Source organism: Phaseolus vulgaris, chromosome 7 (assembly GCF_051622355.1).
Source record: "Phaseolus vulgaris cultivar YP4 chromosome 7, ASM5162235v1, whole genome shotgun sequence".
Lineage (NCBI taxonomy): Eukaryota > Viridiplantae > Streptophyta > Magnoliopsida > Fabales > Fabaceae > Phaseolus > Phaseolus vulgaris.
In genome coordinates, this window is record NC_143504.1 from 13,022,880 (window position 1) to 13,094,968 (window position 72,089).

Below are 72,089 nucleotides of genomic sequence, written 5' to 3' on the forward strand. Positions count from 1 at the left end.
TTCACCCCCCCTCTAGTTTAAAGCCATATATTCTAACAATTGGCATCAAGAGCTTGGTTCTTGAATGTTATTCAAGTTGATCCAAAAATCTTTTTTCTATGGCTGGAAAACTATCTTTTGAGGAAGGTGCTTCAATCTACAAACCACCTTTATTCTGTGGATTGAATTACAAATATTGGGAAGCAAGAATGAAAATCTTTATGGAATCTATTGATCAAGGAATTTGGGATTCAATTGAGAATGGTCCTTAGATTCCAAAGTTTAAAAAGAATGGTTCTTTCATTGCAAAACCTTGGTCTCAATGGACCAATGATGAATGTAAGATGGCCAAGCTTGATTGTACTGCTCAAAACATAATAGCTTCTGCACTAGATACTAATGAGTTTTTTAGGATACCAAAATGCAAAACTACTAAGGATATGTGGGACACACTCAAGGCTGCTCATGGACACAATGAACCAAAGGAGGCAATGACAAAGAGTCAAGCAAGAAGAAAAAGAAGGCAAAATAAGAAAAGCCTCAACCTTTGCTTCATGGCCAGAAAGGAGGATGACTCAAGTAGTGTAAGTTCATCAAACTCCTCAAACTCTGAAAATTATGGTCAATTGCTTCAAGCCTTTCAAGAAACACATGAAGAAGCCCACCGATTGTCTCTTTTGAACAATCGGTTAAAAGAAAAGAATAGCTGTCTTGAAAACAGAGTAAAGACACTGGAAGAGGAATTAGAAAATTCAAAAACAGATTTTGAAAATCTTGAAATCATTTACAAAAACTCCTCGTGCAAGTGTGATACTCTAGTTTGTGAAAATTGCGAAAATCTTGAAAAGAAGCTCCACTATCTTGTTAAAACTATGGATAAGCTTTCTAAAGGCCAATCCAACTTTGAGAGTGTTTTAGCATCTCAAAATTGTGTTTTTGGAAAAGCTGGATTGGGTTTTAATCCACAAAACAAACAAGATAGATTTTCAAAATCATTTTCGAAAATGCCAATAAAACAATCGATTGGACCATCGAAACAACCGATTGTTACATGCTTCTATTGCATGAAAAGAGGTCATTCTGTGTGATTCTGTAAAATCAGAAAACATGCTGTTCCTAAAGGGCTTATGATGTGGATTCCCAAGAAAAATAAAGCTTGTATTGATGAGTATAAACCAAATGGACCCATATTCATAAGGGGACCAAACCTATGTACTTGAAAATCCTTTTTGTAGGAAATCTTGGAGGAAAGAAAGCAACTTTGGTACTTGGACAGTGGATGCTCCAAGCATATGACAGGGGACAAATCAAAGTTCCTGAGAATATCCTTCAAGCAAGAGGGTCATGTCACCTATGGAGACAACAAGAAAGGAAGAATTCTTGGAAGAGGATCCATAGGAGATGAGAGCATCTTGGTGATTCATGATGTGCTCTTTGTTGAAGGCCTAAAGCATAATCTTCTGAGCATTAGCCAACTATGTGACAAGGGGTATCAAGTGATGTTCAAGACAAACACATGTGAAATCTGTCTGCCCAACACCAAAGAGATAATGTTGATAGGTAAGAGAGTTAATAATGTGTATCTTCTAGATATCTCTTCACCATGTTCAATTGGATGTCTTCTATCCAAGCAAGATGAATCTTGACTTTGGCATAGAAGAATTGCTCATATTCACATGAATCACTTGAATAAGCTAATTTCAAAGGAACTTGTGATTAGGCTGCCAAAACTCATGTTTGAGAGGGATCACATTTGTGAAGCATGCCAAAAAGGGAAACAAGTGAAAAGTTCTTTCAAAATTAAAAATGTTGTTTCATCTCTGAAACCTCTTGAACTTCTTCACTTGGATCTCTTTGGACCCTCAAGAACTATGAGTCTTGGTGGAAATTATTATGCTCTTGTTATTGTTGATGACTATTCTAGGTACACTTGAACTCTTTTCTTGGAATCAAAGATGTTGAACCAAGTGGTGTTCAATGTTTTGAAGAATCCAAATCCTTTGAAGGATGTTGAAGCCTTTGCTTTGCTTGGTGTTGCTGTGTTGGTTTAAGCCTTGTTTTGGGGTAGTTTAATATTGTAATCCACCCTTAGATTAATTCTCAAGCAATTGGCATCTCAATCTTTATCAAAGTAAAATGTTTTTCAAACTAAGTTGAAACAACAGATTGTTTATACTTAGGTGTTTTGAGAAAGTTTGAAAACTGTTTTTGAATGGTGAAATCTGTTAAGTAACAAAACAACCGATTGATTCGAGGAAAAAATCGATTGTTTATTTTAAAACCATAACAGAAAAACTGTTTTATTTGACTGAGCTTTAAATGCTTTAACTGAATACTCTCCAGTCATTAAATGCTTTGACCAATCTATTTTAAATGCAATTAAGAGTTTATTAAGATTTGATAACAAACTATATCCTTGAATATATTCTGAAAAACTGTTTTTAAGGATTAAGAATCTTGAGACAAAGTTTTTAACTAAGAGTTTTTCAAAGAGTTCTGAGATTGGTTAAGAGTTGAGAGATTGATCAAGGTGCTGGAATAGGATTCTACTTGTATTGATTTCAGATATTCATCTGTAACAAATGTAATCTTTGTAAACTGCTGAACAATTCGTTTGTTTGTTTTGCTGAGATTGGCTGTGTGTTCTTGAGATGTTCAAGATCAACAATCTTAGTGTTGGCCAAAGAGAGTGTGTTTCTTGAGGTTTTCCAGGTCATTCTCTTGGTTGTTGTGTAAGTGATCAAGGTGTGATTACTTAGTGGATTTCCTAAGGGTTCTGAGAAGACTGGATGTAGCTTTGGGTTTGGAGTGAACCAGTATAAACAACTGTGTACAATTTCTCTATCCCTATCTCTTTAAATTCAGTTTTGTCTTTTTGAGACTGGTATAAACAACCGATTGTTTTGATAAAACAACCGATTGTTTTTCCAGCTTTGTGCTTTTGCTGTTTGTTTTGGAAAAACTGAATCCTTAATCAAGGTTCTTTCAAAGAATTTCCATTCTAAGTTTAAAAGTTTTCAAAAATCCTCCTTAAACAATTCACCCCCTCTCTCGTTTAAGGCCATATATTCTAACAATTGGCATCAAGAGCTTGGTTCTTGAAAGTTATTCAAGTTGATCTAAATTTTTTTTTCTATGGCTGGAAAACTATCTTTTGAGGAGGGTGCTTCAATCTACAAACCGCCTTTATTCTGTGGATTGAATTATAAGTTTTGGGAAGCAAGAATGAAAATCTTTATTGAATCTATTGATCAAAGAATTTGGGACTCAATTGAGAATGGTCCTTACATTCCAAAATTCAAAAAGGATAATTCTTTTATTACAAAACCTTTGTCCAAATGGACAAATGATGAATGTAAGATGGCTCAGCTTGATAAGTCTGCTCAAAACATTATAGCTTCTGCACTAGATACTAATTAATTTTTCAGGATATCAAAGTGCAAAACTGCTAAGGAAATGTGGGAGACACTTAAGGCTGCTCATGAACCAAAGGAAGCAATGACAAAGAGTCAAGCAAGAAGGAAGAAAATGCAAAATAAGAAAAGCCTCAATCTTTGCTTAATGGCCAGAAGGGAGGATGACTCATGTAGTGTAAGTTCATCAAACTCTTCAAACTCTGAAAATTATGGTCAATTGCTTCAAGCCTTTCAAGAAACGAATGAAGAAACCAACCGATTGGCTCTCTTGAACAATCGGTTGAAAGAAAAAAATAGCTGGCTTGAAAACAGAGTAAAGGCACTGAAAGAGGATTTAGAAAATTCAAAATGGATTTTGAAAATCTGTAAATCATTTACAAAAACTCCTCTTGCAAGTGTGATACTCTAGTTTGTGAAAATTGCGAAAATCTTGAAAAGAAGGTCCACTATCTTGTTAAAACAGTGGATAAGCTTTCTAAAGGCCAATCTAACTTTGAGAATGTGCTAGCATCTCAAAATTGTGTTTTTGGAAAATCTGGATTGGGTTTTAATCCACAAAACAAGCAAGATAGATTTTCAAAATCATTTTCGAAAATGCCAGAAAAACAATCGATTGGACCATCGAAACAACCGATTGTTACATGCTTCTATTGCATGAAAAGAGGTTATTCTGTGCGATTCTGTAAAATCAGAAAACATGCTGTTCCTAAAGGGCTTATGAATGTTGAAGATGGTTGTTGCCCCTTCAAGATTGTGTTTGATGAAGACTTGTATGTTGTGTTTGATGAAGACATTTATGTGCTTTCCATGTATTTGTGCTTTGCTTTAAGAATGTCTTAGTTAGTGCTTAGAGGTTGTCTAAGAGTAGCTTTTTGCTGAGTAACTCACCTCATAACCACTGGCCATGTGTTAAGAACAAGCATAAGTTTTCTAAAACTGTTTTTCACATGTTTTACACAAAAACACGTTTTACTGCATAAAAATAAATCTGTTCTTTTCTAAATAAACAGATTCATTTTCTTCACTGATGCCTTGGCTAAAGTCTTGTAAAAATTTGATTTTGTGCATCAGGTATTTTGACTAAGTCTTCTTCTTTTCAAAACGACTGAGTTTTAAATTGTTAAACTTTCTCTGTTTTCGTTTTGAAAAATAAATCTGTTCATCTGTAAATGAATAGATTCTTTTTCTCTCTGGTGCCATGACAAGCTTAAACGTTTTCAGTTTTATCTCAGCACCAGAATGGTTGACTAAGTCTCCTCACTTAACAGATTCTCTAACTGCTTTTTGAAAATAAATCTGTTCATTTTATTTTCAATCTGTCCATTTTATAACAGCTTTAACTGTTTTTCAAAAATCTGTTATATGCTGGCTTTCTATAAAATGCAAACTTGTTTTCTGAGTTAAAAAACGATTCAAACAGTTTATACATTTGCAAAAACAAGTTTTGACAGCAGAGAGTTAAGTGTTTTCAAGAATTAGCATTTGTTCTTCAAAGATTTCGAAAATCACAAAGTGCTTGTTCTTGGTTTGGTTCCAAAAGCTTGGTGTGAGGTGCAGCTACTGTTCTAGCAATCTTGCCTACTGGTTTAAGGCTGATCTTTGCTACCTCAATCAGGTGTAGTCGTTTCACTTCTTATTACTTGTAAAAGTTTGGTTGAATCCTCTTCTTGATAGGTGTTCTTGGAGAGTGGATGTGTGTGTATGAGTGCTGAAATAGGTTTTTTCAGCAAGGGTACCTAAGTTCTTGTAGGTTTCAAGAACAGTGGGAAATGTACTTGATTGTACTGTGTGTTAGTGAATTCCACCTGTTGTTGGTGAAGACTGGATGTAGCTCAGGTTGAGTGAACCAGTATAATTGCTTGTGTTCATTCTCTCTCTCTCTCTGCAATTTCGTTTCTGCATAATTGATAAAACAGCAAAGAAATAAATCTGTTCAATTGAAAATAAATCGGTTCTTTCTGGGCACTGTGCATACTGTTCTTGGTTTCTGAAAAAGCTGTTTTAATCTGATAAGAACGTATACAATCTGCTAAAAACCATTTAACAGACTGACTGTGATAGGCTGCTTAAGAAACTGTCAATGCTATTAATTGAACCTTAAACAAATTGCTTAAAGTTGAAGCTTGCTGTTCTGGGTTTCATTGTTCTTGATTTCTGAAAAACTGTTTGGTTTCAATAAGAACACTGATAATCTGTTAAAGGTTAATAAAACAGGGTGTGTGCAATAGATTGTCTCACTAATTGTCAAGCCCTTAACTGAACCTAAATCACACGAATTGAAATTAAGGTTTGCTGTTTTTGTGTTACACTGCTTTTCAATCTGATCTCTGTGTGTGTGCATCTGGAAATTTTATCTGCATAATCTTGAGATTAACCTTGCTGAATTAAAAGCTTTTCAAACAAAAACAGTGCTGAAATAAATCTGTTCATTTTCACATAAATCGATTTATTTTCTGTAAAACTGTGTTAAACACTGTTTCTGCGAGAAAGTTTTAAAAGGTCAATTCACCCCCCCTCTTGAACTTTGGCACTATTAAACCCAACAATGAAGTGGATTCCCAAGAAAAATAAAGCTTGTATTGATGAGTATAAACCAAATGGACCCATATTCATAAGGGAACCAAACCTATGTACTTGAAAATCCTTTTTGTAGGAAATCTTGGAGGAAAGAAAGCAACTTTGGTACTTGGACAGTGGATGCTCCAAGCATATGACAGGGGACAAATCAAAGTTCCTGAGAATATCCTTCAAGCAAGAGGGTCATGTCACCTATGGAGACAACAAGAAAGGAAGAATTCTTGGAAGAGGATCCATAGGAGATGAGAGCATCTTGGTGATTCATGATGTGCTCTTTGTTGAAGGCCTAAAGCATAATCTTATGAGCATTAGCCAACTATGTGACAAGGGGTATCAAGTGATGTTCAAGACAAACACATGTGAAATCTGTCTGTCCAACACCAAAGAGGTAATGTTGATAGGTAAGAGAGTTAATAATGTGTATCTTCTAGATATCTCTTCACCATGTTCAATTGGATGTCTTCTATCCAAGCAAGATGAATCTTGGCTTTGGCATAGAAGAATTGCTCATATTCACATGAATCATTTGAACAAGCTAATATCAAAAGATCTTGTGATTGGGCTGCCAAAACTCAAGTTTGAGAGGGATCACATTTGTGAAGCTTGCCAAAAAGGGAAACAAGTGAAAAGTTCTTTTAAAACCAAAAATGTTGTCTCTTCATTGAGACCTCTTGAACTCCTTCACATGGATCTCTTTGGACCCTCTAGAACTATGAGTCTTGGTGGAAATTATTATGCTCTTGTTATTGTTGATGATTTCTCTAGGTACACTTGGACCTTGTTCTTGGAATCAAAGAGTGATGCCTTTGCTGCTTTCAAAAAGCTAGCAAGAAGGCTTCAAAACACAAAGAACAGCAACATAGGTTCCATAAGGAGTGACCATGGAGGAGAATTTCGAAATGAGAAGTTTGTCAAGTTCTGTGAGAAGTTGGGGATTCTACACAATTTCTCTGCTCCAAGAACACCACAACAAAATGGAGTTGTAGAGAGGAAGAACAGATCTCTTGAAGAGCTTGCAAGGATAATGCTTATCTTTGGTTGTAGCTGTTTCGTTCTCAACAATGGAAAGGAAAGCTTGGGAAAGTTTGATGAGAAAGCTGACCTTGGCATTTTCATTGGTTATTCACTCACAAGCCATGCATATAGAGTCTACAACAAAAGGTTGATGACTGTAGAAGAATCAGTTCACGTAGTCTTTGATGAGGTAGATCGCAGAATCTGTCAGAACCCAAAGATCATTGCTGAGGAAGATGAACAGAGCATCAGTTTGGAGAAGCTAGATATCTGTGCAGAAAAACAACCGGTTGATTCGCAGAAACAACCGATTGAAATTCTGCAACAGAGTGAGCTGCCCAAAGAATGGAGGATTCCTAGAGATCTGTCAGTGGATAACATCATAGGGCAGATAAAGGAAGGTGTCTCCACACGTAGCTCCATCTCAAACTACTGCAGGCACACAACTTTTGTTTCTCAAATTGAACCAAAGTCAATTGAGGAAGCTCTCAAGGATGAGAAGTGGGTTGAAGCTATGCATGAAGAGCTAAACCAATTTGAAAGAAATGAGGTATGGTTTCTTGTCCCTAAAACTAATGAAATGAATATTATTGGTTCAAAATAGGTTTTCAGGAACAAGCTAGATGAGGACGGAGTGATAATTAGAAACAAAGCAAGGCTAGTTGCCAAAGGCTACAATGAAGAAGAGGGCATAGACTATGGTGAAACCTTTGCTCCTGTGGCTAGATTGGAGGCTGCTGTTGGCTTTTGCATGTATGAGTGGTTTTAAACTCTTCCAAATGGATGTAAAGAGTGCCTTCTTGAATGGCTACATCAATGAGGAAGTCTATGTAGATCAACCACCGGGTTTTGAAGATCACAATTATCCCAACCATGTCTTCAAGTTGAAGAAAGCTTTGTATGGACTGAAACAAGCTCCAAGGCAGTGGTATGAGAGACTTAGCAACTTTATGCTATTCCATGGTTATGAAAGAGGAATGGTAGACAAGACTCTCTTCATCAAGAAGTCAAATGCAGAAATAATTATTGTGCAAATCTATGTTGATGACATCATCTTTGGTGCTACACAAGATAGGTTGTGTGAAGAATTTGTGGCTGCAATGAAAGGTGAGTTTGAAATGTCTATGATGGGAGAAATATCTTTTTTCTTGGATTGCAGGTTAAACAAACAAAGGATGGGATCTTCCTAAGTCAATCAAAGTATTGCAAGGAGATTCTCAAAAAGTTTGAAATGGAGAATTGCAAAGAGGCAAGCACTCCAATGCCATCAAGCTGCTACATGGATGCGGATGTTGCTGGAAAGAGTATAGATCAAACAAAATACAGAGGTTTGATTGGATCATTGCTTTATCTAACAGCAAGTAGGTCGGACATCATGTTTGCGGTGTGTCTATGTGCAAGATATCAAGCAAAAAGGATTCTGAAATATCTCAAAGGAACATCATCTGTAGGACTATGGTATCCTTCTCATTCTCCAATACATTTAATTGGTTATTCAGATTCTGACTTTGCAGGTTGCAAGCTAGATAGAAAGAGCACAAGTGGCACTTGTCACCTTCTTGGCTCAAGCCTAATCTCATGGCATAGCAAGAAGCAAACATGTGTTGTTCTCTCTACTGCTGAGGCAGAATATATAGCTGCTGGTAGCTGCTGTGCACAGATCCTATGGCTCAAACAACAACTTGCAGATTTTGGTTTACAAATCAGCAAAATTCCTTTGATGTGTGATAACACAAGTGCAATCAATCTTACCAAAAATCAAATCCAGCACTCAAGGACGAAACATATTGAAATAAGACATCATTTCATCAGAGATCATGTGCAAAATGGGAACTGTGAAGTAAAGTTTGTGGAAACCAAACTGCAGCTAGCTGACATCTTCACAAAGCCTTTGCCAAAAGAGAGGTTTTTCTTCTTAAGAAATGAGTTAGGTATTCTTGATCTTAATAATCTCTCTGAAATCTGTCTTTGGTACATGTTAAAGTCTATTTGTGAAGACAAATAGGGGGAGAATTATTGGTTCTTGTATATAAAATGTTTAAATCTCTGAGTATAAAAATGTTTTCTGCTGCTGCTGATAGAAACAACCGATTGTTACGTGTAAACAACCGATTGTTTATTATAAAAGAGTTATAATCTAACTTGCTGCTGTAAAAAGCTTTGGATTGTATAAATGCTTTCTCTGCAGGAACTGCTTCAGATTTAATTAGTACAACACAAGCACCAGGGATTTGTCTTCATCAAATAGGGGGAGATTGTTGAACCAAGTGGTGTTCAATGTTTTGAAGAATCCAAATCCTTTGAAGGATGTTGAAGCCTCTGCTTTGCTTGGTGTTGCTGTGTTGGTTGAAGCTTTGTTCTGGGGTAGTTTAATATTGTAATCCACCCTTAGATTAAATCTCAAGCAATTAGCATCTCAATCTTTATCAAAGTAAAATGTTTTTCAAACTAAGTTGAAACAACCGATTGTTTTGTCGAAATAACCGATTGTTTATACTTAGGTGTTTTGAGAAAGTTTGAAAACTGTTTTTGAATGGTGAAATCTGTTAAGTAACAAAACAACCGATTGATTCGAGGAAACAATCGATTGTTTATTTTAAAACCATAACAGAAAAACTGTTTTATTTGACTGAGCTTTAAATGCTTTAACTGAATACGCTGCAGTCATTAAATGCTTTGACCAATCTATTTTAAATGCAATTAAGAGTTTATTAAGATTTGATAACAAACTATATCCTTGAATATATTCTGAAAAACTGTTTTTAAGGATTAAGAATCTTGAGACAAAGTTTTTAACTAAGAGTTTTTCAAAGAGTTCTGAGATTGCTTAAGAGTTGAGAGATTGATCAAGGTGCTGGAATAGGATTCTACTTGTATTGATTTCAGATATTCATCTGTAACAAGTGTAATCTTTGTAAACTGCTGAACAATTCGTTTGTGTGTTTTGCTGAGATTGGCTGTGTGTTCTTGAGGTGTTCAAGATCAACAATCTTAGTGTTGGCCAAAGAGAGTGTGTTTCTTGAGGTTTTCAAGGTCATTCTCTTGGTTGTTGTGTAAGTGATCAAGGTGTGATTACTTAGTGGATTTCCTAAGGGTTCTGAGAAGACTGGATGTAGCTCTGGGTTTGGAGTGAACCAGTATAAACAACTGTGTACAATTTCTCTATCCCTATCTCTTTAAATTCAGTTTTGTCCTTTTGAGACTGGTATAAACAACCGATTGTTTCGCTAAAACAACCGATTGTTTTTCCAGCTTTGTGCTTTTGCTGTTTGTTTTGGAAAAACTGAATCCTTAATCAAGGTTCTTTCAAAGAATTTCCATTCTAAGTTTAAAAGTTTTCAAAAATCCTCCTTAAACAATTCACCCCCCCTCTTGTTTAAGGCCATATATTCTAACAAAAGAGTGATGCCTTTTTTGCATTCAAAAAGCTAGCAAGAAGGTTGCAAAATACAAAGAACAGCAACATAGGTTCTATTAGAAGTGATCATGGAGGAGAATTTCAGAATGAGAAAAGTTCAGCAAATTCTGTGAGAAGATGGGAATTCTGCAAAACTTCTCCGCTCCAAGAACACCACAGCTGAATGGAGTGGTAGAGAGGAAGAACATGTCTCTTGAAGAGCCAGCAAGGACAATGCTTAGTGAATCATCACTTCCTAAGTACTTTTGGGCAGATGCAGTTAGCACCTCATGTTATGTGATGAATAGGGTGCTTATAAAGCTTATTTTGAAGAAAACTCCATATGAACTCTTCAATGGAAGGAAGCCTAACATCAGTCATCTCAAAGTCTTTGGCTGCAGCTGTTTCGTTCTCAACAATGGAAAGGAAAACTTGGGAAAGTTTCATGAGAAAGCGGACCTTGGTATCTTCATAAGGTATTCACTCACAAGTCATGCATGTAGAGTCTGCAACAAGAGGTTGATGACTGTAGAAGAATCAGTTCATGTTGTCTTTGATGAGGTAGATCGTAGAATCAATCAAATCCCAAAGACCAGTGCTGAAGAAGATGAACAGAGCATCAGTTTGGAGAAGCTGGAAATCTGTGCAGAAAAACAACCGGTTGATTCACAAAGAATTCTGAAATATCTCAAAGGAACATCATCTGTTGGATTATGGTATCCTTCTCACTCTCCAATTCATTTAATTGGTTATTCAGATTCTGACTTTGCAGGTTGCAAGCTAGATAGAAAGAGCACAAGTGGCACTTGGCACCTTCTTGGCTCAAGCCTAATCTCATCGCATAGCAAGAAGCAAGCATGTGTTGCTCTCTCTACTGCTGAGGCTGAATACATTGTTGCTGGAAGCTGTTGTCCACAGATTCTGTGGCTCAAACAACAACTTGCAGACTTTGGATTACAAATCAGCAAGGTTCCTTTGATGTGTGATAACACAAGTGCCATCAATCTTACCAAAAATCAGATTCGGCACTCAAGGACCAAACATATTGAGATAAGGCATCATTTCATCAGGGATCATGTAAACAATGGGAACTGTGAAGTGAAGTTTGTGGAGACCAAACTGCAGTTAGCTGACATCTTCACAAAACCTTTACCAAAAGAGAGGTTTTTCTTCTTAAGAAATGAGTTAGGTATCGTTGATCTTAATAATCTCTCCTAAATATGTTTTGATACATGTTAAAGTCTATTTGTGAAGACAAATAGGGGGAGAATTAATTGGTTCTTGTATATCTTTATCTGATACTGTATAATTTGTTAAAATCTCTAATATAAAAGTGTTTTCTGCTGCTGATAAAAACAACCGATTGTTTATCATGTTTTATGCTTTAAATATATAAAAATCTAACTTGCTATTGTAAGAAGCATTGGATAGTATAAATTCTATTTTTGCAGGTACTATTTCAGATTCAATCAGATCAAACACAAGCACCAGGGATTTGTCTTCATCAAATAGGGGGAGATTGTTGAACCAAGTGGTGTTCAAGCTTTGAAGAATCCAAACCCTTTGAAGGATGTTGAAGCCTTGGCCGTGCTTGCTGTTGCTGTGTTGGTTTAATTTAGTTCTGGGGTAGTTTGAGTGTTGTAATCCACCCCTTGATCGAATCTAAAGCATAGGCATTCTCAATCTTTGTGAAAGTAAAATGTTTTTCAAACTAAGTTAAAACAACCGATTGTTTTGTCGAAACAACCGATTGTTTATACATAGATGTTTTGAGAAAAGATTGAAAACTGTTTTTCAAATGGTTGAGTTGTTAAAACCAAAACAACCGATTGATTCGAGGAAACAACCGATTGTTTGTTTTGGGACCATAACAGAAAAACTGTTTTATCTTTGACTGAGCTTTAAATGATTTAACGGCTTACGCTCTAGTAATAAATGCTTTGACCAATCTTTTAATGCAATTTTAGAGTTTGTTAAGATTTGATAACAAACAACATCTTTGAATAAATTCAGAAAAACAGATTTGAGTAACAATCTTTTTACAAGATTTTGAAAAGAGTTTTCGAGCTTTTCAAAGAGCTGAGATTGCTTAGAGTTTGTGATTGATCAAAGTGTGTGGAATAAGATTCTGCTTGTATTGATTTCAGATTATCTTCTGTAACAAGTGTAATCCTTGTACTCTGCTGAACAAGTTTCATTTCTGTGTTTGCTGAGATTGGTTGTGTGTTCTTGAGGGGATCAAGATCAGCAATCTTAGTGTTGGTGTGTTGGCCAAGAAGAGTGTGTGTCTTGAGGTGTTCAAGGTCACTTTCTTGGTTGTGGTGTAAGTGATCAAGTTGTGATTGCTTAGTGGATTTCCTCAGAGGGTTTTTGAGAAGACTGGATGTAGCTAGTATAAACATCTATGTTCATTCTCTCTATCCCTAACTCTTTAAATTCAGTTTTGATATTTGTTAACTGGTATAAACAACCGATTGTTTCGGTAAAACAACCGATTGTTTTTACTAGTGTTGTGCCTTTTGCTTTATGTTTTGAAAAACTGATTTCTTAATCAAGGTTTTCTTGAAGTAATTTCATTCAAGGCTGAAAAGTATACGAAAACTCTCTTTAAACAATTCACCCCCCCTCTAGTTTAAAGCCATATATTTTAACACCTTTGGTGCCTTTTATTTTTAGTTTTGAGTTCATGCTTGTGTGTTAGATCTATACAAGTTCTTAAACATAAATTCTATTGTGTCTTTTGAAGTTCTCAATTCGGTTTTTTCATTCCAAATTAGGTTTTCTCTGATTTTCTTTAAAATGTGCTGACTGTTTGGTTTATCAAAATTTTTGTGGTTACTGAAAAATTCTGAAATTCTGGAATTACGTAGTTTGAAGTGTTACAAAGGAGTGAAAAAAAAGAAGTACATCAAAAATCAAAATACAAAAAAAAAATGATAAATGAATTACGTACAGAGTGTAAAATTCTTACTCTGGAAAAACGGTGATGCGACAGTGATTTTCGGAAATTTATCACAATTAATTGGTATACTGTTTGTGTGTGATTCTAGTTCCCAAATTGAGATAACATCTAGAAGTTTCAGTGGTTTAAATTTCAGATTTCAGTTTGCATTATCACGTTCCAGATAAATCTTTAAAGTTATGCATAGTTTTTACACAATTCCAGTAGTGTTGTTTTTGGTTTTCTTCATCCTATTCTAGTGCTTTTCTCTAGGTTCCGTTTGTGTGATATCTTTTAATTGAGTACCTTATTTTTCTTGATTGTCTTTTCATTCAATATTCTTTGAGTTTGTCATATATCTTGTATTCCTTTTGCTATAGCCTTTTCTTGTTTACACCTTTTCTTGATTGTCTTTTATTGTTCCTTAAAGTTTTGTGGTGTATTGGCTTTGAGAAAGAGTGGGTTGCTTTGACATCTTTCATTTGAGATTACCCAAACCCCAAGAGAAGCTTGGTTGAGGAAAGAATCATTTCTTGGAGTGGTTTGAGTGCTTTTACTTTGACATTACCGCAACGTTACTTGTTCTAGTTTTCTAACCTTGTTTTCTTTAATTGTTTGTTCATTGTGTTTGCTGTCTTGTTTTTGAAATGGCTATCTATTCAAGTGGTGAATCTTCCAAACCACACTCTCCACATAGAGCATTTATTCTTGGTGAATTGAAGGAGGCAAAACGCTCCCTTGCACAAAAAAATGAAGCCATGAAACAAATGGAGGAAAGATTACAAAGACTTGAAGTGACTCTTGATGGGTCCAACCATTCCAATCGTGGAAGGCGTCATTCTCATAGACATTCTTCAAGAAGTTCTTCCACTTCTCACAGCCATGATGAAGAAAATAGAAGGAGGAGGCATCATCATCATCATGAAGATAGGCGCCAAAATGTGTCAAAGCCTTATTTTCCAATTGTAAAATTGCCTAGTTTTAGTGGGGATGGTGATCCTAATGTATATTTGGGTTGGGAGGCAAAGGTTGAGCAAATTTTTCATGTACATGAGGTCTTAGAAGACCAAAGGGTTAGACTAGATTCTTTAGAACTTTTAGACTATGCCATGCAATGGTGGCATAAGACTCTTATGGACATTGGACTAAACAAGAGACCTCTCGTGGTTTCTTGGAACGATTTAAAAGAGTGTATGTGCGATAGATTTGTTCCACCACACTTTAGGAAAGACCTATTGTTGAAGCTCCAACGGCTTCACCAAGACACGCTTAGTGTGGATGCTTATTTTAAGGAGCTAGAAACGCTTTTAATTCAAGTAGATATGCATGAAAATGAGGAAGCTAAAATGGCTAGATTTGTGAGTGGTCTTAGGAGGGATATTCAAAATGCTGTGGAACTTCATGAGTATTCATCCTTACAAAATTTGGTTCACCTTGCCATCAAGGTTGAATATCAAATTTCAAAGAAAAATGCTTTCAAAAATACTCATAATGATGGCTACTACAACAACTCTTGGAAAAATAAAAACAAGTCTTTTTCAAAGTATCCTCCTAAAGAATCATCTTTCAAAACTAGAGATTCTAAGCCTTCAACTTCTAATCCTAAGTCACCAACAAAATCATATAGTAAAAAATGTTTTAAATGCTTAGGATATGGTCACATAGCTTCTAATTGCCCTTTTAAACGAAATATGTTTATAATTGATGGGGTAGTGGTTAGTGAGCATGATTTCGAAACCTCTAGACATTCCTCACCTTCTAGATCACAAAGTGAGCATGAGAGTGAAAGTTTTAAAACCCTTTGATGAAAGTGAAAGAAAAAATATTTTTCATACAAGATGTCTCATTAATAACAAGTTATGTTCTTTAATAGTGGATGGGGGTAGTTGTGCCAATGTGGCTAGTACAAGAATGGTAGATAAGCTTGGATTGTCTACTATCTCTCATACAAAGCCCTACAAATTACAATGGTTAAGTGAGGTAGGTGAGATCATTGTTAACAAACAAGTCCTCATTACATTTTCTATTGGTAAATATAAAGATGAGTTCTTGTGTGATGTTGTCCCAATGGAAGCCACACATGTTCTTTTGGGTAGGTCATGGCAATATGATAGAAATTTTTTTCATGATGGCTTTACCAACAAACTTTCTTTTGACTTCTATGGGCACAAGGTCATATTAAAGTCTCTCTCTCCAAAGGAAGTCCCATGAGGACCAAATTACAATCAAGCAAAATAGAAAAATGAAAAAGAAAGAAATGATAAACTGAGTCACAATACTTTATCAAGTAAATCACTAATGTTGACTCGTGCTATGACTCAAGTAGAACCTCCAAGGTATTTTTCTTCTTTGTCTTTTTCATTACCCAAAGTTCCTACTGCCACACCATATTGGATAAAGAATGTTAAGGATGTTTTTTACATACCTCCTAATGGTTTTCATCTTTTAAGAGGGGTTTTTTTTCCAAAGAATCTCATCATTTCCAAACAATCTTTTCCGACATGGTCTGTTTATAGGACATCTTTTTCTGAACTCCCAACGTTTCAAAATGCTAAGTCAAGTTTGCCTATCTCTTCTTACGTTCTCTTATCTAATTGCAATTTGACTTTGTCTTATGCAGGAGTACTAAATTCATGGTCGAATTTTCTCCAACTTGAAGGGCATGATGTGAACCAAAAATACATGAAGATGACCAAGGATGCTATACTTGAAGGGTCATCTCAACAAATAAATAAAGACTTCATCAATAGAAGAAATGGACAAAGCCCAAAGCATTTAAAGTTCTTCTTATTAGTCTTTTCAAAAGATGAGACCCAAGCCCAATTAATATCTCTTTGTAAAATCTTTAGAATAGTTTTAAAAATAAAACATGAATAGGAGTATAGGATTTTGTTCCTGCCGGTTGACTGAGAAAGTCTTCGTGCGTGGCTTTAACTTGCGATCAAGGACTCCTTCGTCTTCAACTCAGAGTTCCGCCTTACGCCGTTGTGAGTACCTGAAATGAAGTGAGCAAAGGGCGCCCTCGCGGCCGTTTGCACTCCAACGATCAAGTCAGCAAAACAAGAAACATCAAAACCTCCGTATCGGAGCACCGTAACGAAATCGTAACTAACTTTGCTCTCTCTCTAACCACTCGTGCATAAACTGAGTAAAATGTGCAACTGATAAAACGTACCTTACTAAGCTCTCAGAGAAGCTTATATACCTTGATGTTTCAGTGCTTACTGCCACGTGTCCTTCTGACTTAACCGCGATTCCATGTGGAAGGCCTTACAACGCTGTAACCCAACTTAGGGAAACTCCAACGTATAAGTCTTCCTTCCCCAGAGTGCATCTGGCGCGAGGGGTGACTACCTGGGTGCCAACTCATGCGCCCAACTTCTAGTCACTCGCCCTGGGAGTGTATCTGCCTTCCCCTCGTACCATGCACATGGTTCACCCCCGGGCGTGGCCCTCTCCTAGGTCATATCTGTCCCAGGGATTCCCAGAGGTGACGTGGGTACTTCACGAGTCAGGTTACCCCCTACTGGTACTGGGACTATGGCCTTAAAGCCACCTTTCTCTTCTCTTTATTACTGCTCTGAGGTACCGGGGCCCGAAGCCTCTTCGCCCGTACCGTGACCTCTGACTATGTCGCCCCCTCCACGGTCTTCCCTACCCGTGGGTATCGGGGGGTGACATCAACGGCACCTCGACATGGTGTCGCCCATACCTGGCGACGCCTAACTCTGGCGACGCCAAAGTGGTCAACCTATTGACTTTCTCCCTTGAGTCCCTTGGCGGGTCCCACCACGTGTTTGACTTTGACTTTGACTTTGGTCAACGCTCGGGGACGGGACGGTACACAAGCCCCCCAGTCTTGAGTTGACATTTGCTTTCAGCAAAAAGACTAAGGCCTCGCCTTACCATCCACGTGGCATTTTTGGATGACGTGACATTCTCTTGCACAGCTGACATGACATTCTCTGCGTTGAGGATGTGACACTTTAAGTTACGGTTTAATCTCTTGACACGTGGCCCAATCGCACGGTCACAACTGAACGCCTCTCGCGCTCCTCAAGTTTACGTTATATCTTTCAAAAACGCGCGCTCCCAGTTACTGTTTCATCACCTTTCACATTCTATTCACTGTTCACCTTCTCAAGCTTTGTCTGCAATCTTTTCTCTCTTCTTCGCACTTCCAATCTCCACCAAACTAGATACTCAAAGGTATGATTTTTCTCCTCCGATGGCTCTTCCTTTTAACTTTTGTACCGATATAACTGCCTGGGTCTGTTTATTTCTTTCGCATTTGCACTCTTCTTCTTCATTTCTCTGTTTCACCTCCTCTCCATTTCTCGCGTGGGTAGGGTCTCTCGTAGGGTTTCTTTCCCCTTTTCGCCTTAACCCCTATTTCCTAAACCTTTTTCCTTCTTCATTCTTCAGCTTTCTTTAATGGCGCGTACTAAAATGACGGCCAATCCTCCATCCTCCTCCCCCAAGGGTCAACTACAAATCCCTTTACCCCTGGGCCTCCAATGAGCTGCTCGATGAGTGCTCACGCCTAACCTCCATGAAGGATTGGAGGGATCATATCGACGGACCAAGCGTCTACCAGCATCGCGCCTTTGCGAGGAGGCATGACAAGGACATATCTGTGCTTCCCTGTACCCCAGGCGAGCCTGTGTGTGGGGATGAGAGGTCCAACAATGGGGTCCCATTCTTCTTCTTTTACCAAGCAGTCTCCAAGCGCATTGGGATGCGCTTGCCCTTTTCGGGGTTCGAAAGGGAACTGCTCACAGAGATCAACGTCGCCCTAGCCCAGCTACACCCCAACAGCTGGGCTTTCGTCAAGGCATTCGGCATCTTGTGTGGCTACTTCGTACAAGCCCCCTCCGTCGACATCTTCCTTCACTTCTTCGAAGTGAAGAAGCAAGGAAAAAGCCTCCGGGTCAGCTTTAGCAGCATATCTGGACGGGTCCTCCTAACTTTGTTCCAGCAATCCTTTAAGGGATGGAGGGGCAAATTCTTCAGAGTGTGCTGTTCTGATTACGACCGCACTGCTCTTGACGGCTTCCCCTTGTATTGGGTGAAGAAGGTCAAGCTAACCAAGCCCAAGTCCCTTGATGAGCTGCCCTCGTCTGATCGGGAGGTTTTCCAAATCCTGGCCAGCGTGGGGGTCTTCGACACCTCCATTCTGATAGGTTGTGAGTACGACGCTGAAGCCCTTGCTAATTACATAAGTACGAGAGTCACCCCTTCTAACCATCTATTCTCTGTTTCTGCTTGTTTTTGCTTTGTGCATGATTTATCTTCTTTCTCATGCCGTAATTTAGCTTGTGCTTTACTCTAACAATATTTGCCCTCTTGATGCAAATTCAAAAATGGACAAGCAAAGGACATGGAGACTTGCCCAAGCCATGAAGTCTGCTTCATCGAAAGGGGGTGGGGTTTCCATACCTCCAACCTCTGAAAACGCCCCTACCTCCACCACCCTTCGCCCCCAAAGTCCACCTCCGACAACCACTCCCCAAACTCTACCATCTCCCACTCAACCCCCACACTCGCCACCTCCCATAGTGGCCATGCCTCTTGCCCTGGCCGCATTCGCTGCTGCTCCAGCCCCCCTTGACAAAGGCAAAGGGATGGTGGTGGTTCCTTCAGAGGACGAGGAAGATTCTGCTGAAGCGCAAGTCTTCAAAAGAAGGAGGACTACCCGCGCTGCCCCTCAGGTTGCTACCTCCACGTCTTCCTCTTCACATGGGGCTGAGTCTCTCAGGGAGCACCCTCCAAGTGCCACCTCACCTCCACAACCAATGGCCTTGGAGGGCGGGGTTGAGTCTGAACTTGCTCAACCTGCACCTGCACCAGAGCTTCCTCTACCAATCCAAGAAACTCTGAGGGGCTACCTGGATAAGCTGTCTCCAACCAGCCAAGCTGAAGGGCCCAAGAAGGAAGGAATGAACTATTACATGGGTGCCTTCATTGCTTGTGCGAACATCTGGCGCGACCAAGCCAAAGCCAAGGCTATCGAGGCCTCTGCCATTCATGCCCTCGAGAAGAAATGTGCCTCCCTAGAAGAGGAGAAAAAACGCTGGGAACGCCAAGAGGAGGCCTACAAGGTCTCTCTGAAGGTGGTACAGAAGTCCAAAGAGGAGACCAACAAACGACTGCATGAGGCGGGGCAAGCCCATGCTGAGCTTCTTAACTAGATCGTGCCTCTCCGCGTTAAAGCTGTGGAGCTTGAAGGCAAGGTGGAGACTTCTAAGATATAACAGAAGAAGCTTGAAGCCCACTGCGTTGACCGGGAGCAGAAACTGGGAAAAGCTGAGGCAACCCTTGAGGAAAAACCAATGACTGCGACTTGCTAACTGCCGAAAACACAACTCTACAGGCCAAAGTTCAGGAGCTGGTTGCTGCTTTGGCGGCCAAAGACCAAGAGATTACCTCTCAAGCCGAGAACTTCAAGGCAGCAGAGGAAAGGCTAGTGCAAGAAGCCGCGACGGGGTTCGCCGATTGGTTTGCCGAGGCCTTGGTCCAAGCAGCTTGTGCAAACCCTGGGATCAATATTTAAGAGTGCAACCCCTTGAGTGAAGTTGTTGATGGCAAGATTGTCCCCTTGACGGCTCCTGAGGACTAGCCTTGTTCTGTAACCTTGATGAACACTTCATGTATATATATATATATAGCTGTTTTAACTTTGTAATTTGTTGTGAACATTTTCTGCTACACACTTTTGAATATAATTGATCTTTTGGCTTCATGCTCTTGCGTTTTCCTTTCTGCTCTTACTACTTTTGATAACTTGCGTTCTCTATGCTTCTTCTTCTCGCTCTTCGAATTTCTCTCGCCCTTTTGACTCATAAAAATCTTCAACTTGCTCTTTTACTTACCTTTCTTGAGCCCTAAGGTGCTTACTGCCAAAGGCGTTACTGGTCTTATCTCTTCTATGGCCTCGACGTCGCTCAAGGGCGAGGGAGGACTTTATCTCTTCTTCTGTGGCCTCGACATTGCTCGAGGGCGAGGATGACTTATCTTACCTGCACTGTGTGTCCATGCTCGAGGAGAGACCCACTGAACGCGAGGTCGTATCGTCCTCAGCGTGTCTAAACACTTGGGTCAAAGTCACGCTTTGGTGCCCACGCCCGTGGAGAGGCCTACTACAACAGCGTCGTATCGTCCACGGGGTGTCTAAACACCAAGGCAACTTAGTCCTTGTCTCTGCGCACTTGGTGCCCACGCCCGAGGAGAGGCCTGCCCGAAGGCAACGCCGTTTCATCCTCGGAGTGTCTAAAAACACCAAGGCGATCAGTGTTCTTGGTGCCCACGCCCGAGGAGAGACATGTTGAGAGCAGTGTCGTATCGTCCCCAGTGTGTCTAAACACCAAGATGACCAGGGACTTTGGTGATTACGCCCAAGGAGAAGGTTTTCCTAAGGATGACACTTCTCCTACATGACGTGCCTCTGCACCAAGTCACCTGGCCCTACACTGCTCCAAACTTTCTTACTGCCCGACGCCCACACTCGAAGGAAACGCCCCTCGCCACTTCCTTGTGAGGTGTCTAAATGTCGGACACCGGGGCTAGCCGTTCTCACTCGGGGAGGGGGCGTCCCGAAGGAGTCCGTTAACCCCTGCCTAGGGACTAAACGCCCGAATTTTTAAATTTTACTATACGTACCTTCCTAACGTGTCGCCCACGCCCGGAGAGTGTGTTCCCGCCACTTCCTTTGGGGTGGCGACGCGTCCAAGCTGGTTTGCGCGCTCGGTGTCCACGCCCACACCTGGTGTCGCCCGCACTTGGCGACGCCCAAAGCGGCGGCCCTTCCCCCCAACATTTCCTTACATTACAAGAAAAATGGTAAAGGGGAATGAGACAAAGTATTCTTTTGAACTTCTTTTTTACTTGGGTGACCTCATTAAAAAACCCTCGAAAGGGAAAAAGAGTGTCCCCTTTTAAACTGTATACTACATAATGTTTTCAGCTGAAATAAAACTTTAAATTGGCTGCGTTCCAGCTGCGTGGGATGGGACTTCCTTCCAGAGTCTGAAGCTTGTACGAGTCATTCCCCTTGGCTTCGGTTACTCTGAAGGGTCTGGTGCACTTGGGAGACAACTTGTTCTCCAACTCGTAGGGATGAGCCTTCCGCATAACCAGGTCAGCCACTTGGAATTGTCGCGACTTTACCGTAGAGCTGTACTGATACTCTACTATTATTTTCACGGCTTCAGCCTTTATCCTCGCCTCTTCTCTGGCCTCGTCCAATAGGTCTAGATTCACCCTTCTTTCTTCGTTGGACTCCTCTGCTACAAAACTTTGAAAATGGGGCGAGCTTTTGTGAATCTCTACCGGGATCATGGCGTCTGACCCATACACTAGGCTGAACGGCGTCTCCATGGTGGAAGATTGAGGTGTGGTGTGGTAAGCCCACACAATCCTTGGTACCTCTTCTGCCCACGCCCCTTTAGCCTTCTCAAGTCTTCGCTTCAACCCCCTCAACAAAATTCTATTTGCGGACTCCACCTGTCCGTTCGTCTGGGGGTGCTCGACAGACGCGAACACCTGCTTGATTCCTACTTCTGCGCATAACTTGCTCATTTGCAGGCTGGCAAACTGAGCGCCATTGTCTGAAATGAGACGCCTTGGCACACCGAAGCGACATACAATATTCTTCCATACGAAATGCCGTACCTTATGTGCAGTGATCTGTGCCACTGGTTCTGCCTCTATCCACTTCGTGAAGTACTCGATGACGACTATCAAGTACTTCATTTGCCTTATCGCCAAAGGGAAAGGCCCCAGAATATCGATTCCCCATGTGTGGAAGGGCCACCGGCTATAAATCGACCTCAACTCTTCTAGAGGTGCCTTGCGCCAATCAGCATGCATCTGACACTGCTTGCATCGCTGGGCGTATCTCATACAGTCTTCTCTCACCAATGGCCAATAAAATCTTGCGCGAATCACCTTGGAAGCTAGTGATCTTCCCCCTACATGGCTTCCACAAATCCCCTCGTGAAGCTTTGACATGATCCTCGTACACTTGTTGCCGCTCACACATGTCATAATAGGATGCGTAAATCCGTGCCTAAAAAGCACTCCATCAAGGAGGACGTACCTTGTGGAGTTTCTCTTTATCCTTTTGCCTTCCCCAGGCTCCGCTGGGAGAATCCCATCAGCTATGTATCGCCTATAAGGCGTCATCCACGTGTCCCCTTCTACCAAAGTATATACTTGCGCACACTTCTCTTCTTCGGGCGAGGCCACAAAGGCGCTGACACGGGGTGCCCTCGCCGTATCTTGAATTAACGACCGATGACTCCTCGACTTCCCCCTTGTCGTGCTGATGTGAAGAACATCCACCCTATTGTTTGCCACAAACTTTTGCGGCATTTTGAGCGTCTCTTGGATGACTGTCCTCTGCCTTCCCCCCTTTCCAGAGCTGCCAGCTTGGTAAGCAGGTCAACTCTGGCATTCTGCTCCCTTCGGACATGCACCAGCTCAAAAGCAACAAAGGCTCCCTTCAACACTTCAGGTACGCAGCCATTTGTGGATCCTTTGCTTGGTACTCCCCGGTTACCTGCCCTGTGACCAACTGGGAATCACTCTTTGCCAAGAGACTTTGTGCGCCCATCTCCTTGGCTAAGAGCATTCCAGCAATCAGCGCCTCGTACTCAGCCTGATTATTACTTGCCTCGAAGGCGAAACGCAGGGCTTGCTCGATCAACACCTAATTGGGCCCCTCCAAGACTATTCCCGCACCACTCCCCTGTTGGTTTGAGGACCTATCTACCGACAGCATCCACTGAGTCCCCAACTCCATTTCCTGGGGGACGCCTCCCGGTGATAATTATGCAACAAAATCTGCATAGACCTGCCCTTTGATGGATCCTCTGGGCTCGTACTGAATATCAAACTCTGACAGCTCCACTGCCCAGCGAACCATTCTCCCAGCGACATCTGGCTTTTGTAGTACCTTCTGAATGGGGAGGTCCGTCATCACCACCACTGTGAAGCTGTGGAAGTAGTGGCGGAGCCTCCTGGCCGAGAACACTACTGCCAACGCCGCCTTCTCCAACGACTGGTATCTCGTCTCTGGGCCTTGCAAAGCTTTGCTCACGAAGTAGATGGGCCTCTGTACTTGCTCTTGCTCTTGGACCAGCACAGAGCTGATAGCCCACTCAGTCACAGCGAAGTACAAGCGAAGGGGGACGCCTGGCCGTGGCTTGCACAGCACCGGAGGTGTCGCCAAGTACTCCTTTAGCTTGAGGAATGCTGCTTTGCACTCACCTGTCCACGCAAAGCGGTTGTTCATCTTGAGGCACTGAAAGTAGGGGTGACCCTTCTCACCTCCAGCAGACACGAACCTTGACAAAGTTGTCATCCACCCAGTAAGTTGCTGCACTTCTTTCACTGAGGTTGGACTCCTCATGGCAATGATAGCTGCACACTTATCAAGGTTCGCCTCTATTCCCCTCTCCATGAGCATAAAGCCCAAAAACTTACCCGCCTCAACCCCGAAGACGCACTTCTCGGGGTTCAGCTTGAGGCGGTACTTTGATATGGTGGCAAACAGCTCTTCCAGATCCGCTGTGTGCCGACCCCTCTCCTGCGAGCTCACCACCATGTCATCTACATAGGCCTGCACGTTCCTTCCCAACATGGGTGCAAGGACCTTATCCATTAGCCTCTGGTAGGTGGCGCCCGCGTTCTTCAGCCCAAACGGCATCACCTTATAGCAGTAGTTGCATGTCTCTGTTATGAACGTCGTTTTGCTCTCATCCTTTGGGTGCATCTTTATCTGATTGTACCCCGAGAATGCATCTAAGAAGCTCAACATCTTGCACCCTGAAGCGCTATCCACCAACGCGTCAATGCTAGGTAAGGGGTACGAGTCTTTAGGGCACGCCTTATTCAGATATGTGAAATCGACGCACATTCTCCATTTCCCATTCGCATTCTTCACCAAAACGACATTGGACAGCCACTCAGGGTATTGGATCTCCCTGATGTGCCCAGCACTTCGCAATTTCTGCGTCTCCTCTTGCACGACGAGGCGCCTCTCCTCGTTGAACTTCCTCCTCCTCTGTCGCACAAGGTGAACCTTGGGATCCATGGTGAGGTGGTAGCATAGGAAGTCTGGGCCGATGCCTGGCATGTCCGAGGCGGACCATGCGAATGCATCTAGGTGGCGTGAAATCACTACCGCCACTTCATCCTGCTCCTCCTGGCTCAGCAAACGTCCCAACTTGAATACCTTGCCACCAATCCGCCTTTCCACCACGTTGTCTACCGGTTGGGGTCGCCTGTCTCGCACGCTTTCTGCACAAGACTCGCTTATGTTACCTTCTCTTACGGGCGTCGTCCCATCAGGTGCTTCAGGCGTGGCCTCCTCTGACGCTTCTTCCATGGGGGAGGCCCCCTCGGATACTTCTTCCATGGGCGAGGCCACCCCACGTGTTTCTTCTAAGTGCGCGTCTTCCCTAGGCGTCGCCTTCGCGTGTGAGGCCTCGACAGACGTTGACTCCGCGGGCGTCGCCTCTTCCAAGGGCTCTACCTCCATTGGCGTATCTGAAACGGGCGGGCGTTCCATCATCATGACCACACCCCTCTTCGTTTTTAAGCTATTTTCATAGCATTTTCGGGCCTCTTCTTGATCAGATTTGATCACGATCACCCTACCACTAAGGTCTGGCAGCTTCATCTTCATGTGGCGCGTGGAGGCCACTGCTCTTAGCCTATTCAGCACTGGCCTACCCAACAGAATATTGTAAGCTGAATTGGCTTTAACTACCAAGTACCGAATGGGAAATGGAGAATGTGCGTCGATTTCACATAGATCGACGTCTTGTGAGCAATGGTGAGCTTCAAGTGGCGGCACTCCATCACTTATCTTGGTTCAAGGTTCCAAGTGGCGTGAATGGCTTCTTCCAATTCTCAAAATCCAGCAAGCATCTTCCTATAAGTGTTCTTCTTCCTTTTTCTTCAATTTTCCATTCGGTAGTTTTTGATTCCTAGAGTTTTACTTCATTTTCTACCGTTTAATTTTGTGTTTCCAGCATTGTTTCCTTGATTCTGTTTGGTGCAGTAGCTTAGCTTTTCAATTCTGTCCAGTTTTCAATTTGTGTTCTTCCTTTCTTGTTGTTTGATTCCATTTGACAATATATGGACTTCCATATGAGTTTTGGTTGGTGCAAAGTCTTGGTGAGTTCTTGAATTAGAACATTGATCCAATTCTAAGTAAAGTGCCACTATGACCAGCTCAAGTTGCTCCTAAGAATGTCAAAGAATCATGTATTCATGTAGTTACATTCACATCAATCTAACTGATGGCCCAGCGCCAAGCAGTTGTTGATGTGGTGCCCAAATGCCTCGTGGAACTCGCACCACGAGTCTTTGTGAGGTCCCAACACTTTATCTGTCTTCACCGGTGGCCTCAGCCTGTCAGCTATGTTTAGCACAGCATTAAGATCTTTAAGTTCCACCACAAAATTGTGCCTTATCGTCCTATTTCCTTTCCTCGCCGGCCGGTTTCCCTCTGCTCGACCCTAGCTTGGGGCCTCCTCGCCTCGTATGGGCGTCTCCTCTCCTGATTCTTCCTTCTCGTCGTGGCCTCGTTGACCCTAACGGGTTGTGCACGCGACTGCGCTCTCGGGCGTGCGGGTGCAACACTTGTGCGCTTCTCACACACCTCGCCCTCAGTGGCGATGTGTTCCACAGCGCGTCGCCTTATCTCAACAAAAGTTCGGGGACGATTGCGGATGATTGACTCGCAGAAAGGGCCAGGGCACACCACCTTTCTGAACGCGTAAACGATCATGGGCTCCTCCGTGGTGCCAACCTTCACCACCTGGGCTCCGAAGCAATTGATATATTCCTTCAAGGTCTCGCCTTGATATTGCTTCACGTCAATCAAGTCGTACGAAACTGGTGGTGGAGCCCTATTCGCCAAGTACTACTCCCTGAATAGCTGGGAAAGCTGTGCGAAAGATGTGATATGGCCATCTGGAAGGCTGATGAACCAGTCCATGGCCATGCCAATCAGAGTTCTCATGAAGAGCTTGCATCTTACGGCGTCGGAGCCGTCTACCAGCATCATCTGCGTGTCGAACGCAGTGAGATGTGCTTCGGGATCTTCCATCCCAGTGAAGGTCACCATAGGACCTACGAACGTGTTAGGGATCACCGCCTCCAAGATTGACTGCGAGAACGGCGTAGAGAACTCCCTTGGTGGAGTGAAACACTCGCGCTCATCAGCATCGCGTAGCCCTGAGTTGTTGCGCAACCCGCGGCGCAACTCCTCATTCGCGCGACATAACTCTTCATTTCTCGCCTGAGACGCTGCGAGATCCGCTTGCATTCGCTCTTGTTCAACCTTCGATACCGCCATTGCCTCCTGCAATCCCTGCATCATATCCATGACCTGTTGCATGGTCATGTCTCCACTCTCAGCGCGAGTCAAACTTTGCCTGGTGGTCCTCATCTTCAGCGGTTTCTTCAAAATCTTCAAACTGCTACGGTGGTTCTTGACAAACTCTCCGGTGGAATTGAGCAAGATTTGCAAACGAACGGTGAAAACTTGGTGAAACTAAAGAACGAACGGTTGAAACTTCAAGAAGATGAAGAAAACGATGGGAATTCGAACTGGACTGACGAACAACCGACGAAAATTGAATTCAAACAGAAAACAATCGTTGGAAACCACGAGCAACAACGTATCACCAACAAACCTCACACAAACACGAACAAATGGTGAATTGAACTGAACTTCATGATGAACTGTGGATCTTGGGCGATTCTTGAAACCTGATATCGAAAACTGCGACTGAAAAACCTCTAGCACTTGCGGTGGAAGCTGATGTTTTAAATCGGCCCCACGGTAGGCGCCAAATGTTCCTGCCGGTTGACTGAGAAAGTCTTCATGCGTGGCTTTAACTTGCGATCAAGGAATCCTTCGTCTTCAACTCAGAGCTCTGCCTTACGCCGTCGTGAGTACCTGAAATGAAGTGAGTAAAGGGCGCCCTTGCGGCCGTTTGCACTCTGATGATCAAGTCAGCAAAGCAAGAAACATCAAAACCTCCGTAACGGAATCGTAACTAACTTTGCTCTCTCTCTAACCACTCGTGCGTAAACTGAGTAAAATGTGCAACTGATAAAACGTACCTTACTAAGCTCTCAGAGAAGCTTATATACCTTGATGTTTTAGTGCTTACTGCCACGTGTCCTTTTGACTTAACCGCGATTCCACGTGGAAGGCCTTACAACGCTGTAACCCAACTTAGGGAAACTCCAACGTGTAAGTCTTCCTTCCCCAGAGTGCATCTGGCACGAGGGGTGACTACCTGGGTGCCAACTCATGCGCCCAATTTCTAGTCACTCGCCCTGGGAGTGTATCTGCCTTCCTCTCGTACCATGCACATGGTTCACCCCCGGGCGTGGCGCTCTCCTAGGTCGTATCTGTCCCAGGGATTCCCCAGAGGTGGCATGGGTACTTCACGAGTCAGGTTAACCCCTACTAGTACTGGGACTATGGCCTTGAAGCCACCTTTCTCTTCTCTTTATTACTGCTCTGAGGTACCGGGGCCCGAAGCCTCTTCGCCCGTACCGTGACCTCTGACTATGTCGCCCCCTCCACGGTCTTCCCTACCCGTGGGTATCGGGGGGTGACATCAACGGCGCCTCGACATGGTGTCGCCCATACCTGGCGACGCCTAACTCTGGCGACGCCCACTTGTGGCGACGCCCAAAGTAGTCAACCTATTGACTTTCTCCCTTGAGTCCCTTGGCGGGTCCCACCACGTGTTTGACTTTGACTTTGACTTTGACTTTGGTCAACGCTCGGGGACGGGACGGTACAAATTTTATGAGTAGTACCAAAAGTCACATTTTCATGTAGCATGTGACTTGTTGGATGGCCTTGTCATTTGCCTTCCCATGCCTTTTATTCCTTTTCATATGACCGGCCTCTACACTATAAAGAGGAGCTTGGTTCTTTTTGTAAGGTTGGAAGTTGAATATTGAAATTGAAAGTGAGATTACTCTCTAGAATTTGAGTGGTTTCTTTGTGAGACTTGCTCTCCTTCTCTTTGCCTTATCTTGTGGGTCTTGGGAATCCTCAAGTGGCGGCACTACCACTCATCTTGGAGCCTTCCACCATCCAAGTGGCGTGATCACTCCCATTGTCTTCAACAACATAAGTTTCTTCAACTCTTCATCTTCTTCTTCCATACCCATTCTATATCAAAAACTCGAAAACATGTTTTGTTTCTTGTTCTTGATTTTCAATCGGTCAAATGTTGCTATTGAATGTTTCTAATCAATAGTTTGTCATTGGTTCTTGTTTTAATCGGTTGGAATTACTTGTTGATGTTCTATTTGGTTCATGTTTTTGAAATGGGTTTCCCATGGGTTTCTTGATTTGTGTTCTTGAATTGCTTGTAAAATCTTGATCCAATTCTTGAAAGTGTCTATTAATGCTTCATCTCTTAATCAACTCATATCACTGTGTTTCTATGTCTGCTTATGAATGCAAGTTTTACAGATTGTAAACAAGAACATTCCAAAAATCATCCCAAGGATTTGTCTCCATCAAATAGGGGGAGATTGTAAAGCATGGGAGCTTTGATGTTTCAAATCCAAGATGAAGCTTGAAGCCTTGCTGCTTTTGGTTTGGGTGTAGATTAGAATGTTTAGAATCTATGTAAAGATCAGTTCTTAATTATTGCACAAAGCTTGACCAATCTGTTTTAAGGAAACAAAGTGTTTTTCTTAGAAAAGGAAAAACAACCGGTTGAATTATCGATATGATCGGTTGTTTGTCACTTAGGTGGCTTAAAGGTTAATTGAGTGTTTTCATAACAGTTTTTTGAAAACCTGTTTTAACTGTTTTGAAAGTGAAAAAAACTGTTTTAGCTCATTAATGCTGCCTTGAATGGCTAGATTTCAAGTACTATAAATATAGCCTTTCTTTCAAAACAATACATAAGTTTTTACTGATTTTGAAATAGAGATTGTGATTTGTTTTTGAAAGAAGTTTTCAAAAGATTTGCAAGATTGTTGTTAAAGCTTTGCACTGGTACAAGATCTGATCATAGGGCTTCTTGGTTTGTGTATTCTCAGGTGTTTTCTATCCCTTTCAAGGTTCTTGTAATTGTACTTTCATTAATTGTAAGTGTGTGTGAAATCCTGCAAAGCCAGAGGGTACTTTGACTTGAGGTGTGTGGTATTGCAAAACGGGTGAGTGAGTCTTATGGTTTTCAAGGTCACCTTTTTGTGGTGTGTTGTTGTAATCTGGAATTGATTACTAGTGTAACTCAGAGGTTGTTCTGAGAACTGGATGTAGCTCAAGGTTGAGTGAACCAGTATAAATCTCGCTGTGTAAATCTTTCTATCTTTGTCTCCTTATAACTGTTTGTGTTAATTCAGGTTCTGTTGCTGGTATAAACAACCGATTAAATCGTAATTTCAATCGGTTAAAATTCTGAAAACAGTTTCTGTATCGTTGGTTGATTGCTTTCCTTAATTGCTTATCTGTGATTGTTTGATAAATGTTCATTCTTAATCAATCTTTGCGAAAATCTTTGACAAACAATTCACCCCCCTCATGTCTAAGCCATCAATTCTTACAGGTATAGTCGTGATGAAAGAGTTTGCCATCTATCAGGGTATACCTCCCCGCATTCCTCTTAACTATCTTAGCCTCCGTAGGCTCGATAGGAAGTAACCCCTCAGCGAGGTAACGTTGGTAAGGTGTTATCTAATTCTCTATTGTGTTGACCTGCAAAACCTTAAGAAACTCATCTCCTAACAATCCATAGGTAGTTATCCTTGGGACTCTCAGGGTCTCCTGAGTCATCAACCGATGGCTTCTCTCTTTCCCTGAGCTGATCCCTAGGACCTCCACATGGCTAACATCGTTGGTCCTCCTTCAGTTGTCCTGGGTGACTTCAATGTCACCTGAATTACTGACCTCTGCCGATCTCCCTAAGCTGAACTAGCCAACTTAGAGAGCAGATATGCTCCAGAGTTCTGCTCTTTGGGAATGTGAACAAGGTCGAACATAGAGAAGGTTGCTCTCAAGATCGTCACATACCAGAGATATGAGGCGAGTTGCGGATCCTTGACCTGATACTCACCCGTGACTTGCCAGTGACAAGCAACGAGTCACTCTTCACCAAAAAAACTTCGAGCTCCTAACTCCTTGGTTAGCAACATCCCGACTATCAAGGCCTCATACTCAGCTTGATTGTTACTCGCCTTGAATGCAAACCTCGGGGCTTGCTCGATCAACAACCTGCTTGGTCCCTCTAAAATGACCCCAACCCCACTGAGTTTTTGGTACCTGCAGTACCTTACTCACAAAGTAGACTGGCTTTTGGACCTTGTCTTGATCTTGCAAAATGACCGAGCTAATCGCTCGATCTGTAATCTCAAAATAAAGACGAATAGGGGTGTCTGGGACTGGCTTACCAATCACAAGGGGTTGACCAAGTACTCTTTCAACTTGGTGAAGGCTTCCTCACATTCTTTGGTCCATACAAAATGGTTGTTAACTGCACCCCGTTAACTGTTGGACCTCTTTCACATTGGTCAAGATCCTCATTCCTATGATCGCAACACATTTTTCGGGATTCGCCTCTATGCCCCTCTCAGTTAGCAAGAAACCAAGGAACTTCCCAGCTTCCACCTCAAATACGCACTTATCTGGATTAAGCTTCAAATTGTACTTTGTTATTGTTCTGAATAGCTCTTCCAGGTTGGCAATTGATGACTTTTTACGGCAAGTGCACCGCGTTTGTCAGAAGTAATAATTGTCCCTAAGGAAGGATATGGATCCGACAAGGAACAGTGAATTATCGAGTACAATATTCATTAAATATAACAACAAAACAATAAAAAGAGTTTTGAAGTGATTGTGTTGGCACTGATCAATAAGAAAACAAACAAAGAATTAGTTGCTTCAATTGGAAAAATAGGGATTAGGTTTCATCTCTCTCACTCTCATGTATTTTGATTAACATGTTAATATTAAGTTCTTTGATTGAAATTGATGCTCGTAGAAAATTCATTTATATCGATCCATCGCATATAAAATTCTTAAGAATGTTTCTTAAATATCGATCCCTCGCATATTTATAAAAACAAATTAGAATCACACTCAGAAATTAATGGAAATTAACATTTCAGGTCTATCCCTAGCACTCAAATATGTTAAGTATTGTTGTTTAGGTGCGAACCCTAAAAATACCTCTCGGTCAGATTTAAGATTCTCAATTTGTCATGGAAAGTTAAAAGTAAAACAACAATACCAATAATCAATCAAGAACTGAATATTAATATATAAGATATCACCTCAGTACATAAGAGTTTGAGCAGATTGCTCCCAATCCCAAAGGGTAGAATTAGCCACGCATACTTCTAGCACCTTCCATTCTCCCAATTGGGTTACAATTCACTCTATGGTGTTTTCCTCTCAATCTGGCACACTAGGGTTGAGCCTCTAGCCCCCTATTTATCCTAGTTTTCTAGGGTTAGGTCGCTTTTTTTGTCGTGCTAATGGGCTAAGTGATAAATTATAAAAAAGGCTTAATATTTCTTTGCATCTTTTTCCATTCTAGGATCTTCCAACTTTCTCTTTTTAGCTCAAATTATTTTCCTTTACACCAAATCTTCAATCCTCCCTAAAAATCTGCAATTAACACCAAATTTGGGAATAAAATACTTATTCAAATAAAGCTCATAAAAAATGTAAAAAGGTAGGGATTATTTTTTATGTAAATTAGCAATAAATCCTCATAAGTGTCTATATTTTAATATGAAATATTACTGAAATTAGACACTTATCAACAATATGTTAGTCCTTCTCTTCTGACGTGACGACCATGTTGTCTACATACGCCTGTACATTTCGCCCGAGCATCGGGGTGAGGATCCGATCCATCAGCCTTTGATAGGTAGCGCCAACGTTTTTAAGGATAAAGGGCATGACCTTGTAGCAGCAGCTGGCAAACTCAGCCATAAAGGCTTTCTTACTCTCGTCTTTTGGGTGCATACAAATTTGGTTGAATCCCAAGAACGCATCTAAGAAGCTTAACAACCGACAATTTGAGGCGTTGTCCACCAAGGAGTCTATGCTTGGTAGAGGGTACGAATCCTTGGGACAAGCCTTGTTCAGGTCGGTGAACTCGACACACATTCTCCACTTCCCGTTAGCATTCTTTACCAACACAACATTTTCCAGGCACTCAGGATATTGGATCTCCCTAACGTGGCCAACAACCAACAACTTCTAAGTCTCTTCTCGGATGACGAAGTGCTTATCCTCGTTGAACTTCCTTCTCCTCTGGACCACGGACTTGATTCTCTCATCCATGGTAAGCCGATGACATAGGAAGTTTGGGTCTATCCCAGGCATGTTTGCAGATGGCCATGCGAAAGCACCCATGTTCTCCGATATCACATCAACTATCTTATCTTCGAGCTCTTTTCCCAATGAGGTGCCGAGCTTAAAGTTCTTCCATTTTATCTCCCTTTCCTGAACCTCTCTAGCAGGTCCAGGTCATCTCTCATTGACAACTTCTGCCTCCACAAGCCATTTCGGCTCTCTTGCCTAAATGGTGATTGCATACGTTCCTTTTCTATTCTTCAGGCTACTTTCGTAGCACTTTTGCTCCGTCTTCTGGTCAGAATTTATGGTAATCAATCCTTCCTTAGAAGAAGGAAACTTCATCTTTATATGGGCCATTGAGGCCATCGCATCCAATTTGTTCAGGGAAGGTCGCCCCAAAACCAAATTGTAAACGGAGGATGTGTTAACAATGATGTACCTGATGGTGATCGTCTTGGTCGCGATGTCATCAGAGAAGGTCATCCTCAGCTCAACGTACCCTTGTATTTCCACATGATCTCCTGCGAAGCCGACCAAACACCCATCGTATGGCTAGTGAATGTTCTCCTTGCTCAGCTGGTCAGGGGACAACTGCAAGCTAGTGAATGTTCCCCAGAACATCACATCAGCCAAGCTCCCTTGATCAATCAAGACTCTGTGCACCTTCCTTCCCACGGTGACAACAGATATCACCACCAGATCATCCTCGTGAGGAACCACATCTTCCAGGTCAGAGCTCGTGAAGCAGAGAGTGAGCTCTGGGGGATGACCAGGTCTCCTCGCCTCCAGGGACATCACTGCTCGCGTGTATCGCTTATGTTTGGAAACAAAGTTTCCTCCTCCTGAAATGGTGTTCAGCTCTCCATCGGCTAGTGTCTCATGTGCTTGGTCCCTTAGAGCGACCTCTCCTTTTGCCTCTCCCTGGTCAGCCTCGAGATACTCCTTTAGAAACTCTTCCTTCACCAAGCTAGTTAGTTGGTGGCCCGTAGCTATTCATCGCTTGACACTATGCCTAAATGCTTTGTGGAACTCACATCAGGCATCTCTCCGTGCTCCCAGATTCCGATTTGTCTTCTGGGAAAACTTCAGCTTGTCTGCTACCCTTGTCTTGCTCAACAATTCTTTGTAGGACACTCGGAATTTGGGTTGAGTATCTGAATCCTCCCTGGCCTTTGTCTTGGGCTCGTCGCTCTTGGCTACATATGTCATGTACCTCGAGTTTATTCTCTTCTTGGTCGAGGTTTCGTTAACTCGCAAGGGTCGAGCCCGGACGCTTTCCTTAGGCCTAGGTTGCCTTAAATGCGAGCTATTGTTCTTTCTGACCACAACTTCCTTTGCTTTGATGTGAGCTACAACTCGCTCCCATACCTCAAAAAATGTCTCCACTGGATTTTTTATTAACGAGTCATTGAATGGTCTCGTCGTGATCCCTTGCTTGAAAGTGGTGATCATCATATCTTCATCATGAGTTTGAAGATTTACCGTAAGCGCACTGAACCTATTCAGGTAATCCTTCAACGACTCTCCCTCCCTTTGCTTCACGCTGAATATGTCATATATCCTCGGGGGTTTGACCTTGTTGGCGGAGAACTTCTCTCTAAACACCGTGGAAAACTGAGAGAAAGAGGTGATATGACCATCCAGGATCCCACTAAACCATTGGAGGGTTGTACCTGTAAAAGTGCCCATGAACATTCTTAAGTGCCCAAAAAGAGTTTATCAAAACAGTTTTTCCAAGATTCGAAAGAACTTTAGATCATTCTTAAGTGTGTGGAATAGGATTGGGTTGTAATTCTGAACTTTAAGCTTTGTAATACCCAGGTGTATTCTATTCCCTTCTTCCTTGATTACTGTATTTCTGTATTTGTGTTGCCAAGGAGTGTTGTGTGTTCTTGAGGGGTTCAAGATCAACACTCTTGGTGTGGTTTGCCAAAGGTAGTGTGTTTCTTAAGGGGTTCAAGGTCACTACTTTGGTGTGTGGTGTTTGTAATCTGGTTTTGATTGCATAGTGGAATACCCAGTGGTTTCTGGGGACTGGATGTAGCTCTTAGTGTAAGAGTGAACCAGTATAAATTGCTTGCGTGCTTATCTCTTACCCTTAACTCTTTAAATTCTTTTTTTAAGTTGTTTTTATAAACTGCTGATAAAAACAACCGATTGTTTCGAATAAACAACCGATTGTTTTTCTGATATCATCTTGAAACAATTTTGGTTCTTTGTTTCCTTGATGTCTTTCTCTGTAATTCCACATTGATTTTCATTATACCTTCAAAGTTTCCGAAAATCCCTCTTAAACAATTCACCCCCCTCTCGTTTAAGGCCATATATTCTAACAATTGGCATCAAGAGCTTGGTTCTTGAAAGTTATTCAAGTTTGATCCTAAAAATATTTTTAAATGGCTGAAAATTTTTCTTTTGGGGAAGGTGCCTATTTAAGAAAACCACCTTTGTTTTGTGGTATGAAATATAAATTGTGGTGCATAAGAATGAAATTCTTTGTTGAATCTATAGATAGAAAAATCTGGAATGTTATTACAAATAGCTATCTCATGCCTATATCTGAAAATGTTTCTTCTGAAAGAGAACATCTTGATTGTGTAGCTATGAACATAATTGTATCTGCACTTGATTCTAATGAATTGCTCAAGGTTTCAGAATGTAGTTCTGCCAAAGAAATGTGGAATATCCTTTAAGAGTATCACAAGAATCCAAGGAGTGCCTTGATGGACAAAGAGTAATCTTTTGTTGAATCTTTCTCTTCAGAATCCAGAAAAGAGGTTTGTCTTATGAAAAAAGAAGAATTTGGATCAATCAAGCTGCTGGGAACAAAAACTGTCAATACTCAAGTGATGAGAGTGAAGAGGAAACATTTAGGCTGTTGTTTAAGAAATTCAGCAAGTCCCTAAAGAAGAGAAACAACAAAGTGACTCATTCAACAGGTATGATAACAAGAAACCTACTGAGTTTAACACTAACAAATATACATGCTTTGGATGTGATGAACAGGGTCATATTAAAACTGAATGTCCCAACAAAAAGAGGAAAAATTTCAAGAAGCATGAGAAGAAAGGAAAATCAAGAAGAGCTTATAATGATGACTCATCAAGCTCCTCTTCATGTGATGAAGAAGAAGCAAATTTATGTCAAATGACAAGACAAGAAAGTGACACAAGCAGTGTAAGTTCAAGCTCTTCCAGTAATGTTGAAAATTATAGCCAACTTCTTGAGGCCTTCAATGAGACTCATCAAGAAGCTAATAGGTTGGCCCTTTTGAACAATCGGTTGAAAGGATTAAACAACTGGTTGGAAAATCGAGTCAAGACTTTGGAAGAAGAGTTGAACCATTCAAAAACAGATTTTGAAAGTTTGGAAATGATTTACAAAAACTCTTCTTGCAAGTGTGATTCTAGCTTTTGTGAAAATTGTGAATCTCTTCAAAAGAAGGTTCACTATCTTTTAAAAACCATGGACAAGTTTTCCAAAGGCCAATCCAATCTTGAAACTGTTCTTGCTTCTCATAAATGTGTTTTTGGCAAAGCTGGGTTGGGGTTTAATCCAGACAACAATAACAAATCTGTTTCAAAACCCTTTTCATGTTTCTTTGAAAAACAACCTGTTGTTTTATCGAAACAACCGGTTTATTTTTGTCATTACTGCATGAAAAGGGGCCACACTATTAGATTCTGCAGAGTAAGAAGGTTTTCTGTTCCTAAAGGTATTTTGAAATGGGTTTCTAAGGTTCCTAAGGTTCCTACTAACATCATTGGACCCAAATTCATAAGGGGACCAAATCTTTCTTCTTAATCTTTTCTTGTAGATATCCTTGGCAGCCAAGAATCATTTTTGGACTTGAAGAATGACTGTTAAAGGGAAGTATATCAAGAGCAAAGACAATCTTTGTACCTATAATTTCAATTGTATATGTCTTGCAAGGTTCTTTGAATGTCAAGAGACATCCTTGGCACATGCATAGTGTTGATCAAAAGAGAAACTTCAAAGAGAGTATGTGTGTTTTCATTTCTCAATTTATGTAAGTATGCCTTATGATCATATGAACATCTCAAAGTCTTCTTTTTGGGTGAATCTATTGGGGTTCTCTGTGCAAAGGTATTAACAAATTGCATACTGCTTTTTCATCAAATTAAAAGGTAATTTTTGGTTGTGAAAAATGTTCTTTTTGCTGTCATAGTAAAACAACCGATTGTTTTTTTTAAACAACCGATTGTTTTTCCTCTGGCACCTTTGTATAATGCTGCAAGTTTGCTTATGCATGATTAAACCATTTCTCTTTTTCAAATCTTGCTTTTGGACAAGTATACATTGAGTGTGTCTCAGTATTTGATAATAAAAGTTATATCCACTTGTTTTCTTGAAAGCTCTATGACATGTTCTATTCTTGAAATGTCAAAATTGTTTGTATTGCTGGACTACTCTATTATCATTCTGATTTCTGCTTTGTCCAACCCTTCTCATTGTCTATTTGTAGATCAAATAGGGGGAGAAGTTTATGCTTGATTTGGTTGTATAGTTAGCTTTAAATCTGTGCATTATGTTGTTGCTTCTTTGCACATGAAAGCACTTGATTACTTCAATTTTTCTGGTTTTTCTGCTAATGTTGTATATGCAGAAAACTGGTTTGTGTGTGTCTTATTATCTTGCTGCTATACTTGCTTTGTATATGCATCAATTATGTGTTACAGGACCTTTCAAGTACAGGTGCTATGATGAAGAATAATCAAAGTGATGCTTATGGTTCAAGAGTATACACCTTACTCAAATTCTTCACAAGTCAAAATTCATGACCTATGTAAAGTTTGCTCTTAACAGAAGAGAGAATGTGTCTACCAAATCCAACTCTTGAGCAATCATTTGAACAACTTGAAGATGAACTTTTTGAAGTACTCCATTGTTGGGTGCTGCTGGATGAAGAAAAGATTGGGGGAGAAATTGTGGTCTCCTTGCTGAAATTTCTGGGGTCTATGGTACTTTGATTCTGTTGTGGTCGTAGCTCTGATACACCATAGATTTTTCTGCAATTTTGATATGGTATCAAAGATTTTTTGTTGCAATGTTGCTGCTACAACACACAGGTTTTCTGGTTTATCATGTTGCTGCTATATGTTGGTTTTCAATGCTGGAAATTCTGTTGTTTGTATCCCTTCTTTCATTCTATTTGAGAAGACAAATAGGGGGAGAATGGTGTGGTTTTATGTGTTGTGTTGCTACTGCTACCCTATGGGGTTATCTGGTTTTATCATGGTTTAAATTCTGCTGCTACCACGCTCTTATTCACCATAGTTCTGCTGCACACGAGTATCATTTTGGCACTGGTTTTTATGGTTATTTGACTGGTTTTTCTGCTTAAAGGCTTATGCAGAAAACTGGTTTTGTGTGCCTTGGTATCCTGCTGGTATACTTGCTTTGTATATGCACAAATTCTGTTTTGCAGGACCTTTCAAGTTCAAAAACAACAACACAAACAAACCAGGGATTTGTCTTCATCAAATAGGGGGAGATTGTTGAACAAGATGCTTTGATGTCTCCAAATCCAAGAGGAAAGCTTGAAGACCTTGCTACGTGTGTGTGTTGTCTAGTTGTTTGAAACTTGTTAATTCACTCCTTAAGTTGATCCAAGTTCATTTGAATCTTTAACCTTATGAAAATATGTGTTTTCTAAAAAGCTGTCAAAAATTCAACAGGTTGTTAAAACAACCGATTGTTTTCCTGCAAACCTTAACAAAATTCTGTTAAGCGGTTTTAATATTTTTTAAATGATCCTAACTAACTTGGCTCCTTTATTAAATGTTTTTTACCACTTTGTTGGTCTATATAAAGGTGGTTTTACGCTCCTAATCTTGGAGTAACAAAAAGAATTTATCAAAACAGTTTTTCCAAGATTTGAAAGAGCTTTGCATCATTCTTAAGTGTGTGGAATAGGATTGGGTTGTAATTCTGAACTTTAAGCTTTGTAATACCCAGGTGTATTCTATTCCCTTTTTCCTTGATTACTGTATTTCTGTATTTGTGTTGCCAAGGAGTGTTGTGTGTTCTTGAGGGGTTCAAGATCAACACTCTTGGTGTGGTTTGCCAAAGGTAGTGTGTTTCTTGAGGGGTTCAAGGTCACTACTTTGGTGTGTGGTGTTTGTAATCTGGTTTTGATTGCATAGTGGAATACCTAGTGGTTTCTGGGGACTGGATGTAGCTCTTGGTGTAAGAGTGAACCAGTATAAATTGCTTGCGTGCTTATCTCTTACCCTTAACTCTTTAAATTCTGTTTTTAAGTTGTTTTTATAAACTGCTGATAAAAACAACCGATTGTTTTTCTGATATCATCTTCAAACAGTTTTGGTTCTTTGTTTCCTTGATGTCTTTCTCTGTAATTCCGCATTGATTTTCATTATACCTTCAAAGTTTGCGAAAATCCCTCTTAAGGCCATATATTCTAACATATTTTACATTGGATGGCATCCGTTCCTCCAGAGATAATCATCTGAGCGTTGAATGCCGTAAGGTGATTTTCAGAGTCCTTTATCCCCGTGAGAAAGGAAAATTTAGGTGTGATGTAATGAGCTGGAATAGGCTCATCGATGATCTCCTTCCAGAATGGTTTGGGACTATTCCTCACTGACAAGCTTAGAGGTCGTTCCCTAGTGGAACGTTGGACATGTTGGTGCAGGCTCTTGCGTAATTGCTCATTGGTTTTGTGCAACTCCTCATTGGCTTGCGCATGCTCTTCCATCACTGCCCGAGAGACCTCAATTTATGCCATCAGAAGATTCTGCAGAAGCTCTTGCTCAGCTCGGGCTTCCGCTCGTAGCCTCTCGTACTCAGCCTTGGCTTCTTCTTGGATTTGTTCTTGCTCTCGTTTGGGCTCCTCGTTGGCCTCCTGGAGAGCCCTTATGGCATTCATGAGTTGTTGTAAGACGGGGACATCACTTCCTTCAGATCCTTGTGGGCCTTGCCTTTGTTTCTCATCACGTCAGAAGGCTCAATCACGAATGCGGATGGGACCAAGTTTTACTGGGCCCCACGGTGGACGCCAAATGTTATCACCAATTGGCTGGATGGGCAAGCTCGCTTCTAGTTTATCTCCTCTTGGTGCACTGAAATAATGCTCCGCTGAGACAAAGGGGGCTACATCTGTTGATCACACTCTGGCGATCAAGTCTGTGAGAGCATACAAAATAATAATCAGATTCAGTCTCTAGTACATAAAAATAACATGCTTTTTCTGGGGTCTCAAACTCCTTGTATAGTTATCCCTTTAACAGCTTTCACCCATAAGAATATAATCTTAACTGAAAGCATTTAATCATAATTGAAAAACCACCTGCTCATGTGCACCTCTTATCTTCAGGTGCTAACAACAGGAAAATATTTTGTTTTACATGTGCACCATCACTCTTGGGTGCTAACTATTTTCTCCCCAACAGCTTTGACTTATATTTAATTAACAACTTATATATTCATTAATATACATTCAACAACTTATATATTCATTAATATACATTCAACAACTTATATATTCATTAATATACATTCAACAACTTATATATTCATTAATATACATTCAAGTAACAACTTTTATATTTACGTATGACCAAACTTAATATTTTCTCTACCTTAATTACCCTTCACCGTGCTTGGCATTAAAACTGGGGTGGGCTCATGACCCGCCCTTTAGGCCCAAAACCGAGCCAACCATACCTAAATGCGTGGACCGAGGTCTCGAGCACTCATGTCCAATACACATGTCTTCAAATTGCATTAGTTGTAATACACTTGTTATAACTAGTGTGTTTCTGGAGAAGGTGAAGCCGTGTTATCTGAAAGTCATAAAAGCAAACTCAGTTTACATCTAGGGATGATCAAGATGTATCAAGATTTGAAGAAGTCTTATTGATGGCATGACATGAAGTATGATGTAGCAAAGTTTGTAGTTGTTTGCTTGACTTGTCAGAAATCAAAGATTGAACATCAACAACCTAAAAGCATGTTAACTCAGTTAGACATTTCAATGTGGAAGTGGGACAGTATCTCAATTGATTTTGTTACCCACTTACCACGTACTTTGCGGAAGCATGACTCTGTTTGGGTCATAGTGGAAAGGTTAACAAAGACGACACACTTCCTACCTGTATATTTGAGAATCTCTATGAGGAAGTTGGCCCAAATTTACATAGATGAAATAGTCAGATTGCATGGTGCACCCTCCAGAATAATATCAGATAGAGATCCCAGATTCACCTCCAGATTCTGGCAAACACTTCAAAAAGCCTTGGGGATGAAACTTGGACTTAGTTCAACATACCATCCTTAGACTGATGGACAATCAGAGAGAACTATCCAGTCCTTGAGGATTTTCTCACGACTTGTGTGTTAGATCATTTGGGTAGTTGGGATGAAATTCTCCCATTGGTAGAGTTTACCTACAATAACAGTTACCAAACAAGCATAGGAATGGCTCATTTCCAGGCATTGTACAGAAGAAAGTGTAGGATACCTCTGTGTTGGTTTCAGGGTGGTGAAAGTGTGTTAATTGGACCAGAATTAATACAACAAACCAATGAGAAAATCAAAATGATTCAGGAAAGATTGAAAACATCTCTCAACATGCAAAAATCTTATGCAGATCAAAGAATAAGACCTTTAGAATTCTTTGCAAGTGAGAATGTCTCTTTGAGAGTTACATTGTTCACTGGTGTAGGAAGAGCACGCAAATCCAAGAAATTGACTCCTAAGTTCATAGGACCTTATCAAATTCTCAGGAGAATAGGCCATGTGGCTTACAAAATTGCTTTGTGTTCTCCTTTAGCTAACATTCAAAATATTTTTTACATATCCCAGCTAAAAAAATATGTTTCTGATCCTAGCCGCATTCTAGAGTCTGATTCAATCTAGGTGAAAGAAAATCTATCATTTGAAGTGAAGCCAATCATAATTTTAGATTCACAAGTGAAACAACTTCGTAGAAGAAGTATTCCCTTGGTGAAAGTATTGTGGGATCTCATCTATGAAGATTCCACTTGGGAAATTGAAGAGGAGATACGAGCATCATACCCTAATCTCTTTCTTTGTAAGGTCATTTTCGAGGACGAAAATTTTTGTAGTTGGAGATAATGTAACCGTGACCCACCCACCCACCACAGTTTCTTTTTTCCTCTTTCTCTCTCTCCATCTTTTCCTTCTCTCTTCATTTCTCACTCCATACCTCATCTATTTTAGAATCTGATCGAACCACATTGTAGCTAAGGAGTTAAGGAACATTTCTACCCGATCAGATTTTCAGACAGAGTAAGTTCATTTTTTCTCTAAAGATCCTTTGTTCTCTGTTTTTCCATAGGATTTAGTCATCAATCTTGGTAGGATCGGTTGAGAAGAGTAATCCTCTCAGCTTATCTAGACTGGGAGGATAAAATTCTAGTGGTTGCCTGGAAAGCAAGAAATTAAGGTAAGGGAAGATAAATTTAATTTTTAATAGCACCCTAGGATAGAAGATCTGAATTTGGAAGGGACGTGGTCCCAATATTCAATTTCTCTTGTAGGGATGTTGTGTGTTTATATATTGTGTTATTTGTTTATATATTATTTTAACTTGTAAAAATATTAGATTTTGATGGTTTAGTATTTAAGTGTTGAATAGACTTTTGAATGTTATGAATTGTGTTTCGAATGATAGTGTATGATAAAAATGGAATGAAATTGAATTCATATATTTGGAATAATGTATGGACTGATGTTTGTATGTGTATTAAGTATTGATGCCTATGTGGTAACAGAGATCTCCGAGCTTCACTCATAGACTATGATATCAAGTGGTGAGAAGCTGATGGGGGAGTTCATGCACACCATGACATATGAGATGCACGTATGGCTTGGGTTGTATTGAACTTACCCTGATTCCTTTCTATTGGATTCACTGGTGATCTTTGGATCAGGTGTTAGTCTCTGGTAGGACTTACTTAATACGGGTCTCCCGGAAGGCGTAAGATGTTATTATGTTTGTTGAATATCCTGTATGTGTAGATCCTTGTGAGATCTATGTGATTGTTTTATGTTGGGATTTGAAGAAGATTGGATAATTCTGAAATTGATTCATTTAATTTGGTTTTATCTTTTGATTTAATTGCGCATATTATAAAATTTTATTTTCACTAGCTTACCCTTGCTTTTCTTGTTGTGTTGTGAACTGCGATGAATGTATTATGTACACGAGCAGATAATCATACATGTATTGGAGGTCCTAGAAGACTTTAGGATGTTTTAAACTCTATATTGTAAATGTTTGTATTTATATAAGCCATAATCTTGTAATATGAATGTTTTGAATTACTCCAAATTTATATAGAAACCAATAAAACTTGTATTGTAATAATTAGATGTTATTTTATGGGGTGTTATACTTTTAATGAAATTTTGAATGATAAAAAACCCTTTTTTTTAAAAGAAAGGGGTACAATGTATAATATTATTTTAATTATATAATTAATATTAATAAAATTTAATAATTAATATTAAAGTTTATAATTAATATTAATAAAATTTAATAATTAATATTCGGGCTTATAATTAGTATCAATAAAATTTTATAATTAATATTTGAGTTTATAATTAATTAATACTATTTTAGTTAATGTTATTTTATTTATATAATTAATATGAATGAAATTTTAGTTTTATAATTAATATTTTAGTTAGATTATTATTTAAATGATTAATTTGATTATTAGATGTAATTGTTATAATTTAGAATTTATTATTTCTTGAATTGCATGTACAATTAGTGTGAATGTAACATCCCTTATTTTTTTTACCCATATATAATAAAATAAAAGTAAAACAAGCAATATGTAATAAATATATGAAGATGTATAGCCATCTCAAAAAGACATCCCCTTTCATAGGGTTTTTAATATATATACCAAAAGTTTTCAAAACAAAACAAAACATTCAAATGAAAGTTATCTCATCCTCCAGCTATTCATTGAGGATCTCTATTACCTGCAACCTCATTTGTTCCATGTAAAACACAATCATCACAGATAAAGAAACAAACACAAACAAAGAACAGGGTAAGCTTACTATATAAATATTTCTATATAATTTCAATTTCAAATTAATAAACATAATTCATCAAGTCTCAAAAAATCTCTCAAACCATCAAGTGTCTATTAAAATTCATCTTTAACAGGTCAGACTTCTACTAACTCACAACAGATAGACAATTAGGATGGGAAATTCAAATGCAATGGGTTTGAATATTGGTGCCTATTTTGGAGTCACAAGGCAAGCATGATCAAGGTGTGCTTCATGTGACTCTTTTTATGTTTAGAACTGGCCTAGGTTAATTTATGAGTCTTCTAGAAACCCTAGTTTAACCTAGGTTGGGTTTTAGGTGCCTAATCCAACCCTAATTACAATTAAGAAAATTTACAGGTAAAATTCCTATTCTACTTTTGACAAGAAAATAAATTCTACTCTACCCTAGGTTTATGGCATTTTTGAACATGTATAGGAATGTTTCTCTACCACCAATAGCAGAGCTCCAATCTTCTTGTATCTTCCTTGCCATGGACCTAGTAGTTGGGCCTGAATTTGGGCCTAAGCTTGACCTTCTTCCATCAAGAACACTAGAGATTGGAAAGAAATTCAATATGCTAGACTATGCATTCAGCTACCAATCTCCTCATAACTCAGATACATGAAGAGTATGATGATTATTGGTAACATTTATCACATACACTTTGAGGACGAACCCCTCTTTAATCCCTTGTGATAGCTTGAAACCTCCATGGATTGGCTTGGTTCTTCAATTGTAGAAGGGAGTGGCGGAAGCAATGAAAAATGGAGGGAAATGAGGAGCTATAAAGAGCTCTTGAATCCTTGGAGTTTCGTGAGGAGTGTGGAAAGTAGGGATGACAATGCGAGGCGGGTCATGCGGGCCGTCCCGCAACCTGCTAGCAAAAAGCGCGGGGCGGGCTCAGTAATTCAACCCGTCGACCCGCTTAAGTCTGCTCCGCATAAATCATAGCCCGTGCGGGCCAACAACGGAGCGTTGCGGGCTGGCCTGCTAACTTGCACAAAAATAAGAAAAAGTTGTGTACTTATGTCAAACACCTATGTTTGAATACATTCAAAATATCACTAGTGCAGAAAGGATAAACAAGGGCGACTATTTTAAATTTACAAGGGCGGCTATATAGCCGCATTTGATCAGTACGCATTTGTAAATTTAAGAGATACAAGTGTGACTGTATAGCCGCATTTGTAAATGCTATTTATAAGGGCGGCTATTTCTGGTAGTCGCACTTGTATATGCTTCTGAATCAGGGTTTAGGGGTAATGCATTTACAAGTGCAGTTATTACCATAGCCGCACTCGTAAATGTGATTTACAAGTGCAGTTATTACCATATTCGCACTCATAAATGTGATTTACAAGTGCAGCTATTTACTAAACCCTAAATCTTGTGTTGGATTTATAAGGGTGACTATGGTAAATAGTCGCCCTTGTAAGTAGTGGTTTTTTTAGTGAAATTTGTTTAGTGCTAATTCCCATATAAATTAACTTGTTCAATTATATATACCCAGCCAGACAAATACATAAATTCAGAGAATCAAATATATATTCATCAAATTGTATTACAAACACTAATCAAATTACATATAATCCCTACACTATTGATCAACTATCCTAGAGTTATAAAAATTTATGAAATATGTGGACCAAGAATGTCTCACATATGTTATGGCTTCCGAAGTCATTGGTACTTCTTCCGTGAAGAACTGCATTCAAAATATGGTTGACATAAATTAGTTTTAAGATACATATATGTTCATGAATTATAAAAATAATTTAACATATCATGTTACCTCTTTCCAACCACTTTTAATGTCTAGTCTTACAATGGTAATCATCCATTGCATAACGTAATAGCCACACTCATAGCTTCCTGTTTGTTTATTACACTATAATTCATTAAAAAGTAAAAGTTAGTATATTGATAAACAATGAAAAGAGAAAGAAAAAAATTACAAACCTTTATTCTTATCCAGTTCAAATTATTTGAACTGGATCGGCCTTTTAGGATGTTATATCCACACCATGAACTGGTTAATACAAAAAACCTCGTTAGTAGATGGTTAATTAGTAACATACAAAGTTAAGTTTATAGTGTACTTATGTATCAATGATATTCTTAAGATTTGGGGGTATCTTCTTGTGTAGGGAATAGAGCCACACAACAGTCTTATCAACCATTGATAAGACAAGTAACTGCCAATGATGCCCATATCATCCATGAAAGAGTTAGTAAATATTTAAAACATGAAATAGTAATAATTGACAACATATAATTAAACTTACTCATTAATAAAAGGGCATAAATAAATTTGTTTTCCCTCTTTTTCCAGGGTGTTAGTGATGTATGATTGGGTCTCAATTGCCTTTGCTCCAGTCGGATTAGTATATGCAGGATCTATGAATCCATACACATTTTCCTTCTCCTTAGTGAGACATAATCCATGCAAAAACCTACAAGTTATCAGTTAAAGCATAATTAATAATAATTTAATATAAAATAAATTGAAATATAGGTAAAGATACTTACATCATAAAAAAATTGAATTATATTTATATTGAGCTCCTGATCCCCAGCTACAAATTCTAATAAATCTGTCATGTACATGTACAGTGGCAGTTTAGTGTTTATTTGAAAAAACGTATCATCCCAAGGAACTTCAAAACGATCTTGACCAATTTGTCTATCAGCTAGAGCTAAGGAAGTTATAGGATCGTCAATCGGAACCTCATGCTTTTTTTCCGGACTTGGTTTCCGACGAGGTTTCTACAAAATAAAGAACATTTGTATTAAATTATATGTAATATATAAATATAAATATAAATATAAATATAAATTAATATAATGAAATGAAATTATTACATGAGGTTTTGGCATAATTCGAATGAGGTGTCTGGGCCAGGCAACGAATGTCTGAAATGCATCGGCCACAATGGTTACCTCATCTGAAGGTAGTCGAACACGAGCATCAAGTACTCGTACTTTCAAAATTGTTACCTTCGCAACATCAGGGGAGAGAGAAACGTTATGTAAGGTGGTGGCCTCTTCATAGACTTTTCCAAGGGCCACCACCTGAGGAAGCTTGTCGCCCGCTACCAGTAGCTCACATTCTCTCGTCTGCCCAATGATATCCTCCCCTGATGTTGTTGTGATAGAAACTTTTGTCGCATCCGATCAGTCTCCTTTCTCATCTCCTCCATTAATTCTTCATGTATCTTAGTTTTCATTTCTGCTTTGCTCTCTTTGGGGGAGGAGGATGATTGTCGTTGTGAAACTCCAAAATATAGTTTAATTTCAACCCCTTGTCCAGCTGCACGAACACGACCACAGTGCTCAGGTCGTCCAATTGCTTCAACCAAGATATCGTGACGACCTTCAAGAACCAAATTACCTTGGGATTCCAAGGAATCCTGCAAGAGACAAAAATCATATCAGTTTTTAATATAATTAATGCTTTAAAATAAATGAAAAGAGGCTAAAAATAACTTACAATTTTTTTAATGATAACCCCTAATTGCTCAGAACTTGGTGCACCTGACTTTTTAATTCGGGCTCTCTTCCATTTTACATGGCGAAAAAGGTGGTGATGGAGGAGAAGTAACCCCTGTTTCCACATTCTCAGACGACGTCCCCTGTCTAGATTGCTCTTTTTCCACCATCAGTGATTGCTCAAGCTTTCAATACCCCGAACAAGATAGTACGTGCGGGGTAACATTCTTCAAAGCTATCTCTTAGCTTTCTTCCGAAAATCCTGTCATAATTGAATTAAACAAAGTGAATTAAATAAGATTAACTTAATAATGTTATATAAATGAAAATAGTTAAGTAACTTCACTTACTTTATGTATTTGTTTTATATGATTTTAATTTGATGTAGATTAACTAATGTTTGTTACTTAATTTTTTTAACACAGATATGGATGACGATCAAACTCCAATCTTATCACGATCTGGACGAGGCAGCAAAGGACCTACTATATTGAAGTGTCTCGCATTGAATATTCAATATATTGAACTTAATAATGTTATTCAATATTCAATATTTGCCTTCACAATGGCTTTATGAGCTTCTATGTAAGGTATAACTTCATCTGTTTTATTCAATATATACAAATGTGCTTGCAAGACTTCTGATCGAGATTTGCTTACAATATTCACACCACGTAAACATTTACTTGTAGAACACTTGTGGTGCCATGAATTAGCTAAAAGACCTATTAGATTTGCTTTTGACATGTACTTTAAACAAAATTTAGTACTTTCTTCAGCTATGTACCTTTCAATCATTGATGCTTCTGGACGATAATGATTTTTCACATAACCTTTCAAAATTTTCATATACTGCTCAACAGGATACATCCATCTTAAGTACATTGGTCCACACAATCTAACCTCTCTTACTATATGCACCACTAGATGAACCATGATGTCAAAAAAATATGAAGGAAAAAACATCTCCAATTCACACAAGATAACAACAATTTCATTTTGAAGTTCATCTAGTTTTGATGAATCAATGACTTCACAAAAGATGGAAGAGAAGAATGAGCACAAACGGGTTATGGTATGTCTAACATTTTTTGGTAAGATCCCACAAATAGCTACCGACAACCATTGTTGCATCAAGATGTGGCAATCATGAGACTTCAACCCAATTAACTTCAAATCTTGCATTGACACTAGGCTCTTTACATTTGAGGAATGTCCTTGTGGCACTTTCACTCCCTTTAGCATTGACAAAAACTAATTTTTTTCATCTTTTGACAAGGTGTAACAGGTTAGGGCCAAATATGTATGGTTACCCATTTCTATGGGTGCCAACTCGCCTCGTATGTTCATCTCAATAAAATCTAAACAAGCATTTAGACCATCCTTCGTCTTCCCGTTAATGTTAAGAAGTGTACCAATTAAGCTATCACACACATTCTTCTCAACATGCATTGCATCTATACAATGTCTCAATCAAAGAAGATTGATTTTTTCTTCCAAAAGTTTGTCACAGATGACTTATTTTTTTACTTACCGAATGTGTGGTCTATGTTATTTACCTTTTTGTAAACCTCAACACCAGTTAATGAAGTTGGTGGACCACTAGTCTTTTTATCCTTTAAAAGCTTTTTTCAACCTCTGGTAAGGATGATGACTTCTAAGAAACCTCCGATGTCGAAGATATATTGTCTTCCTTCCATGTTTCAATTGTTGAGAAGCAGTGTCTTCTTCGCAAATTGGACATGCTTTATGACCCTTAACACTATAACCTGATAAGTTACCATATGTTGGCAAGTCATTGATGGTGCAAAATAACATGGCATGGAGCTTGAAAGTTTCATTATCAAATTCGTCAAATACTTCAACACCCTGGTCCCACATTAACTTCAAATCTTCAATTAGGGGACTTAGATAAACAGTTATGCCATTCCCTGGTTGTTTCAGACCGGATATCATCATAGACAACATCATGTATTTTCGCTTCTTGCACAGTCCAGGAGGTAAGTTGTAAATAACTAGTAAAACAGACCATGAAATGTGATTTGTACTCATATTACCAAACGGATTCATTCCGTTTGTAGCTAAACCAAGTCGGATATTTCTTGATTCTTTACCAAACTCTGGAAACTCATCATCAAATTTCTTCCACTGAATAAAATCAGTTGGATCTCGGTACATGCCATCACATTTCCTCTCATATGCATGCCATCTAAGATTCTTAGCATCGTTTGGGTTTGCAAACAAACGCTTCATCCTTGGAATGATGGGAAGATACCACATAACCTTCATTGGGGGTCCATGCTTTTCTATATCTTCAATAGTATCATCATCTTTTTGTTTCAACTTATAACGTGATAACCCACACCTCGGATAACTCTTCAACAACTCAAAATCTTTCCGGTATAATATACAATCATTAGGACATCCATGTATCTTTTTGTACTCTATACCCATTGGAAAAAGAATCTTTTTGGCCTCATAATTACGATTAGATAGAGTATTTCCCTCTGGAAGCATATCCTTCAACAACTGAAGCAATTTCGTGAAGCTTTTATCAATCCATCCATTTATTGCCTTCAAATTCATCAATCTAAACACCGTTGACAACCGTACGAAGTTCGTTGATCCAGGATACAAAGGAGTCTCAGCATCGCTTGACATACTTCCATATCCATGCACTTCTGCAAAAGACTCAACTCCCACATCATGAATCATGTCCTCCAATTGATCATCATCTACATCATCATGTACTGCATCATCCATGGTGGACCCCACATATTCTTCACTTACGAAAACACGTGGTATACTTAACAATTCACCATGCCAAGTCCAAGTTTTATACGATCGAAGAAACCCATCACATAGAAGGTGATCCCTCATTATCTTAACATCCAGTATCCTTTCATTTAAATAGTTAACGCACGGACACCTGATCTTTGCTCCATCATGACCACTATTAATCGTGTTACGTTGTGCAAATTGTATAAATTCTTCTACTCCTCTTTCGTACTCATCATTTATGCGAAGAGAATTAATCCAATTAAGATCCATTCTATTCTGAAATAGTCATTCAGGTGATTTGTAATCAGTGTTCTACCTAACGTGTTTGCCAAGGGTCGAATACCCCCGGACTCAATACCAGCACGTATCAATTGTCGAGGGTGAAACACCCTCGGACTCAATACAAACACGATAATTTTATTCTAAACTAACAACTAACATAATATAAATTAAAATTAAAATAAACACTAAATAATATAAATTTTAAAAAATAAAAATTATAATACATAAAAAAAATCATAACGTTAAAAAAAATTCAAAAATTACAACCAACCTTGCGTGTGAAGGCAACGTTGCCAAGGTGGCACGACGGCGACAGCGGACGAGGCGGTGGACGCGGAAGCAGCGACGGAGCACACAATCAAGAAGAGAAGAACCTACGGACGCAATGCAACAGTATCACAGTATGAACGAAAAAAAACATTGCAAGAAGATAGGATCTTACCACGAAAGAGGGCTCTGAAACTTACACAAGAACGAACGCGAAGCGCAAATGTGAGCAAAGAGGAGAAAGAAAGTAAGAAAGAGTAAGTGGCGCGCTTCTGAAATTAGGGTAAAAAAGATTTACGAGTCCGGCTATTTGTGAAAACCACAATCGTAAATCAAGCGGTTTGATTTACAGGTGAAACTATTTGTAACAACCACACTCGTAAATCAAGCGCTTTGATTTACGAGTGTGGTTGTTACAAATAGCCGCACTTGTAAATCAAAGCGCTTGATTTACGAGTACAACTTTTACAAATAGCCGCATTTGTAAATTAACTTAATTTCAAAAATGCCACCACGTTTTTTACGAGTGCGTCTGTTCGTAAAGCCGCACTTAATAAGCCACTCTTATTTGGCCTTTCTGCACTAGTGTATAGAAAGAAAAAAAAGGCCAATAATGTTTCTTCAAATTGGACTGAACTAGTTGAGCCATCATTTCTTTCAACTTGTTTATCGTGGGAGTATGATCATATTTTATTTTGTATGATGACCGTTTATTTTGTACGATAACCATATTGGTTGAACTATTAATTTTAGTTATATGTTTATTCTATATTTTTGTGCAGGATCTTAATTTGCAAATTGTATTGGAATGGATGAGGAATGTACTGACATGCATCGAATGTTATTAAAATGGAAGAATATTGATGTTTTTGAATTGGTTATGTTTAATGTAGTGGTGTAGTTGTTTGATGTTTGGGTATGTTTTGAAATGGAAGAATATTGATGTTTGATGTTTTATCTTAATTGAATCATTGATGTTTGGCTATGTTTGAAATGGAAGAAAAGAATATTGATGTTTGATGTTTTATATCACTAGCAAACATAAAGTTTTTATTCAATTATAGTCAATTTATATTCAATTATTTTATAATTATTCAATTTTATAATTCAATTTTTCAGTAACAATGCAAAAAGTAACAAATATTTTGATTGAATTATTTTATATTAAATTTTTTCATAGCAAACATTTTTATTAAATTTCTTAAAAAAAACTGTATGCGGGTTGGCCCGTACACCCGCGGGCTCACCCTTATGCGGGGCGGGACAGAGAAATCAGCCAGCGTCTGGGCGGACCAGCTTGCATTGCCATCCGTAGTGGAGAATGATAGGTTAGGCCAAATCATTTTGAGAAAAATGAGAGAGATCAAACAAGGTATCCACCCTAAAGAGAGGAGATAATGAGAGTTTTCTTTGCAATGTTGAAAGCATAAATCTAATATATTTGATTTGAATATTAATGAGCCAAACACCTCCATTTATAGGTGAATTGTCCGACTAAATTACAAGAAATTGGTGAAAATTTTGAATTTGAATCTAGGTGCCAAAGCTAGTCACATGGCAAGTGTGAAGGAAATGTGAACCATGTGTTTAACCTAGGTGTGAAAGGTCTCATGTGATTAGTCTAAGGTTTAGGAAAGATCATAATTGAGCTCAATTAAACCCTAGGTAGGTTTAGAAACCTTAACCCTAACCCTAATCTATTTAAGGAAAAATACAAGCCAAAAATTTATATATACTATTTGAATAAGAAATTTAAATTTTATTCTAACTTTTACAACTAGGTCATGACTTCTTCGAAATTGTATAAGAGTATGTCACTACAAGAAAAATGGATTCTAACGGATGTTATTTAGCGAATGTTAATATAACCCTAGAAACTAATTTAATTAACGGAGATTTTTTAACCTTCGTTAAGTTCCAAAGGTTATTCAAAACCTCAGCAAAATAGCAGAGGTTTTTTTAACCTTCGTTAAATTACAAAGGTTTATTTTAAAACATCGGCAAAATAACAAAGGTTTTTTAACCTTTGTTAAATTTCAAAGGTTTATTCTAAAATCTCAACAAAATAACGAAGGTTTTTTTAACATTCGTTAAACTCCAAAGGTTTATTCTAAAACCTCAAAAAAATAACGCAAGTTTTTTTAACCTTCACTAAATTCCAAAGGCATTTTCAAAAACCTCAGAAAAATAACGAAGGTTTTTTTAACCTTTGTTAAATTCCAAAGATTTATTGTAGAACCTCAATAAAACAAATAGATTTTTCAAACTTCAATAAATAAATATAATTAAATCTATTTATAAATAAATAATTAAAAACTACATAGTTTTAATATATTTTATAACTAAATTCTCTAAAATTTTGAAAGTGTAACTTTACATTACAAATAACTTTTCTAAATTTTCAAATATTTATTTTAAAAACTCAATAAAATAACATTGGATAATAAATATATCAATAAATAATCTTGAATAATAAGTATTTCAACAATATTTACATATTTTTTTATGATTGATGATAATTTGTTTATATAATTCTTCATTTTTTTTGTTACGACCTCATACTTCAAAAAACATAACTTATTTTGTTTTTTAGCTTTTAATGTACATATATTTTATGTGAAATTTTAGTTAGTTATAATTGTTAATATTTAATACTCATAATTTTAAAATATTGAGATGGAAATATAGAGAGCCCTAGTGAAAAATCCCACATGTTTTTAGAAATGTAGGCCTTAATCAAGACGAAGGTGAATTGTTTATGAAAGATTTTCACAAATATTGAAGGTAGGTTGAATGACAATGAAGAATGAATCAATTAGAAATCAGTTCAGTCAATTAGAAATTGTTTTTAATTTGATTGTAGAAAATCAACCAGTTGTTTTTGTGAAACAATCGGTTGTTTATATCATCAATGTTAAAAATAAAAACAAAAGCATATTTATTAAAGAATGTAAGGAAAGAGAGATTAACACAAAATGTTAATATTGGTTCACTCTTTACCTGGCAACCACTGAGAATTCACTAAGTAATGAAACCTTGATTACAAACACCACAACAAAAGTGGTGATCTTGAACCCTTCAAGAACACACACCACCTTTGCCAAATACCACAGTCAAAACAACCTCTAAAACTGCACAACACCAATTCACAAAGAATTACAGCGATCAAGAAAGAAAGGAATGGAATACTCTTCCACAATTGAGAATGATCCAAAGCTCTTTGAAATCTTGAAAAAATGATTTGAATGATTTCTCTTAGTTGATTAACAACCAAGAGCGTAAAACAACTTATTTAAACTCCAATCAGTTGGTGAAAGCATTTAACACAAGAGCCAAAATAAATTTAAATCATTCAAAATAGATTAAAGCCACTTAAACATAATTTTGTTAAGGTTTTCATAAAATCAATCGATTGAAAACATGAATCAACCGATTGAATTAGTTTGACAACAAAGTCAAGTTTTTTCAAATCCTTTTCAAAATACACTAAGTGTAAAACAACCAGTACAGTTTGAATTTTCACTTTCTTTAGAAAACACATCTTTTTCAAAAGGATTGAAATCAAACAACCTTGGATCATTACAGAGAGTGGATTAACAAATTGAAATACATCTAGCAAGGATCTTCATGCATTCCATTTGGATTTGGAGACATCAAAGCACCTTGTTCAACAATCTCCCCCTATTTGATTAAGACATATCCCTGGTTTGCTTGTGTTATCATTTTTGAATTTGATAGATCCCACTTCAGAAATTGTGCACATACAAGACATGTATAGCAGCAGGATAACCCATGTTTGAAAAGCATCCAAGAACTAGTTTTCTGCAAAAGCTTTAAAGCAAAAAACTAGAAAATAGTGGATAAAAAACTATGGTCAATTGAGGTGCAAATCAGAGATATATCAAAGATATAGCAGCAACATAAGAAACCATAGAGTTATAGCAAGATGTACCAGTAAGTACAACACCAAAAAACACATCATTCTCCCCCTATTTGTCTTCACAAATAAAATGAGAGAAGGAATAAAAAAAAATTAAGAAAAAATGTTAGCAAGCTTAGGAAAAATAAACATTAAAGCATGAAATTCATCAATCCTCCTTTCCATATTGAAGCTCGAAAAGCTGGTTCTGAACAACCTCAATTTGTTCATCCAGGATCTGGAACCTAACCATACAAAACTCATGATGGTTTCTTTGATCATTATGCCAAGTTGTCCATGCAGCTTATCATCAACCTCTCAAAGGATGTTATGGAAATGATATGTTCATCCATGTTTCCAGCGCTTGGACCAGCACCAAAAGCTTGATCATATCCATCATCTTCAGCATGGTTTCCACTAGAAGAACCACCTTGTTCTCTCTGGCACCTTTGTATAATGCTGCAAGTTTGCTTATGCATGATTAAACCATTTCTCTTTTTCAAATCTTGCTTTTGGACAAGTATAAATTGAGTATGTCTCAGTATTTGATAATAAAAGTTATATCCACTTGTTTTCTTGAAAGCTCTATGACATGTTCTATTCTTGAAATGTCAAAATTGTTTGTATTGCTGGACTACTCTATTATCATTCTGATTTCTAGTTTGTCCAACCCTTCTCATTGTCTATTTGTAGATCAAATAGGGGGAGAAGTTTATGCTTTATTTGGTTGTATAGTTAGCTTTAAATCTGTGCATTATGTTGTTGCTTCTCTGCACATGAAAGCACTTGATTACTTCAATTTTTCTGGTTTTCTGCTAATGTTGTATATGCAGAAAACTGGTTTGTGTGTGTCTTATTATCTTGCTGCTATACTTGCTTTGTATATGCATCAATTATGTGTTACAGGACCTTTCAAGTACAGGTGCTATGATGAAGAATAATCAAAGTGATGCTTATGGTTCAAGAGTATACACCTTACTCAAATTCTTGACAAGTCAAAATTCATGACCTATGTAAAGTTTGCTCATAACAGAAGAGAGAATGTGTCTACCAAATCCAACTCTTGAGCAATCATTTGACCAACTTGAAGATGAACTTTTTGAAGTACTCCATTGTTGGGTACTGCTGGATGAAGAAAAGATTGGGGGAGAAATTGTGGTCTCCTTGCTGAAATTTCTGGGGTCTATGGTACTTTGATTCTGTTGCTGTCATAGCTCTGATACACCATAGATTTTTCTGCAATTTTGATATGGTATCAAAGATTTGTTGTTGCAATGTTGTTGCTACAACACACAGGTTTTCTTGTTTATCATGTTGTTGTTATATGTTGGTTTTCAATGCTGGAAATTATGCTATTTGTATCCCTTCTTTCATTCTATTTGAGAAGACAAATAGGGGGAGAATGGTGTGGTTTTATGTGTTTTGTTGCTACTGCTACCCTATGGGGTTATCTGGTTTTATCATGGTTTAAATTCTACTACTACCACGCTCTTATTCACCATAGTTCTGCTGCACACGAGTCTCATTTTGGCACTGGTTTTTATGGTTATTTGACTGGTTTTTCTGCTTAAAGGCTTATGCAGAAAACTGGTTTTGTGTGCCTTGGTATCCTGCTGGTATACTTGCTTTGTATATGCACAAATTCTGTTTTGCAGGACCTTTCAAGTTCAAAAACAACAACACAAACAAACCAGGGATTTGTCTTCATCAAATAGGGGGAGATTGTTGAACAAGATGCTTTGATGTCTCCAAATCCAAGAGGAAAGCTTGAAGACCTTGCTGCTGGGTGTGTGTGTTGTCTAGTTGTTTGAAACTTGTTAATTCACTCCTTAAGTTGATCCAAGTTCATTTGAATCTTTAACCTTTTGAAAAGATGTGTTTTCTAAAAAGCTGTCAAAAATTCAACAGGTTGTTAAAACAACCGATTGTTTTCCTGCAAACCTTAACAAAATTCTGTTAAGCGGTTTTAATATGTTTTAAATGATCCTAACTAACTTGGCTCCTTTATTAAATGTTTTTTACCACTTTGTTGGTCTATATAAAGGTGGTTTTACGCTCCTAATCTTGGAGTAACAAAAAGAATTTATCAAAACAGTTTTTCCAAGATTTGAAAGAGCTTTGCATCATTCTTAAGTGTGTGGAATAGGATTGGGTTGTAATTCTGAACTTTAAGCTTTGTAATACCCAGGTGTATTCTATTCCCTTTTTCCTTGATTACTATATTTTTGTATTTGTGTTACCAAGGAGTGTTGTGTGTTCTTGAGGGGTTCAAGATCAACATTCTTGGTGTGGTTTGCCAAAGGTAGTGTGTTTCTTGAGGGGTTCAAGGTCACTACTTTGGTGTGTGGTGTTTGTAATCTGGTTTTGATTGCATAGTGGAATACCTAGTGGTTTCGGGGGACTGGATGTAGCTCTTAGTGTAAGAGTGAACCAGTATAAATTGCTTGCGTGCTTATCTCTTACCCTTAACTCTTTAAATTCTGTTTTTAAGTTGTTTTTATAAATTGCTGATAAAAACAACCGATTGTTTTTCTGATATCATCTTGAAACAGTTTTGGTTCTTTGTTTCCTTGATGTCTTTCTCTGTAATTCCGCATTGATTTTCATTATACCTTCAAAGTTTGCGAAAATCCCTCTTAAACAATTCACTCCCCCCCTCTCGTTTAAGGCCATATATTCTAACACATTTTACATTGGATGGCATCCGTTCCTCCAGAGATAATCATCTAAGCGTTGAATGCTGTAAGGTGATTTTCAGAGTCCTTTATCCCCGTGAGAAAGGCAAATTTAGGTGTGATGTAATGAGCTGGAACATGCTCATCCATGATCTCCTTCCAGAATGGTTTGGGACTATTCCTCACTGACAAGCTTAGAGGTCGTTCCCTAGTGGAACGTTGGACACGTTGGTGCAAGCTCTTGCGTAATTCCTCATTGGTTTTGTGCAACTCCTCATTGTCTTGTGCATGCTCTTCCATCGCTGCCCGAGAGACCTCAATTTATGCCATCAGAAGATTCTGCAGAAGCTCTTGCTCAGCTCGGGCTTCCGCTCGTAGCCTCTCGTACTCAGCCTTGGCTTCTTCTTGGATTTGCTCTTGGATTTGTACTTGCTCTCGTTTGTGCTCCTCGTTGGCCTCCTGGAGAGCCCTTATGGCATTCATGAGTTGTTATAAGATGGGGGCATCACTTCCTTCAGATCCCTGTGGGCCTTGCCTTTGTTTCTCATCACGTCAGAATGCTCAATCACGAATGCGGATGGGACCAAGTTTTACTGGGCCCCACGGTGGACGCCAAATGTTATCACCAGTTGGCTGGATGGGCAAGCTCACTTCTAGTTTATCTCCTCTTGGTGCACTGAAATAATGCTCCGCTGAGACAAAGGGGGCTACATCTGTTTATCACACTCTGGCGATCAAGTCTGTGAGAGCATACAAAATAATAATCAGATTCAGTCTCTAGTACATAAAAATAACATGCTTTTTCTGGGGTTTCAAGCCCCTTGTATAGTTATCCCTTTAACAGCTTTCACCCATAAGAATATAATCTTAACTGAAAGCATTTAATCATAATTGAAAAACCATCTGCTCATGTGCACCTCTTATCTTCAGGTGCTAACAACAGGAAAATATTTTGTTTTACCTGTGCACCATCACTCTTGGGTGCTAACTATTTTATTCCCAACAGCTTTGACTTATATTTAATTAACAACTTATATATTCATTAATATACATTCAACAACTTATATATTCATTAATATACATTCAAGTAACAACTTTTATATTTACGTATGACCAAACTTAATATTTTCTCTACTTTAATTACCCTTCGCCGTGCTTGGCATTAAAACTGGGGTGGGCTCATGACCCGCCCTTTAGGCCCAAAACCGAGCCAACCATACATAAATGCGTGGACCGAGGTCTCGAGCACTCTTGTCCAATACACATGTCTTCAAATTGCATTAGTTGTAATACACTTGTTATAACTAGTGTGTTTCTGGAGAAGGTGAAGGCGAAGCAGTTGGAAGATTTAAAATTGAAGAACTTCATGGACTTATTAAATATTGACAAAGCTAAAGACTTCTCTTTAGGAGTGGATGGTATTTTGAGATTCAAAAATTGAATATGCATACAGAGGATAATGAACTAAAGGAAACAGTGTTATCTGAAGGTCATAAAAGCAAACTCAGTTTACATCTAGGGATGATCAAGATGTATCAAGATTTGAAGAAGTCTTATTGATGGCATGACATGAAGTATGATGTAGCAAAGTTTGTAGTTGCTTGCTTGACTTGTCAGAAATCAAAGATTGAACATCAACAACCTAAAAGCATGATAACTCAGTTAGACATTTCAATGTGGAAGTGGGACAGTATCTCAATTGATTTTGTTACCCACTTACCACGTACTTTGCGGAAGCATGACTCTGTTTGGGTCATAGTGGAAAGGTTAACAAAGACGACACACTTCCTACCTGTATATTTGAGAATCTCTATGAGGAAGTTGGCCCAAATTTACATAGATGAAATAGTCAGATTGCATGGTGCACCTTCAGAATAATATCAGATAGAGATCCCAGATCCACCTCCAGATTCTGGCAAACACTTCAAAAAGCCTTGGGCATGAAACGGTGACTTAGTTCAACATACCATCCTTAGACTGATGGACAATCAGAGAGAACTATCCAGTCCTTGAGGATTTTCTCACGACTTATGTGTTAGATCATTTGGGTAGTTGGGATGAAATTCTCCCATTGGTAGAGTTTACCTACAATAACAGTTACCAAACAAGCATAGGAATGGCTCATTTCCAGGCATTGTACGGAAGAAAGTGTAGGATACCTCTGTGTTGGTTTCAGGGTGGTGAAAGTGTGTTAATTGGACCAGAATTAATACAACAAACCAATGAGAAAGTCAAAATGATTCAGGAAAGATTGAAAACATCTCTCAACATGCAAAAATCTTATGCAGATCATAGAATAAGACCTTTAGAATTCTTTGCAAGTGAGAATGTCTTTTTGAGAGTTACATTGTTCACTGGTGTAGGAAGAGAACTCAAATCCAAGAAATTGACACCTAAGTTCATAGGACCTTATCAAATTCTCAGGAGAATAGGCCATGTGCCTTACAAAATTGCTTTGTGTTCTCCTTTAGCTAACATTCAAAATATTTTTTACATATCCCAGCTAAAAAAATATGTGTCTGATCCTAGCCGCATTCTAGAGTCTGATTCAATCTAGGTGAAAGAAAATCTATCATTTGAAGTGAAGCCAATCATAATTTTAGATTCACAAGTGAAACAACTTCGTAGAAGAAGTATTCCCATGGTGAAAGTATTGTGGGATCTCATCTATGAAGATTCCACTTGGGAAATTGAAGAGGAGATACGAGCATCATACCCTAATCTCTTTCTTGGTAAGGTCATTTTCGAGGACGATAATTTTTGTAGTTGGAGATAATGTAACCGTGTAATCCTCTCAGCTTATCTAGACTGGGAGGATACAATTCTAGTGGTTGCCTGGAAAGCAAGAAATTAAGGTAAGGGAAGATAAATTTAATTTTTAATAGCACCCTAGGATAGAAGATCTGAATTTGGAAGGGACGTGGTCCCAATATTCAATTTCTCTTGTAGGGATGTTGTGTGTTTATATATTGTGTTGTTTGTTTATATATTATTTTAACTTGTAAAAATATTAGATTTTGATGGTTTAGTATTTAAGTGTTGAATAGACTTTTGAATGTTATGAATTGTGTTTTGAATGATAGTGTATGATGAAAATGGAATGAAATTGAATTCATATATTTGGAATAATGTATGGACTGATGTTCTTTGAAAATGTGGATCCAATTGATCTTGATTTTATTCATGATGTAGCAGGTAAGAAATAAATCCTCCTTAGTAAGGACCGAATGGTTGCTCCCTCTTGCAGCCAGCATCCAAGATACAATGAAAGCAATAATTCTTTCATCCAGCTTCATGCCTCCCACAAAAAAACCCTTCACTTTGGATTGAGGATTTTTTATGCAACTCTATAGTACTGCATTTTGTTGAATTCTTAAACAACCCCAATGTTTTCTTTATTAATCCTCAGCCTAGAATATTTTAATCCAATTACAGCAATCCACACATCTGGAGTCATCTCCATATCAACTCCTTTCACGTGTGAGAACAGATTCTCCCCAACAATATGAAGATTTGTACAGAAAACCTTCAGTGGATCAACATATATATTCCCTGACATTTTCGGAAATCGTTTCAACAGCTACTCCTTCAAGACATCCCTCACTTCCATGAGGTTCTGCCCTTTCAGCCAGTTGAAACTGATCTACTTTGGATTGTTGATGGTTTTCCTGCTAAACTCATGCAGGAACTTCTCTATCTTTTCATCATCCCCTGAAAACCAGTTTTAAAGGTGTCCACCCCTTTTTACAACACAAGTCTTCATCCTTTTTTATGAGGGAGGTGTTGAGTCCATGAGAAAGAGATTAATTTTTTGAGAAAGTGTGGAGAAACCAACATATTCAAGTGAAGTAACAGAAGAAAAACAATGGGTTGATCTTGTGAAAAAATCATTTGAACTAGCACATATATTTAAGCATAAAAAGCAATCAAGATACATAGCATTTAATGGGTTATTTTTCAATAGAAAAAAAATTGTTGCAGTGGGAATATGCCATACATCAGGCCCCAAACAAATTTATCAATGACACGGTCCAAATTTGACCATCCATAAAAGACACTTAAATTTCCAAGAAACCATGGAATATATTCCTTTATGACCAGAATATATTCCAATAAAATCGTATTCAAAGTCACAATTGACCCATAACAGATTTTGAATTAAAAGAAACAGTTGTAACCATGCACACAAATTCAAAACAACTTTAATACAGGGTTGTCAGTGGTAAAACAATCGGTTGTTTCGTGAAAACAATCGGTTGTTTCGTGAAAACAATCGGTTGTTTTACTGAGACAACAATTAAGAGTTCATAAATCAAGAATTTTTCACATAGATGAGAAATGCATAATGCAAATTTCATAAGCCTTTGCACAGGGATATTTCACAACAGATTTAGCCAAGAAAAAGAATTATTTGAGCTTTCATTTAATCAATATGAACCAAATACACAAATTAAGAAATGAAAATACAAATAATTCTTAGCTTTTGAATTTATTTATTTTTTAAACAACCATTGTACATGAGTCAAGGATGTCACTTGACTTTCAAGAAATCTGTTTGCAATTGAGAACTGCACTCAAGATTCTACTTCAGATCTTTTCCCTTAAGCCTTCATTCTTCACACCAATATTATTCTTGGCTTTCAAGAGTACCTACAAAAAAATATTCAAGAGACAAGATTTGGTCCCCTAGTAAATTTGGGTCCATGGGCATTAATTTGATCATTATGAACCTTAGAATTATTAGGAACCCATTTCAAAACACCCCTGGGAACAGAAAATTTCTTAACTCTGTAGAATCTAACAGAATGACCCTTCTTCATACAATAAAAGCATGAAACAACTGGTTGTTTAGACAATTCAATCGGTTGTTCTTCAAAGAAGCTTGAAAATGGCTTTGAAACTGATCTTTTCTTGCTGTGTGGATTAAAACCCAATCCAGCTATACCAAAAACACATTTTTGAGATGCAAGAACAGTTTTGAAGTTTGATTGTCCTTTTGAAAACTTATCCACAGTTTTTACAAGATAGTGAACCTTCTTTTGAAATGATTCACAATTTTCACAAAAGCTAGAGTCACAATTGCAATAAGAGTTTTTGTAAATCATTTCCAAATTTTCAAAATCATTTTTTGAATTATTCACCTCTTCTTCCAATGTCTTGACTCTGTTTTCTAGCCAATTATTCTTGCCTTTCAACCGGTTATTCAAAAGGGTCAGCCTATTAGCTTCTTCATGAATCTCTTCAACGCTAGCTATAATTTTTAAAATTTATTGAGGTATTGGAACTTACACTGCTTGTATTTGATTCTCCCTTGTCCATCAAGCACAATTTTTCCTATTTATCTCCATTTGAGGATGAGCTAGAGAAAGATACATCATTATCTTGCCAAGCAATGTAGGTTTTTTTTAGTTTTGCCCTTCTTCTCAAATTTCTTGCTTGTTCTTCTCTCCTTGCTTTCATTGTTGGAATAATCAGTTTTGATATGGCTCTACCACATCCAAAATAGCTATAATTGTTAGCATTAAAATCATTGAATTTCTTATTGTTATACCTATTTGAGGATTTGTTCTTGTTGTTCCTCTTCTTCAAGAACTTGTTGAATTTTCTAGTAAGCAAGTTAAGAGTTTCTTCATCATTGTCCTTACTTGATTCTTGACAATCTCTATTACCAGCAGCTTTCAAAGCAATGCTTTTCACATGCTTCTCTTCATGCTCTTGATCATTCATCATGTTCATCTCGAGTTCGTGTTCCCTAAGCTTACCAAACAAGGAGGTTGTAGTCAAGGTTGTCAAATCCTTGGATTCAGAGATAGCAGTGACTTGGGGTTGCCAAGATCTGTCCAAGCATTTAAGGATCTTGATGTTCAGCTCGTCCCTTTCGAAGATTTTCCCAAGGTTGATGAGATGGTATACAATGTGAGTGAATCTCTTTTGTACATCAACAATGGTCTCCCCTTTCAGCATTTTGAACATCTCATAATTCTGAACTAGAGCATGGTTTCTTGCTCTCTTGATATCAGTGGTTCCTTCATGTGTAACTTCAAGAATATCCCAAATCTCTTTTGCTGAAGCACATTATGACATCCTGAAAAACTCATCAGAATTTAGAGCAGATGTGATGATGTTTTTAGCAATACAATCCAATTGAGCTTTTTTTTCTTTTTGTATCAGTCCATTAGGACCAAGGTTTTTCTATGAAAACATCATCTTTTTCAAACTTTGGAAAAAAATGGTCATTTACAATGACATCCCAGATTTCTCTTTCAATTGATTACACAAAGATTTTCCATAACTAATAATTCATACCACAAAACAGAGGTGGCCTGTTTATTGAAGCACCCTCCCCAAAGGGTAGTTTTTCAGCCATGAAAAAGGTTTTAAGGATCGAAAACTTTAACGACTTTCAAGAACTCAGCTCCTTATGCCAATTGTTAGAAATGTAAGCCTTAAACAAGAGGGGGGTGAATTTTTTATGAAAGATTTTCACAAATATTGAAGGTAGATTGAAAGACAATGAAGAATCAATCAATTAGAAATCAGTTCAGCCAATTAGAAATTGTTTTTAATTTGATTGCAGAAAATCAACCGGTTGTTTTTGCGAAACAATTGGGTGTTTATATCAACAGTGTTAAAAACCAAAACAAAAACATATTTAAAGAGTGCAAGGATAGAAAGAATAACACAGAATGTTTATACTGGTTCACTCTTTACCAAAAACTACATCCAGTCCTCAACAACCACTGAGAATTAACTAAGTAATCAAACCTTGATTACAAACAACACACCAAAGTGGTGATCTTGAACCCTTCAAGAACACACATCACCTTTGACAAATACCACACAATTTTCATAACAACCTCTGAAACTGCACAACACCAATTCACACATAATTACAGTGATCAAGAAAGAAAGGAATTGAATACAAAAGATACAATCAAAGATTAAAGTACAGTTATTACAAGACAATCCTATTGCACACTTGAGAATGATCCAAAGCTCTTTGAAATCTTGAAAAACTGATTTGAATGATTTCTCTTAGTTGATTAACAACCAAGAGCGTAAAACAACTTATTTAAACTCCAATCAGTTGGTGAAAGCATTTAACACAAGAGCCAAAATCAATTTAAAGTCAAACTAAGTCAAGCTTTTTCAAATCCTTTTCAAAATACATTAAGTGTAAAACAACTGGTTGAATCGATATTTCAACATATTGAATTTTCACTTTCTTTAGAAAACACATCTTTTTCAAAAGGATTGAAATCAAACAACCTTGGATCATTACAGAAAGTGGATTAAAAAATTAAAATACATCTAGACACACACACAACCAGCAGCAAGGATCTTCATGCATTCCATTTGAATTTGGAGACATCAAAGCACCTTGTTCAACACATGTCTCTCATAAAAGGCACAAAGATTAACCCAACTCTCTACTATGCAGAACTAATCTCTTGGTTGGGGAATCCAGTAGAAGAGTTAGGCGATCGAGATTTATCAATGGGTGTCACACCTCTTCATCGAAACAAGCCTACCACAAAAGGTTAAATTCCTGCCTTTTGTCTAATTTTGTCTCGGATTTTGAAATTAGAAACTATAATCATATGTTCTGGTTTAGGGATAAGATGTGGGACCTTGCTAAAATGTTAGGATTCACTTATTCAAGGGATGAACAAGTGGTAATAGACAACATACAACGAATGGAAAATAGATATTTGGAATGCATTCAGAATAAAGGAGAAGGGTCAGAGAAGTTTTTATAAGGATACTTAGTTTTAGTTCTAGAGGTTTGGAAGTAGCCCATAAACGTAGGTATATTAAACAAGTTCTTGCAAACGAATAATTCAAATGGCTTGCATCCAAGAGAAAAAAATGGATAATATTATTTTAGAAATGTGTTAGTGTTTGTGGGGAGACATACATCTTGAGTGGCAACAAAACTCTACTATCAATGGTGTTGAAGGACTATTAAGTGTGTGGGATAATATAGTTTTCAATTTAGTACAATCTAAGGTAGGAAGTGGTTATATTATCTTGGAAGGGTTTGTGTGTGAGGCAAATCAACTAGTAACAGTGGTAAATATCTACCCGTCTTGTGTGCTCGCAGAAAAGAGAGATATGTGAGAGGAATTATTTACGTGTAGGCAACAAGATCCTAATTGGGTTTGGTGCATGATATGGGACTTTAATGCGATAAGAAAACAACCACTACAAGAAATAATAATATTAGTCTCCCCAAAAAAACCCACACAAAAAGTAAAAGGGAGACACTAAATGATACGTAGAGTGAGTTTAGTGTCCCATTAAGTTGACACTAATCTAAAGGTTGTTAATGAATTAGTGGGGACTATGGGGACACAACTATTTTTTTATGATTTTAGTGTTCGTTTAAAACCTATTTGTCCACACTATAATTAATATTTAATTTTGTGTCTTAATTATGTAGGATTTGGGGACACTAATAATGTCCCTTACTTGGCTCTCACTTTTTTTGGCAGCTAATTACAACTTTCTTGTAGTGAACATGAGAGGGTAAGAAGGTCACATAATGATGCATTTAGGAAATAAATGAGTGAATTCAATTTGTTTATCAAGAACATGGATTGTTTGGATGTCCCTATGGTTAGGAGAAAATACATGTGGTATAGATCTAACAGTGAGGCAAAGTTAGGACTTGATAAGGGTTCTTTTGTCTCAAAATTGGTTGGAGGTTTGGCCACATAGCAAAAAGTATGTCACGAATAAAGTAGTATCTGATCATTGTGCCATAGTTGTTAAACAGGTTCATCAAGATTAGTGGTTAAAACCTTTTGGATGTTCAAAGAAAATTTGAAAGCTCTTAAGAAAGAGTCGGGACTTGGAATAGGGAGGTTTTTGGTTTACTTCATAACAATAAGGTAGTTCTGATGAACAAAATCAATGAGTTGGATATCAAGGACGAAAATCAAAACATGGGGAGGATGAAAGGGCTACTAGAAACTCTTACTATGTAGAACTGAGAAGTGTGAATATGAAGATAGAAATGTTAGAAAAATAGAAATCTAGGACAAAGTGGTCACAAGATGGTAATATTAATACACAGTTCTTTCATAGGATGATAATATGGAGATTCGATAAAAACATGTTGAATGGAATACACATGGGAAAGGCCTAGTGTGAGGAACCTAATAAGGTACTTTAAGGATAGGTTTTCAGAACTTGACATATGTAAAGTAAGACTTGACAAGGTTAGATTTACACAAATTGATATGGAGGATAATAAGCTACTAGTTAAAAGGTTATCTGAGGAGGAAGTTAAGGAGGCGGTTTGGGATTGTGATGGTAATAAAATTTCTAGACCAGATGGTTTTACTTCAACTTCTTTGAAGAATTCTAAGATGTTATAATTGTTAAGGTCGATTCTGAGAAATCTTACGACTCTGTCAATTGGGATTTTTCTATTTTATATTCTTCGAAGAATGGGATTTTGTGTCAAATGGATTAGGTCTTGTCTCATGTCATCATCAATCTCTGTTCTTGTCAAAGGTAGCCCAACCAAGAAATTTTCCTTTTTTAAAGGGTTAAGAAAGTGTGATCCGCTAGCACCCTTTTTGTTTAATATTGTGGTTGAAGGACTAGGGATTATAAAGGAGGCCGAGCATAAAAGTTTGTATGAAGGGATTGGAGTAGGATCAAATCAAGTACTAGTTAGTTTGTTATAGTTCGCAGATGACACTATATTTTTTGCAAAGTGGATGTTAAAAACATTTTGGTCATCAAAAGTGTTTTGAGGTGTTTTAAACTAGCGTCTAGCCTGAAGGTTAACTTTAGTAAGAGTATAATAACAGGTATTCAAACACACTCATGAGAGTTTCATCGATTTTCAATGATGCTAAATTGTAGTACTATGGTTGTTCCTTTTAAGTACATGGGTATTCCAATAGTGAATCATAGGAAGAAAGAGTTTTGGAGTGATGTAAGTTTTAAAGTCAAGAAGAAGCTTGCGGATTTATAAAGGAAAGAATTTATCCTTTGTGGGAATGTCATTAATTTTGTTCTTTCAACTATTTCACTATACTTCTTGTATTTGTTTAGAGTGCCGGCTAAAGTAGAAAAACAAATTAGGGGATTGCAGAAAGACTTTTTATGGGGTTAGGGTTTCGACAATAGGAAAATTGCATGGGTGAAATGGGTTCAGTTATATAAATCGAAGGAAGATGGGGGGATTAGGAATTAAAAACCTTAAATAGTTTAACATGGCCCTATTTGGAAAATGGAAATGTAGACTTGGTGATGAGCATTCGGGTATATGGTAAATTATACTGGTGTCTAAATATGGAAGATTTTACATGATACAAATGATTCAAGATATGACTTTTGGTGGTGGAGAGACATTAGAAGAATATGTGGAGGTAAAATTAGCAACTGGTTCGAATCGAATAGGGGTGGAAAGTAGGGAATGGGAGTAAAATTCTCTTTTGGTCAGACATTTGGATTAGAAGTATGCCTCTTAAGGTTAAGTACCCAAGAATGTTTTCAAATGCACTCAGGAAAGAAAGTATTTTAAATCAGTTTGGAGCATGGCATGTAGGCTTGGAATTTATAGTGGACAAGAGAGTGGTTTATTTGGGAGACTGATATGGTGTTGGAATTTATGCAGGAATTGGAAAGGGTAGTAATTGGTACTCATAAGGAAGTTGTGTGGGTATGGAAGGGAGTGTCTGATGGGTTGTACACGAAGAAATTTTCTTATCATATTCTTACACAACAACCTACTCATCGGACGCAGGTTAGATTTGATAAGTTTTGGAAATGTAAAGTGTTCCCATCTGCTCAAGTTTGCATGGAGACTTATTAACAAGAAAGTACCCACTATGGACAATCTTTCGCATAGAGGCGTGCAAGTAAACTCAAGAATGTGCGTGTTGAGTGGACTACAATCGGAGAGTATAAATCACCTATTTTTTACTTGTATGGTGGCCTCGAAGGTGTGGTACTAATGCTATCAATGGACTGGAGGGGCAAATGTACACCATGAAAGGGTAGATATGCATTTTAATCAACACGAACTCGTGAAGCTGAGTAGTAAGGACAATAGGATTTGGAAATGCATGTGGATGGCTATCACATGGGAGATTTGGAAACACATAAATAATATTATCTTTAATGGGTTAATGGTTAATCCATTCGAAATTTTCACAGTTACTCAAGTTAAGACATGGCCATGGATCAAATATAAGTACAAAAAATATTTTTTAAATATTTTTTTTTTTTTTTTGCATATTTTGACTTGTGTTTAAACCCTATGCAATGTTTAAAATCTATGAACTTACTCTGATCCTTTATCATTTTACATGCATGTTGTGTAAATGTATTTGCAATATGTACAGAGGTGCTAGGATCTTGTGGTAAGTAGATATAAGGTTTTTGCGCTAATATTGTGTGGGAGGTTGCATGGTTCTGTGCCCATGTTTTTTCCTGGCTATTTGTTGATGCAGAAAGGTTCTCTCTTGAGTGTAGGTGTTAAATGTTGGGGATGCAACAGAGGGAAGCATATTGAATACAATTGTAAACCCAACTAAAAGTTTGGAAAAATAATTAGTCATTATATTTTTTTGGATTATTTCGTTTGGGTGTTTGTGAGGCCTAACAAAGGCATAGAGGTTAACCTTTTGTTACTTGAAAGAGAGAGGCTTTGATTTAGGCAGAAATTCCTTTTAATAGAGGTTTAGGAGATCAAAACTCTCTTTATTTATCTAATTTTTTGTTTTAATTTTTTTTTTAATATGTTGAAGTACTCTTAATACTCTTATTTATTTTATTCTTTGTTGCTGCTTAAAAAACATTGACTATTTTATTCAAAGATTCATATGTCACTAATTTTTTAAGGATTTAGAAAATAATCTTAGAGTAGAAGTGGTATATTTTAAATGACACCTGAATATTTTATTATTAAATTTTTTTTCCAAGATTTCTTGTTTTTGAGAAGATTGGAGTTTGTTTGAGATTGAAATGTGAAATTGTAGATATAATAGATGTTTATAGAATGTATATGAGTTTGTTTGGAATTGAATGAGTTAATGAATGTATTTGAATAATTTGTTGAATTAATTCAAATTAAATGTTTGATGGGAATTGGTTGTTTGATTTTAAATGATTCTGGTTTAGAAAACATGTGTGTGTGTGTGGATTTCACAATTAGATAGTTTGACAAGTGCAGATCTCTGAGTCTAAGTCAACACATGAGTCTTTCTGAAGTAGATTCAAGTGTCTGAGTATGTTGGTTAGTATAATTCTAACATGAGAAATTTGAATGATGATTTATGATAGATGTATTTTGTTTGTTAAATTGAAATTTCATGGAATTATTTTACAGCTAGCTTACCTTATTGTTTCTTATTTTTTGTTTTCTTTATCTATGATGATCGTGTTTTTACACGAAGCATATTAGGTTGCATGTAATAGAGTTGCTCAGTGAGCAACTGAATGATGAGATGACTTTATTTTGAATTCTATGTTTTGTTTTTTTTTTAATTGTTGTGTATATATTAAAATCCATATGAAGAGAGATATATTTTTGAGATACAATATGAGAAAGTAGTATATGTTTATATGTTAATTAGATATTACATACATTATATATTATCAAATATGGGTAAAAAAAAGGGATGTTTCATTATGGTATCAAAGCCTAGTTTCGATCCAGGGACCTGTGGGTTATGGGTCCACCACGCTTCCGCTGCACCACTCTACAGTTTGAACTGTTGGTCTCTACACCTACATCAGGAAAAGTATTGACCTCTACAGTTTGCTCTTAATGTTCAGGAATCGTATAGCTGTTGAACCAAGTGGTGTTCAAGTTTTGAAGAATCCAAATCCTTTGAAGGATGTTGAAGCCTCTACTATGTTTGATGTTGCTGTGCTGGTTTAAGCTTTGTTCTGGGGTAGTTTATATCTTGTAATCCACCCTATGATTAAATCTAAAAGCATTAGCATTCTCAATCTTTGTGAAAGTAAAATGTTTTCAAACTAAGTTAAAACAACCGATTGTTTTGTCGAAACAACCGATTGTTTATACTTAGGTGTTTTGAAAAAAGATTGAAAATTGTTTTGAATGGTTGAACTGTTAAGTACCAAAACAACCGATTGATTCGAGGAAACAACCGATTGTTTGTTTTGGGACCATAACAGAAAAATTGTTTTCTTTGACTGAGCTTTAAATGTTTTAACTGCTTACGCTCCAATCATTAAATGCTTTGACCAATCTTTTAATGCAATTTAAGAGTTTGTTAAGATTTAATAACAAACTACATCTTTGAATAAATTCAGAAAAACAGATTTGACAATTAAGAATCTTTGACAAAGTTTTTCAAGAGAGTTTTTCAAAGTGCTGAGATTGTTAAGAGTTTGTGGTTGATCAAAGTGTTGCAATAGGATTCTGCTTGTATTGATTTCATATTATCTTCTGTAACAAGTGTAATCCTTGTACTCTGTTGAACAATTCTTTTTCTGTGTTTGCTGAGATTGGTTGTGTGTTCTTGAGGTGTTCAAGATCAGCAATCTTAGTGTTGGCCAAGGAGAGTGTGTTTCTTGAGGTGTTCAAGGTCATTCTCTTGGTTGTGGTGTAAGTGATCAAGTGGTGATTGCTTAGTGTATATCCTCAGGGTTTCTGAGAAGACTGGATGTAGCTCTGGTTTGGAGTGAACCAGTATAAACAATTGTGTACAATCTCTCTATCTCTAACTCTTTAAATTCAGTTTATTTGTTGTTTGCTGGTATAAACAACCGATTGTTTCTACGAAACAACCGATTGATTTTCTGGTACAATAGCTTTTGCTTGCTGTTTTGGCTAACTGAATTGTTGAATCAATTGGTTCCTGAGATAAATTCATTCTAGTTTTGAAAAGTTTGCGAAAACCCTCTTTAAACAATTCACCCCCCCTCTAGTTTAAAATCATCTTTTCTAACAATAGGAACGTAGGTTCAAAATAAGTTTGATTTGTCTACCTCTTTAGGACCTGGATTTTATCCTAAAGATTGATTAGCTATCTGTTAATCACATTTTCATAGTCTTTAGGTCAACAGAAAATAGTGTTTTCAAGTTCCAAAGAGTCAGATGTGGTGTTTGCTCAGCATGTGTGGTCAGAATTAAAAGAAGGATCATGGTGCTTTATAATCTTAACTCAGTTGAAAGTTAAGAATGAAGAAGACATGAGTAGTATAAATTGTAAGAATGTATGGCTTTAAACTAAAGGGCGGGTGAATGGTTTAAATGGGGTTTTCGCAAACTTTATAGTCTAGAATGAAATTCCTTTGAGAAAACTTGATTCAGAATCCAGTTAGCCAAAAACACAAAGCAATTTAATACAGCACCATAAAAACAATCGGTTGTTTCGCAGAAACAATCGGTTGTTTATACCAGTTGACAAATATACAAACTGAAATTAAAGAGTTTAAGGGAGAGAGAGAGTGCACACACAGTTTATACTGGTTCACTCTTAAACCAAGAGCTACATCCAGTTTTCCCAGAAACCACTGGGGAATCCACTAAGTAACCAAACCTAGATTACTTACACACACCACCAAAGAAGTGACCTTGATCCCCTCAAGAAACACACTTCCTTTGGCTCAGCACATACACCACCAAGAATGTTGATCTTGACAACCTCAAGAGCACACAACACTTCTTGGCCTATCACACCAGAGTTTACACAAAGTACAGAAGGATTACACTTGTTATAGAATGAACTGAAATCAGTACAAATGAAATCCTATTCCACTCTCTCTTGATCAAAGCAAGCTCAAAGCAATTTTTAACTCTTGAAAGCAAAATCAGTGAAAACTCAAATCTGTTTTTGTATGATTAAATCTCAGTTCTTGTTTGTTACAAAAGATGAACAAACTCTTTATAGCTTTCAAAGAATGGTCAA

At 38.1% G+C, this 72,089-nt stretch overlaps 1 protein-coding gene across 1 annotated transcript; it reads right to left on the reverse strand.

Annotated features, from left to right (window-relative positions):
- Positions 1 to 33,242: 33,242 nt before the first annotated feature.
- LOC137829057 (uncharacterized) lies at positions 33,243 to 39,429 on the reverse strand. The gene is made up of 3 exons (XM_068635853.2): positions 39,147 to 39,429; positions 33,775 to 34,363; positions 33,243 to 33,657 (listed from the first exon to the last, which is right to left on the reverse strand). Exons 1-3 carry the CDS (start codon positions 39,427 to 39,429, stop codon positions 33,243 to 33,245), a joined length of 1,287 nt encoding a protein of 428 aa, XP_068491954.2.
- Positions 39,430 to 72,089: the final 32,660 nt, after the last annotated feature.

Bases quoted from the DNA above. Each gene is read 5' to 3' on its own strand.
- LOC137829057 (XM_068635853.2), bottom strand. From the start codon at position 39,429: ATGGAAGAGCATGCGCAAGCCAATGAGGAGTTGCACAAAACCAATGAG. The intron at 34,364-39,146 runs GTAAAATATGTT...GCACTTTTACAG, and splicing joins AGGAACGGATGCCATCCAAT to GTACAACCCTCCAATGGTTT. The intron at 33,658-33,774 runs GTTTTCCCAGAA...CCAACTAACTAG, and splicing joins AGGGTAGCAGACAAGCTGAA to CTTGGTGAAGGAAGAGTTTC.